We start from the raw sequence: 72,089 nt of genomic DNA, 5'->3' as shown, positions 1-72,089 counted from the left end.
CTCCCTTGAGCAAGGAGGTTTACTTGTAAACTGCTTGTATCGTGTTCTCCATATTGTTTATTCTTCTTTACTGTTCTAGACGTGTCATATGTCAAGGGACTTGGTCCTTTGACTGATAGTGGATGCACATATTCTTTCTATATGGTTAACACCAAGAGAGAGACTCCTGTAGGAAGATGGCTTCTCGACTGAACTTAGAAAAAGGACAATAATCAACAAGGACACCATGTTTCAATGGCCAGTTCTATTGTGGTGGAAAACAAGGATGCATGACTTCTAATGGATGAAGACAACGGGATGTGGGACATTGTGTTGGATGGACATTTCATCCAACAACAGAAGTGAAGGAGGGAGAAATTACAAAAGTTGTTCCCAAGACTCGTCAACTATACAACGAGGCGGACAAAAAGAAGATCAAAAATAATATATAAAGATAAGAAGGTTCTAGTGTGTGGCATAGGGGTTCAAGAATACAACCGCTCTGTTTTGAAAGTTGGCAATATAAATTTGGGATTGTTTGAAAATAGATAATGAAGGCACAATGAGCAGGTGAAAGAATCAAAGGAGGATATGCTGACTGATGTGAGGTCAAAATACACATTTTTAATCATTATTTAACTCATATTTATAATTTATATTTGAGCATAAATTTTATGAATTGTGCTAAATTGTGTATTTTATTTATATGATTAAATTGGTGGAAAAGTGAACAAGATAGGAGCTAAAACAAATTAAAAATGGAGGGTTGAGGAAGGAAATCAAGTAGACAGATTAATGGATTAAAGTGAATAAAATAATATATTTATACGTAATATGATTTGCTGCAATTTGCGAATTGCAAAAGAATTTAAGCTGCCACATGGCGTTCTCTCAATGCACTTTCCAATGAATGGCGGTGCAAAATCTTTCATTGAGGTGGCAATATTCATTCAAAAAATAATAATTAAAAATGACTCAATTCTTTTTGGTATTGAATTCCTAATTTTTTAGACATAATTTTTATTTAGGGTTTATAACATCTATAAATAGTGTGCACCAAAGTGTGGGCTAATAGACGGGGCGTTGATGCCTCCGTCAACCAAAACTTAGCCCCTTTTCCAAAAGTGGCCACATGACAACTCTCTGACCAAAATGACGCTTGTGCAGGACAGTTGGGGGTGAGTCCGTTGACTGACCTATGACCCGTATGTTGGGGTCTCGTAGGTTAGGCCTGCAGTTTCCTTTTAAGTTTTAATTGGTTCATGCTTTGATGAATAAAAGAAGAATTGGTAGAAATTATCATAGGTGAAGCAAATCAAACCTATTTTCAGACAAAGAAGATAAAAGAAGAAAACAATAGTGGCTAGGATTCTCTATTGATTAACCTCTGAAGCAGGTAAGATCCAAAGAAGTCTATGCCTGCAGATGAAAGGGGAGCTTCTACGTGAACATTTCTAAGAGTGGTTTCTCCTCCAACAGCCAAGTAACTAGCACTGGTTATTGCAGCAAGAGCTCTTACTCTAACAAAACTAGTACCGTCAACTCCAATTGTAGCAGCGGGAATGTCTTCACGACCATATATTGAATTAAGAGCTTCTATTACATCAACAGCGGAAATGGAGAGCAGGCTCGGAATATAATAGCTTGAACTGCTAAGGCTCTTTGCACCTAAATAAATAGTAGACATGCAATAAATAAGACACGAAACTTATAGAGTCGTAGCCTTCTAAGACTTTCTTCTCCAACTTACTCAATCGATAGGTTGAGGCAATCAACTGGAAATCGACCAAAAGGACCTGTCAAGCCTTAGAAGTCAAAGCATGCATCACATATCATCATGCATAGCTTATTAGCTGCATAGGAAACATAAAAAAAAAAAAATAACTTAGTTAGGGGTTTATTTAGTGATTATGGGGTGGTTAATTAGGTTAGTTAATTACCTATATAACCAAAACCTAAGCCTAAACTCAACTAAACACCCCACAATTTCCCAAACCCTAATTATTCTTCCTTCTCTCTACTTTCTCTATCCCAAGGAAACTCCATAAAAGACCAAAGTCTAAGGGTTCTAAGGCAGAAAGAAGGGTGATTTTCTCCAGAAATATTCAAAAATTAACAAGGTATGAGAACTCTTCACCTTTGGGATTCCTTTCCCCAAAGGATTCTTACAGAATTGGTGTTCAAAAAGATCATTTCATATAGGTTTCTTCCTAATACAAATTTGATCTTCTAAATTGTATTTTCTATGGTTTCGATTGGTTATTATGATTATATTATGATGTATTATTGTTCAAATTTAGTAGTTCTTGATGTTTAACCTAGTATTGCAGAAGAGATGATGAATTGACCCTAATTCCTTAACCCTAGGTTATGAACTAGTATGGAATTGAATTGTATTGATGTAGTTGACCTAGCTATTGTGTTAATTACTATTGAATGATGTTATTACACCTATTTTTTTTTGATGAAATTGGTTGGTTGGTGGTAAGACCATGGTGATGGATTTTGAAGGAGTTTGGATAAGTCTTCGATATCCTAAAACTTTACTTCAATTATGATGGCTTGTACATGGTGATGAAGTTCAATAAAAGTATGTATTGTAATTGGATTAAGTAGGTGTGGTATGATGATGCAATTGAAATGTCTTGATTATGTGATTGTGATATTATACTTAAGATGTAATAATATAAGGTTGGTTAGGAAGTACCTGTGTGCCTTACTATGATATGATGATGTTAATGTTCTAATATCACATTGAGGTTTTTATTGAAAGGTTCCTCATGCCATTTTATTGATCTAATGACTATCAATATACAAGGATATATTCTCATATGACCTAAACTAAGTTATGGTTGTTAAATAAAGACATTTCAAAAGGAACTCTAGCTTAGCACCGAGTGAACTAGTAGCGAAGAGTGTCCCATCTCATGTAGGGAAGGTAGGTTCACTATTGTACTCATGAGATTAGATACTATAATGCCAAAGTCATTAAGAGGGTCCCAAGTACATATCTTGGGTTCTTGAACTATGTTGCCCCCATAGGAATACTAGATAGTGGATCCACCTAGATGTTATGTTCATGCTTTAGTACTACCTTGGCAAGTAGTCCACCTTCTTTCGGTGTAGAGTTTCATGACACCGAATTCCACATCAGCTCATGTGGTCTATGTCAGTTAAGACAAGTGTTCCCAAAAGTAAAATAAAGTAATAAAGTAAACTCTAACTAATATAATTTAAGGGGTTTGGCTTCGTCTAGGTAGGGGTATGAGACTCTACCTATACATTGCACTAGTTAGCCTTGAAGGAAGTCTTGGAAGGATGTTCTTGTGTTCTTATACTCTTAGAAAGTGTATGATATGCATATGTTGACTTTACATGTTGATGATACTATAAGATGTTGGTTTCATGTATGAACATGCTATTGGTCTATATTGCTAAATATGATGATGACTACTCTTGATGCTATGTTTTGTGATGTTAGGCATTGCTTATGATCCTTTATTTTGTTTGCTTGGTTAAGTAAGGTTATGGGGATTTACTTGGTCATTGTACTTGTATACTTGATGGTGGGTTATGAGTAAGGGGTTTTGTATGTGTTGTAATGTTATGAACTCTTATACATGCTTTATTGTCATGACATGACATTGGAGTTGCTTTGGCTATAGTTCTAAGATGCTATTGAACATGTTGACTTGATTATACTTGATGATGTTGATCTTGTGTTGAATATGTTATTGTTTTAATGAATATATAATCATTTTCTTATATGTGTTCTTAATTGTGCATAAGGCTTTTCAAAGTAACTTGACATGGTTTTGAACAAATGTCCCTTTTAGCATAATTTCTATATTTTGTGTGCATATGTTTCCATTCTTAGTACAAGTGATGTACTAACCTCTATTCCTCCCTTTTCCCAAACATTTAGGTTCCGGTTGTTGAAGGATTCGTGACCAATTTTCAAGGAAGGCTTGGATCATTTCTCCAAGTGTGCGTATGTCCTTAAGATCCGAGGATGGTGCCTTTTATCACTCTACCTATGTGACTTGCTATAGTATAATGACATTCGTTTCACTCTTATTATTCAAGACATAGTTGTAAGCCCTAAGTAGCATTTATACATTTGTGTAAGCGCTATGCCCTAATTGTTCTATTCCGACTTAGATGGTTTATATGAGACATCTCTATTCGAGTCTATATCGTGTATGTTGTATATGTGCAATAAAAGTAGAATGATATGTAAGCTTCTTATGTGAGGAGTCTATGTAAACTCCCTATGGATATACTATGTGTAAGCGAGAGGTCTATGTAAACCTCACGATGTAGATGTAGATGAAAAGTTTTAATTTTCTCCACCTTTTAACCTATGAAAAGTAATGACGAATGCTAAGAGGCTAGTCTTAGTACTCTTCGAGGACGCCGATGCCGGTTACTTCTAGTGGGTGCTCTGCGGATGTGACAGTTTTAACATCGGAGAATTACATTCCTCACATAGGATTCAAGAAGTGCACAATGTTATATCTTTTGCTTGGGTTCTTTATTTTTGTACCACCACCCCTTGAGCGTAATAGAAAAATTGATGTGAAATTAGGGGTGCAATTCATATATTCAAAGTGGAAAGAAAAATAGTAAAATTGATAGTGTAATGCCGCGGCGTTAAATTAAACGCTTATTGGGAGACAACCCAATTAGTAGTGTAACTTCTTCTTCTTCTTTTTTTTTTAAATTTTTGATCATTTATCATTTTTTTTGCAGATTAGGGGAAGACTAAGTACCAAAAAAAAAAAAGAAAAAGAAAAGAAGCAAAGGAGCATGTTTGAGCTTAAGTGTGGGGTGACGACCCTTGATATAAATTTAGCGAACATGCTACTAGCTAGACCAAAAAGCCTCAAGGAGTTTTCCTAACCCTTGTTTTATATTTTATTTAAAGCTTTGGGGACATACCATCTTTTTACGTGTGGGGATAGAGGAATGAATTCCTATTTTTTATTTTTTATTGAGTTTTTTTTTAGGATGGGTTCCTTGGATTTTGTTTTTGGTTCTTTTCTTGAGGATAATCCTTTAAATCGAGTGTCTTTTATTTATCTATTTTAGGAAAATTTTTTATTTTTTTAGTTATTATTTTGTTTAGAGAAAAGAAAAGACCCTTTTTGTGTTATGTGATACCTATTATTTGGGCATAATATTGAGTAGTACTTTCTTGTAAATGTTTGATTACTAGTGAAATTGCAAACCTTTTGACATCTAGGTTCATGGTTGTGACTTTGTATATAACTTATTTTATTTTGTAGTTTGTTATGATCTTGTCTCTCTTAGAAGTGGAATTGACCCCCCTTGATGGATACTCGTGCTATGTGTGGTGAGATTTTGTTTATTCCATGTACTGCATCTTATTCTAGAACTTGCCCTGCATGTTGTTGAAGCGAAATAAAAAAAAGTGTTGCTTTGTTTAGGACATGATAATAGGCTTCCGTTGATTTGTCTTGTAAATTTTAGTCCGTTTCAGATATTTTATGATTAGTTATCTCGTTTAAATCTGTAGACTTTTGTTGGTAGCCATATTTTGAATTGAGTGTGTGGACTATTTTTTTTGTGAGGGTACTTGTTTCATGATAGATAGGTGATGTTATTAACTTTCTTTGGAGATAGTAGGTGAGTTAGCTTAAATTTGATGAGTTCAAAGTCCTTCCTTGAGGTTAGGAAGTTAGAGGTTTGTTGTTTAGTTGGATGTCTTTCATGATGATTGAGAAATCTCCCTCGATACTTTGAAATTTGTATATGGCCTAATTATTTGTATTAATCAAAGTGATGACACTGCTAGAGTAATTTTTTTAGATGAGCTTCAAAGTTTGCTCGAGGACGAACAAAGTTTAAGTGTGTGGTGTTGATGTGAGATCAAAATACACATTTTATCATCATTTACCTCATAATCATAATTTATATTTGTTCTTTTTATCATAAATTTTATGAATTGTGCTAAATTGTGTATTTTATTAGTACGATTAAATTGATGGAAAAATAAACTAGTTAGGATCTAAAACAAATAAAAAATGGAAGGTTGAAGAAGGAAATCAAGTAGACAGCTTAATGAATTAAAGTGAATAAAATAATATATTTATATATAAGATGCATTTCTGCAATTTGTAAATTGCAAAAGAATTTAAACCGCCATGTGGCATTCTCTCAATGCACTGGCCAATGAATAGCAGTGCAGAATCTTTCATTGAGGCGACACTATTGATCACGCGGAAAAAAAGAAAAAAAACTCCAATCTTTTTTTTTTGGTTTTAGATTCCTAATTTGTTTGGACTCAATTACTTTGTTCAGGGTTTCTTACATCTATAAATAGTAGAGATAAATAATTATTTGGGGAAGTACAATAACCAATAAACAAGACACAATTTGAATTTTCTTTTAGCTTTGAAACTTTGAAAGAGCCGCCGTGAAGGCCGGAGAATTGTGGTTATTCTTTCTTCTCATTTATTATTTATTTGTATTCATGATTAATAAAAGGTAGTTTAGCTATTGTTCTTAACTTTTTATCATTACAAGTATATTTGTTTTAATAATTTTGATTGTGTTTTTGAGATAATGAGTAGCTAAATATCACAACTAGGGTTGTGAGAACTAGTGGCGGATCCATAATTTTGAGTTCGTGGGTGCCAAATAAACTTATAGATTAAATTAATTTTATATTTAATTAAATTATTTGTATTTTCGATATATATCATAAAATATAACTAATAAGATATTACAAAACCACACTCCACACTAAAAACATGAACTTGACAAATTTAAAACTTTCAATAATATTATTAATATTATAAATATTCATCATTCATTTATAATTGTCCTTGAGGAGTTTTCAGATTATGAAAATGATCGATAATGACATAATTACTAACCTTTATAAATACATCACACTCTATATAATACAATAGACAATCATTTAAATATTGATTATCAGTACAATTCCTCACTTCATTTTTATGTGCTTCATTGATGAAAATTCTCTCTCCATAGTTGTCTTAGGAACAGGTAATATCAAAGTCAACTTTACAAGTAAAAAACAAGTGAATAAGTCTCTGCAAGATTTGCTTCAACCAATGCCTTCGCCAAATAACAAATGCCTTGCAAGTTGGAGAACTTGGGATTACCACTTCGCATATGAATAATGAAAGTATCAAGTTGGTAGCTCAAATCTCAAATTTTTCCATCATAAAATTCACTTGGATAACACTTTGTAAAGTCATGATTTTACCTTTGTAAAAATTAGAGAAAGAATTGACCGGATTCAAGCTACCCATCCCACGAAGCAAATCGCTACTCACTACATCAAAACAGCTATTAAGCTCTTGAAGTTGCACATCAGTGACAACAAAAAAGACTTACACGCAAGTGACACACATAACTAACACCCAAGGACTTAAGTTTTGAATTTCCAAAAAAATAAGACTCATCCAACTTGGCAATCAAGATATCATGCACATCACAAAATGAGAAAACATCATCTTACAAAGATTCCCATTCATTTTTCCTCATATCTTGCAATCTTTTCTTTGTAATATTAAGAAACTCCATCGTATTAACAATATCTTGATCCTTTTTTTTATAAAATCTTACTCAAATCATTTCACATTGCCAACACTTTCAATATCAAGTGAAGCACACAAATTAATTTAAATGTTTTGATCTTTGTCAAAAAGATACTCCGCTTGATTTCTATCACTTGATGTGGACCCTTCAAGTTCAATTACTTAAAGAACATGACCAATAGATGAGAAAATAATAATAAAATTATCTAAAGTTTTAAAGTGTGATCCCCAATGAGTATCACCTGGTCTTTGAAGCCCACGTTTTTTATGTAATCCTTCGCCTTTTTGAACTTCACCGGATTCAAATAATTGCTCTAACTTTTTGGCTTAGTGATCACGAAGTAAGTCTCTACGATTGAAAGATCCTCCAACAACATTCAACACATTACTAACATGAGAAAAAAAGTCTTCAACATCCAAATATTTTTTAGCAATAGCCACTAGTGTCAGTTGCAATTGATGAGCAAAATAATGTATATAATATGCCAATGGACTATCTTTCATAATCAATGTTTTGAGCCCATTTATCTCTCCTTTCATATTACTAGCCCTATTATAACCTTGTCCAAGTATTTTGGATGGACTTAGTGAGTGAGCGAAAAACAAAGAATAATTTGCTTCCTTTAATGAACATGCCGATGTATTACTAACATTGACAAGACCGATAAATCTTTCAACTACTTCAACATTCTTATGAATAAAACGCAAAACAAGAGCCATTTGTTCTTTGTGAGAGATGTATTTTGACTTATCAACTAATATACCAAAGTAATCTCCATTCAAGTCCCACATTATTGCTTTTAATGTTTCTTTTGCACAGACATTGACAATATCTTTTTGAATCATAGGACAAGTCAAAATATCATTTTGTGGGGGCATTTTCTAATATCACTTTTCCCACATCCGGATGTTTGTCCCCATGCCATTATAAGTCCTAAAAAGAAACCTTGATTAGTTGAAGATTCACTGTCATCGTGACCTCGAAAAGATAATGCATCTTGCAAAAGAAGTCTTGACACATCAATTGAGGCTTCCAAACGCATTCAATACTCATTTTTTAACTTTTGATAATGCTTATCAATTGATTGATGATGATTTGCCAAATCTAGCATCTTGTTGAAACATTGTCATGAATACTATTAACATCACCAATATGTTTATGAAATTTTTCAAGTGCCCTATTCCAACTCCTAAAACCCATTTTTGTGTAAAACTCACTCGTACTTCCATGAAAAATTCATCTTTGAATAAATAACAATATACACAACAGACCAAATCTTTCTCCACTCTATACTCCAACCATTTAGAATATGGACCTTCAAACAAAACTTTTACAAAGTTGAGGCATTCTTTTTCCAATTTCAGTTGGAGGATATGAATTCATTTTAGTTTTACAAGGCCCTTTTTGAATATAATGTCTCCTCACTTCATCCTTTATTCGGGGGTTATAGTGAGCGATTGGTACTCTTTTTCATGGATTTGCTTCAAGTGGATCAAAATTAAGGTTATCTATAAGATGAGAAGGATTGACATTCGTACTAGAACTTGCTTGAAAATGATTAAATTTCGAAAGAAACTTATACATCTCAATTCACAAAATTAGAACACTTTCCTACAAAAATTAAATTTCAATTTAAATCACAATTAATTCAAATTTATTAGGGTAAGCCATCGTTAATTCAAATTAACATGGTGCATATCATACAATTTTTAACCAATAATGTCTTACAATGTTCATTAGAAATTTAGAATATCAAAGTAAAATCAAAACTCTTATCTAATATGAAATCAGTCATCACTCATTAAAACTTAAAAGAACTCAAGAAATAAAGAAAAATCTTACAAAAATAGAATTGCAAACTTACAATCTATAAAAGGTTGTAAATGGATGAAAAAAATTTAAAATAATATCACCCAAACGGCGGGCAGCAGGCAGCAAAGTGACCCGGGATCGAAAATCGGTATGGGGCAATGAACACTTTGGAGATTGGAGAAGTTGAACATGGAGGAAGAAAGGGTTTGCAAAAAGTTGAAGGGAAAGAGAACACTTTTTTTTGATGTTTAATCAAATAAAATAAAATTCAAAGAATTAATAATTTAATTTGAATTAATAAAAACTATATAAAAAAAGGAAAAAATGTGCCTATTTTCCTTAAAATAACTTGTTGGAGCCTTTTTTCCCCTTAAAAACGTGTGCTGAAATTCCCAAAATTTCCAAAATAACGAAATTTCAAAAATAACGTGCTGGAGCCTTTTACCCCCCTTAAAAACGTGTGCAAAAATTCCCAAAAATAGTAAAGCAGCCGAGATTCAAACCCGCGACACAATGGTTCTTAGGTCGACCTGCTACCGTGGCACCATGGGCCTGTTTTGGTCTTTGGATGACATGCTATATATTTATATTTATCTTTTTAATCTATAAACCTATATGTATATAGAGTTTTCGACGAAGTTCGTGGGTGGTGTGGCACCCCCACACCCCTTAATAGGTCTGCCCCTGGTGGGAACCATGGGTAATTAACAAAGTATGACTAGTAACTAAGCAATTCTTGAATAGTGTTTTGCATGCATTGATAATCCTTTCATTTACAAGTCTTTCTAACGGTGGCCAACGTTAGAACTCGCCTAGTTAATACTTGGCGGACCAAGGAGGTAGTTCATAAGAAAAAAGTTCTCAACATAGATTTAGTATGATACTATATAATAGGCTAGTGTCGATCGGTGCGAAAAGTAATAACTAAATCATACATCAATTATGATGTCTTACATGAGGTAATGGTAAGAGTTAGTAAATTATACACACGCAGCCGGACCAAGGTGAGGGGTGAAATTCTCTAATTGTTAGACTAAGGAATTAGAGATACCTAGCTTATCACTTGCATGTAATACACTAGGAAAGAATTGCTATTAGTAGGATTACCGCTTTATGATCTTATGTGAAACACATTCCTAGTTATTTTTATTAATTTGGATATAAATAAATACTTAGTTCAAAGCTATTTTTATTGCTTTTATTTTTATTTCAATTTAAATCCTCCCATTTTTATATAACGAGTATCAAGTCAAATATTTTCTATTGATAATATTCTTTCATATTCTCCGTGGGATCGACCCTAATTCATAGTTGGGTAAATATATTGCATACGATCGTTTATATTTCTTATCAAGAAGTATATTTGAAAGTTATCACTGACCACCCAATATGAGAAATTCACAATGAAGGAGGGGGAAACTATTCATGACATGCATACAAGATTCTCCTCCATAACCAACAAGATACTATGCTTCGGAGAACCTTTCCATCCCAGTAAGAGGTCAGACAAGGCAGGTAGATGTCATTAATGAAGCAAAGGACCTGAAGGTTGTAATATGGATGCTCTAATTTGTAACCTTCAGACTCATTAAATAAATAGAAACCAAGATGTTTTGAAGTTAGAGGTAAAGAAAGATAAGTCTCTAGCTCTCAAGACCTCTATAGGTGAAATCTCTAATAAAGAGAAAGACACGACCTATTTACCCAAGATATTTTAAAAAATTGTGAAAAAGCATGGAGGTTTTTGAAAATGAGGGAACCCTACTAGTTCTGCAAATGCAAGTGACTTATGTCACAAGTGCGGAAAGGCCGGACACTTTCGAGAGACTGTCTGATGTTCAAAGCTGAAACCAAAAAGTATAAAATACCCGGAGGAGAAAAAGATGAAAGGAGGGACTTGATACTTGAGAAGAATGCAAGAAAAGTTTCAGCTGACAATGTCGTGAGTAAAGCTTTTGTTGTCTGGGAGACTCTTCAAGTGAGTTAGGAGAATCAAAATGTCTAGATGATTATTTTTTCAAGATGATGCAAACATGTTTGATGGCCCATTCGCCTTCATGGAAAACTCAGATGGCAAGGAAGATGAAGAAAAGGTAACTCTCCTAGACCTTAAATAAAACTTGAATACTTATTCTATTAGAAGGTTGAGAAATCTAATTGATGTTTAAATCGATTTTGTTATAGAGTTAACTGCTGGAAATGAATTTATGAACAACAACCTAGATAATTTTAGTGAAGATAAGGACTGTCTACATATCAGTTATTATGGAGAACGTGATAATTCTAGAAACTAAAAATCTAGAACTCAAGAAATAATTGAGCATAATGAATGAGAAATTTGGGAAAAGAAAAAGGGAGAACAATAGCTTGCAAATAGAACTAGAAACGAGTCTGAACACTATTGATACTAGACTTTCTTTAGCCTTTGAAAGAATTGATCAAAAGGAGAGGGACATGGTCAGTCTAATAGAAGAATTGAAAGATTATCTAAAATGGACCAGCTCGATCAAGCTACTTCCAAACATCACTATCCAAAGTAGCTACAACAGGAAGAGGTTAGGTAGCTTGAACATCAGTCCTCCTTACAGTCCCCACTGTAAATATATGTCTTTATCAAATAATCTATTATGTCTTCACTGTGGTCGCAATGGCCACCTGAAAAGAGACTACTCTTCTTGGAGATCCTCACAAGAAAAAATTTCAGTCTACTCTAGACAGGAAATTGCACAAAAAAGAGGACTTGCTCCCATTCTGAAGTCCTCAAACAAGGGAAGGACTGACCTGCCTCATCTAGAAAGCATCACTCTTTATACGCCCTTATCCGCTTATTAGGAACTCATATTAAAATAGGTTTCCAAGTCTAACAAGTAATCTTTGTTGCAGGAGAGTAAAGGAAGTAGTAGTCAGTGCTAGTTTATGGACAGTTAATGCTCGAAGCACATTATTGGGAAGATTGAAAACTTTCTTTCGCTCAAGACACTTCAAGGAGGATGTGTCTCTTTTTTTCATGTAACGAAGCCATATATTATTGGAGTTGGCAGAATCGGTAAATCACTTGACCACTCTATTGAAAATGCTTACTATGTGAGTGGGTTGAAATATAGTCACTTGAGTGTGTCCCAGATATGTAATAAGGGAAACGAGGTCAAGTTTCTTTTAGATTAATGCATTTTTACTAGCCTGTTAACTAAGGAGGTGATCTTAATGGCCAGAAGGCGGAATAACATCTGTGTGGCTGACCAGAGTACTATTGAAGGAGACGATCTGACATGCCTTAGTGCTCGAAGTGAAAAAGCCAACTTGTGGTATAGTGGGCTAGGTCATGTAAGCTTTTTTTTTATTTAACAAGCTTGTGTCTAGGGACCTGGTCCATGGCTTACCAAAAATGAAGTTGATTTACAACAAAGTATATAATGCATGTGTGAAGGGGAAGCATACTAGATCCTCAATTCAATCCAAAGAAGTAAGTATGCTCATAAAGATATCTTGAGTTGATTCACATGGATATCTATGTGCGTATAAAAGTTAAGAGTAGAGTTGAAAATAAGTAAATCTTGGTTATTGTGCATGAATATTCAAGATTTACTTGGACAATGTTTCTCAAGTCCAAATGTGAGATTGGTGAAGTGCTGATGGTATTCTTTAAAATGATTCACTAAATTGCAAAATTGCAGGGATTAGGTCAGACCATGGAATTGAGTTTGAGAATACAAAGCTTGACTCCTTCTGTGCTTATAATGACACTCATAATAACATTTCAGCACCCAGAACACCTAAACAAAATGAGGTTGTTGAAAGGAAGAACAAAAATCTGGTTGATATTTCAAGAACCATGCTCATTGAATTTGATCTTCTTAGATTTTTTTGGCTTGAAGAAGCAGTTAACATTGTATGCTATGTGCTAATAAGTTTTTGGTCAGGTATTTACGAAATAAAAGACCATATGAGATGCTTAACAACAAAAGGACAAAAGTGAATTATATTCGGGCTTTGGTGCAAGTGTTTTGTGGTAAACAATGACAAAGATGATATGGGAAAGTTTGATCCAAGAAGTGATGAAGGCGTGTTTGTAGTCTATTCACCCTTCAACAAAGTTTACAGAGTCTTCAACAAAAGAACATTATGCATTAAAGAAGGTGTCATGTGGTTTTTAATGAAAGTGGTAATCTAAAGAATCTTGAACTGAAAGTGAAAAAACTGATGGTGCTAGACTAGAAATGTTGTAGCATTTTCAGAATCCATATCAACCATTGATCCCAAAAACGTGAATGAGGCCTTGAAAGATACTAGCTGGGTAAAAATCATGCAGGAGAAGCTCCTCCAGTTTGAGCAGATCAAAGTGTGGAACTACTTTCTTGACCTGCAGACAGAGCCATTATCTGGACCAAGTTAATGTTCAGAAATAATCTTGATGAAAATTTATTTATCATAAGGAACAAGTCAAGACTGGTTGTTCAGGGCTTTAATCAAGAAGAAGGCAACAACTGTGATGAAACCTTTGCTCATCTTGCTAGAATTAATGCAGAATGCATGAGATTCAAGATCTTCCAAACGGATATCAAAAGTGTCTTCTTAAATGGATAAATGAAGAAAGAAATGTATTGAATCAACCACCTAGCTTGAGGATGTTGACTGTCCAAACCATGTGTTAAAACTCATCAAGTCCATGTACAGATTAAAACAAGCTCTTACAACTTGGTATGAACACCTGTCTAAATTCTTTCTGAAGAATGGTTTCAAAAAAGGTAAAATATACAACACCTTTTTTCTGAAGAAAGGGAACATGAATTTCTCATCATCCAGGTGTATGAAGATTATAACATTTTTTGGAGCCATCTCTGAATATCTGTGTGAATAATATGCTACTCTGATGGCGAATGAATTTGAGATGAGCATGATGGAAGAGATAGATTTCTTCTTAGGACAGCAGATCAAGGAAGCCACAAATGTCACCTCAATCTTTCAAGAGAAGTACACAAATAAGATGCTAAAGAAGTGTCATAAGGTTGACTCTAAGCCTATTGATACCCCCATAGGTAAAAATTTAAGGATGAGAGCATCTGAGTATGATGCCTTGGTGAATCAAACCATGTAATAGGTATTATTATATCACTACTGTATCTAACAACAAGTAGACCAAACAACGTATTAATTGTAGAAAGGTGTGCAAGGTTTCAAACATGTCCCTGGAATCACATGTGAAAGCAACCAAGTGAATTCTGAGGTATCTACAGATGATATGAGACATGATCCTCTTCTATCCAGCAAGAGACTCTTTTGATTTAGTAGTGTATGTAGATGCTTATTTTGTCGGGTATAAGGTGGACATGAGGAACATTTTCAGAATGCCACGTGTCATGGATTTCATGGGGTCCTCACTCATCTCTTGGGGAATCAAGAAACAAAATTCAGTTGCTCTAGCCACATATGAAGCTAAATATGTAGCTGCTACATCTTGTTGTGCACAACTACTATGGATCAAACAACAACAAGATGATTTGGAGTACACATCAATAGTATTCCTCTCATATTTGATAATACCCGTAAATATGTGAAATAATCTAGTTCAACACCAAAGAAAAAATTAGATTGATGTCTGACATCACTTCATGAGAGACAATATTGAAGAGAGGAACATCAACATGCAATACTGCAGAACTGAAGATCAAATTGCAGACATTTTCACAAAGGCCCTCGGTAAGGATCAATTTGAGAGTAATAGGTTGAAGCTAGGGATGATGAACATGCACTAACCTATCCTTATCCAAAGGATAATCTTTTGACTATGACCAAAAGGGCATGTATCTTCATTTTTTATAATGCTTTGTTTATGTGAGATCATCTATGTACCTACTACAAGTATGCACTCATGAAAATTTCAGAAGCAAGGAATGGTCAAAACCATTCAGGAATCAAACTTCACCTACAAAAAGGGACTTGGTCCTATCCAAAGGTTAGCACTCTCCACATTTTGTATAAATTGATAAATGGGAACCATTTAGATCTCCACGTGTCAATCATCGACCATTATTACCGTTTTCCCATTGCTTTAAGTGCAAGCGACACGTCCACTCAGGGAATTGACAAATCATTTCCTTTCTTTTCATATATCGTCCAGTCCATCTCTTCACTTTTCAAACTCTCTCATCTCAAAGCTCTACGCAAAAACCCTAATTTTCTTCTCTGTCTCTCAAAATTCCTCTCCCTCCCTTCTCTAAAATGTCTCAATCACCTTTCTCTTCTTAACAAATGTTGGACTCCCAAAAAGAAATAGAACCAGTTTCTTTTTACACATCATTTGATGTATCCTCTCCATCAAAAATGTCGACCATATCTCTGTTTAACATTGCAGAAAACAATTCTCTTTCCCCCAGTCTCCCATAGACCTCAATAACCAAACACCAACTCATTAACCTGGTACCTACTCAACCATTTTATCTTACTACATGTTTGAGGTGATCTCCCCAAGAGTTAGTACTCTTGGTCCAATATTCTTGAAGCGAGTGAAAACATTTCTTATCAGAAGTCTGGAAAAAAATGAGAGAAGGAGTAATAAATGAAGAATGAAATGGGTTTGTAGATGAAATTCTTGGAGATGCAGAACCGTTCTTTGATCAAACCCTTCAGGTTGGTGTATATCTATCCATCGAGTCTAGTAATATTGACGATGAAAATGTCCTTCTTAAGTGGTTTGTGCAAAAAAGAATATTCCCAATCACCACGGAGGGAAAATAAAAGGTCTCAAAAGAAAAACAAATAATGAGGCCCTTTACCAGAGCAATCTCTAAAAATACTCATCGACATTGCCATGAAATCAAGCAAAACATCTACAATGAAGAATAGAAGGGAAAAAAGATCTGTAGAAGAGGGAATCACATTACCTAGTAATGATGTGGTGGATATATCCAACAAACTCTCTGAGAATACATATACAAGGAGCAATTCCTGTGGATGTTATACAAAAGCAAAATGGAAACATGGGATGAAAGTAGGCAAGTCAAAACCCACAACTCCTTCAATCAAGAGGGATGACTCTATACCTAAGATAAAAGGAAAGGAGCCACAAAAGAATAGAGGACTATCAAAAAGGAAAAGGTAAACATCCTCTGTTCTATAGAATGATTCTGAACAAGGACCTAGTATTGGAAGAAACAAGAACAAAAAAGATGTCAACAAACAGTCAATTGTTGATAACCCGCTCTTACATAATGTGCTTGGACGAAGGGTGTTTCATACTGATATCTTTCCTAAGACAGGTATGGAATCTTTGTTTTGACCTTGTGGAGATTCAATCATGGACTCACTTGTTCAGGACCTAATCTCTTGTTCTACATTAAGAGCATGTTCGAGAGTTCTACTATAATGTAGAATTTGCATAGGAGGACAACCTCAACACCTGTGTAGGAGACAAAACTTTACATCTATATGAAGAACTTCTTGCCTAGAGATGGGATCAAATCAGTGTTGGGGAAGTCGTGCACCAAGTAGTTTGTGACGGAATGATCCAAACTCCTTGACATATGTCTCGCAGGTGTTAAAAAAAAAGCTTATGAAAAGACAATACCGACTGCTGTTTGAGTTCAATAAGGTACTTCTTCCTTGTACTAAGAAACACAAAGTGGCATCATCGACTGACTTGTTTATGATGGAATCACTGTAAATTTGAACCGTTCAATCTCCGTGGCTTGATATTGGAGCATATGTATAAAACAATAATTGAACACAAAGGCAAACATGAAATGTGTACGACTACTTCCTCACCAAAGTGTTTAACAATTTGAACATTCCAGTGGGATGAGGTACCATTGGAATGAACAAACAATCCTTCTCTCTAAATATCTTGGTCGAATATGAGTGCGTCAAAGGAAGGACAGGCCCACTGAGCAATATATCTTAGTTGGTAATGGAACAAAATCAACTAAAGCACGAAATATAGGATATGACTATGCAGGTGAGCAATAAGAATGTAGAGATTTCCTTATTAAAGGCTAATCCACTCAAAGCACAACCTCAGGGACCTAGTACTGAGGCAGTGAACGAGTTAAGGCTACAAAATGCTACCCTATTATCTCAGAGTGCTGATCTGTAAAAGAAAATGATCAAAGGTAATGATGAAGCAAATGCTCAACCTAGTCTTGCCATTAAGTCCCTCTCCCATCAACCTCCCTCTACGTAGTTTCCTTTTAACTACATGTATATTTGTTTTGTAGGGACAGTGTCCGGGGTTCTAATTATAATTTTAAGTTTTATGTACTAAAATCTATCTTTTGTGCAATGAATTTGACTCCTGTTTTGTTGTAAATTAACTCTTGTTTAAATCCTGCTTTTTTTACCATGTTTATCTTGCCCCTGGTTTTGATCTTACTTTTCAAACTTACTTGTTATGCTGGTTTACTGTACTTCTTTTTTATGACGTCAAAAGGAGGGAAAATTTCGTTGCTTAGGTTAGTCAAGGCGCCGATGGACAGGGGGAATGAATAAATGTTTGTTGCTTAAGGTCAGCAAGACAGATTGACTGGGGGAATGAACAAGTGTCAAGGCTAACAAGGGGAATGAAAAATGAAGGTATTTGTGTGGAGTTTGTCATCATCAAAAAGGTGAAAAATGTTATTTTCTAGAAAAAAGTACAATTTCTAGTAAAAGAGACTTGTAAAGATACTTGATACTTGTGTCAGTATACACACAAATGCCAGTAAAAAGTACAATGGGTTGGTTCACAATCTCCAATTGTAGTAGAAACCTCAATCAATGGTAGGGCCTCGAAGACTCTGTCTATTCTTCATAAAGGTTATGTCCAATATACATAACTTTAGTTCTTGCATTTTTAAAATTCTCAAGTATACAAGCTAGACCATGTTAGTGAAGAATTATCCTCAAGAGAAACAAGGAACTAATACAACTGCAACTTGTCTAGTTATCATAGGATTATACCTTTCGTGCTTATATTGTAGATCTATTCCTAATCTATAAAAGACTCGGATAATTTGTTTCATTTGTAAAAGTCTAAATCAGTTAGGGTGAACTTATTTAGTGGGCAGTATGGTATCTTGTTAGTTGAAGTCTAAGTTATCTAGGGGTAATAGATTAGTGGGCAGCGTGGTATCTGCTTAGGCTCACTAAGTAATAAAGTTATTACTTAGTTGTGAAATTAATTTGGTTGGAACCATGTTTCACTTTTTATTTAAGAGATTAGTGGAAACAATTGAAAATATTCTGTAACACGTGGTTTTACTCTCTTGAGCAAGGAGGTTGCCACATAAACTGCTTTTGTCGTGTTCTCCCATACGGGATTTGTATCCGGTAGCAAATAAATGCCAAATTCAATTTCCCATTCGGGAGGAATACCGGGAAAGTCATTAGGAAAGACCTCTGGAAATTCACTCACTACGGAGGACTGACTCAAAGATGCGGCACCTTAGGATATTTCGATATCTTCTGTATGAATTATGGTTTGCTAATTTGTAAGATTGTATAAACACACATAAGATGCAACCTTACTAACAAAGGTGTTCTTTGAGTAAGGTCCTCTTTCGTGACCAAGCCATCTGTATAGGTCGGGAACTTGAGTTCATATTTTTTCATGTGTTTACTCTTTTTTACTGTTCTAGTTGTGTCAAGGGACCTGGTCTGTTGACTAATACTGGACGCACATATTCTATCAAAAAGGATACAAAGTGCATAATATTAGTACCAAAAAGGTGTTTTTCAATAGAGAACTTGTAGGTTGGGATTGATGCACAGTTGTGAAGAACCAAGGTGGGCTACAATTTATTTGCAAAAGGATAAAAAGTTCTTTTTTTTTCTTTGTAACACCAATGATACCAATTAAAGCGATACAAGCTCTTACAAATATATGATCAGGATGATAAGCATGTATTAATCTAGTTATAAATTTTGATAAGCTAAGTTAGATATGGCTTTACAGTTACATAAGGAAACCACTTTTGTTACTTTAAATTTTTGCAGACTCAACTAATATGAGTCAATTGGTTCAAATAATTTGGTATTGACTGGTTAATTCTTCTTTTGAAATGATTAGATGTTTAATTTAGCCTAGGGTTGTAAAAAAGCCTTTCTTGAAAAGTTAAATTTATAGGGCAAAAATTACGGAAACATGAAAAGTCACATTGAAAACTGAAAGGTTAAATACTATTAAAATAAATATAATGATTCTTTTATTATCTTTATATTAATAAATAACTAACAATTCAAATAATAATTAAAATATTATTATTTAATAATTTATTAATTAGATGCTTAATACAACCTATGGGTAAAATGATAATCTAACTTTTCATATTTGGAGATTCTCACTTTTAGTAATATATGATATGATATATTAAACAATATTTTTGATTATGTATAAGTGGAAGTTTCCTCGATGAAAGTAAACTATACATTAATAGTCCCTAAGGAAATAATATTGTTATGGAGAAGTCCCGGGTTAAATATTGTGTAAGAGTCTTGCCTACCTACAAATATGCTTGTTACTTCACCGGTCTGGCATCTTTCGGTGATAGGATATGAGAGAAAACTCTAGGTTTTTTATATTCAGAGTTATAAATCAGCGCTAGAGCAAACACATTTCCTGCTAAGATCAAATGTGATTTTTATGACTTTTGATTCTACAACTCTTTAACAACTATGGATGAAGGTACATTCCAATTCAATTTTTCATAACATTTTATCATCTACTTAAATGATTATCATGTGTGACTTTATAGAAACAAGCAACTTTACGATTCGAGAGTTTAAATAAAATGAAGTGTTATATGTTTGACCAAATTCTAGTCAAAATTATTCTCATTTTGTTCTTGATTTGAATTAAAAAAATTTAAATTATCGAAAAAGGTTTTAAATTTATTGCCACTTGAACTAACACTATAGGTGGGACCTATAAAAATGTACTGGCACCAGCACCAGCACCAGCACCGCCACCGATACCGGTGGAGATGAGAACTTGTTGTATGAGTGAAAGAGCGTTTGACAGAGTCAAAGCTAGACAAGTAACCCACTAACCATATCTCACTGCTACAATGATTAATAAAATTAGATTTTGAAGAATATTGTGCTACTCAATCAACACATATTAATTGGAGGCTCTCGAGGAATGAAGATGATTGCAGCAGTGGCATTTCAACATTTTGAGCAAGAGGGGAATCGGTATTTTAACAAATTATTATTTGAAGAAATTCTGAATTTTCTTCACAACTATGCAGGAGTTGAATGTTAGCCAAACAGTTCATTCCCTTCTCAGAGATTGGATAAGAAGTGATGGAAAACTTAGCTTGCTTGGATATACCAATTTTTTTGCATGGTGTGACTCTTCCTAACTGTTTACTATCCTTGGTCGTGAATCCTTAGCCAGCACAATAACTTATTGAAAGAATTATTATACACATATACTTGTATAGATAACGACAAAGTTCATGAAGGACTTCGTATAACTGTGTGTATATTACCCATGTCGTTATAGCATACGAACATTTAAACAATACTTAAAATAAATTTGCAGTTCTTGTATTATTATTATTTTCTTTATGGTATCAATAAATTTGCAGTTCTTGTATTATTATTATTTTCTTTATGGTATCACTAACTTAGACTCAAATAACATGATCGTCAAGCAATCTGTGTCTATTACGTTAAAGTCATCGAATTACATTGTTTGGATACACAAATCCTCCAATTAATGCAAACTTTGAAGATTTATGAAATCATCAAAGGAGAATCCCCCCTCCGTGAACATATTAGACAAGAAAGTTGAACAAATTTCCAACTACATGTTCACTGCTTGGGAAGAACCATTTCGTCATTGTTTTGAGTTGGCTTTCTATAACAATGATGGTAGAGTAAATGTTCCTCATCATATGATGCACTACGACAAAAAATTTATGGCCTTATCATGAAGATACTTATCTACAATCAAGGACAAGGAGCCTCAATTGAAGCAATAACTTCAGAAAGTGAAGTAAGGAATTTTTTTTTGTAAATGAATATATAAAGGAATTTGTGATAACCTCGTGGCTATACATAAACCTTTAAACAAAGATAGCAAAGACTTTAATTTTGCTAGAGGTTGTGGAAGAAAATATAAGACCCTTCAAATTGTTAGGTAATAATTATTCGACATTCAATCATTTTGTTAATGCTCTTAGGGACTTGAAATGAGAGAAATGGAGACAAGCAAGATGCACCAACTTCGGTTGATCCAACCATGACCTTCGTGATCCAAAATTCATAGGGACGAGTGTGTGGCATTCATTACAATGGAAAATGAAAACGATGGGGGTAGAGAAGGACAATTATACAATAAGAACAAAATAATACAAAATACTACAGCTCAAAATGGAGGTTATCAAAAAAAGAGTCCCAAATCTAACCCATGTCATATTTGTGGAAGGAAAAATTATCCAACACTCTCTTATTTTAATAGATGTAACTAATCCTATCAATAATGACGACAAGGACATGATCACTATAATATCAAAAAGTAAAACACCACCACCATAGGTGGACCATACCACACAAGAACAATCCTATATCAATTCTACGTTAGCTAGGTAATTAGGTCAACTTACCCTCTTCCAATAGCCAAGATAACCATTCCTTAACATCTCCAATAATTCACATTATAATAGCATTAATAACAGTAGAAATAAAGTATACAACTCATTACAATCACAATTCCATTAACATTAGATAATAAGTAATAGACCAACTTCATAAGCCAAATTTAGGGATTTTGTGAAATCAAGGGTTCATGGAGTTTTTATTGTTAAACATAAATTTAAAATCAATTACATCATATCTAATGATTTGAAATCGTTTTATGCAAGAACCCTTGAATTAGAGTAAAAATTGGACTTTCCATAAGCTTTGAAATAATTTGAAATCACTTTGAAATTGGCTCTAAGGTTATAGCTAGCCTTAGATAAAGAACTCTCATAACTTATTTAATGAAAACCCATGAGAATTTAAGAACAAATCCATTTGAATCCATATCCCCAACTTCATCTTTACCTCAAGCTTTCATGGAGTTTTAAGAGAGTTTTAGGAGGAGAAAGGGTTTTGCTTTTAGGAAAATTGAATAATGAATTCTAATTCTAGGTCTTAGTGTTTAAACCAACTTAAAATACCCTAAAATAGGTAAAATAACCGTCCATACATTTAATTATGCATGGTTGGAATTTAACAAACCATCCTTGGCTTGGCCGATTTCAAGACAGAATTGGAGGTGCACACTTACGAACCATAGGTGGGTTTACGACCCGTCTTGTTGGTTGTAGGTCTGGTCAGAGACTTGAACATGGGAGATAAGTCTCACTAGGATAAGTTTTTGACCTATGGAGGTCACTTATGCCCCGTCATTTGACCTATTAGCCGTAAGTCATGCCAACTTTGCCAGTTTCGGGGTGTAACATAGGGTCTTTTTCAAGGGTCCTTAGGGTGGTCCTTGGGGAGTCGTACCCGCACTTTTCACCCTTAAACATTAAAATCAAAATGATAGGTACTTTCTACAAGTCTTAAACATCAAACAACACACCACATTCCACGACAACACATTAAAACACACTAGCACATGTACAACTAGTCTACGAACATCTTGGTCGTATCTTAACGTTTGACTTCAAAACCCCTCAAACCTGCCCTTATATACTATTTATGATTAATTTAGAATGTTATTAACTCAAGAAACTCATGTGAAGCTCTAATTTACCCTAGTTCATTTCGAGGGTCGTAACTTTTTCCCCCACTTGGGAACATTCGTCCTCGAATGACATTAAAACACTTACAACACTTTCAAGGGGGTAAGGAATCAAGACTAGCAGCTCATAACCATACCGTATCACACAATTAAAAATATATTCATTATATAAAACTAGGAGAAACATGTTTTCCACATATAAGAGACTAAAACACAACAAGAAGGTAGGAACAACATCAACAAACTCATCATGCACAAGGCTTCACATTTCTCATTTCATATTTGGAGGAAATTCATTCTCCACATAATACCATGCTTACTTCAACATTTCTAAGGACATCATGCCAATTTCTCATAAAATCACAATTATGCAACATTTTCAATAAGAAAAATTCAAGTAATTTTCTCAAAAAGGCTCAAAAGGCAATTTCTCAATAACACATTAGGCATGCTCAACAAGTCAACTCATGTACTATATAAACATGTTCACAATTTCACCTCATGAAGTAATATAAAATCTACACTAAATGCACATGAACATGAGGGAATACGATGTATGAAAACTCATTTTCTCATTTAACAACAATCTAACCAAAACATGCATATAATAAGGAGAATATTTGGAAACTAATTTTTCATAAAAGACTCCAGAACATGAACCAAACTACTAAGAAATCTTAATTTTCTGTTTGAATAGGATAATAAGGAAAAGATAAGGATATCTCACTTCCGACACCCTCACTATTCACCATACTCTCCCATTTGGGAGAAATCCGCTAAGGTCAACATGAACATACCATAAGAATCTTAATCAAGAAACCATCAACCTAACAAACACCATTCTAACCCAACTCTTCAATTAACTAAACATCTTGAAACAACATCAATCAAGCCTATATTATGAATGCCAAAGACGCTCAAAAGCCTTATCATCCAGTCATAACATCCGCTACCAGGAGAAACTCAAACTAGCTATTTCAAACATATCTTCCTCCCATTCTAAGGTCGGATCAAAACAACAGGAAACCTCCTTACTCATCACACTTATACATTGCTAACACATATTTCATCATCTCTTTCTTCCTATCTGAAAAGCAGAACTTATCCAAGCCAGGTTCTACCACCAATACACACCATTAAAAGGCAACTTATTCAACCTAAGGTTGTCATCACAACCTTATATATTCCATTAATCAATTCACATATAACCTTTTCTGTCCCTCAATCTTGCAACACAACCCTTACAGGGGAAATCCCACTCAAGGAACCATCACACAAGGAACAAGGGAAAGACATCATAGCACAAAACTCTTAGGCACGATTAGAAGAATGAACAAGCGAAACTTTCATAGCACCTTATAGCCTCCTATTCATAATGTGAACCTATTCATAATGTGGCGCACTTCAAATTATGAACAAGACTCTACTAGATGTGGTTTTTTAAATAACCTAAGACCATTCTATAACCTTATGCTCTGACAGAAGGTTTGCCACGACACGAGAGAACCCTCAAGTCGGGACCAACGTATTTGACTTCTCGAAGGTCTTATACAAGACACATGGATCATTAATTGCATACGATACTAAAATATAGAGAAGAATTTAAGCTTTCATCACACACAAAGTATTTTTATTAAATAGAGAGCAAACTACTTTTAAACATCTAACTTTACAATATGTCTCATTAAACCATCTAATAACTTTTGGAGTACAACATTTGGGACTAAGCCCATACAAAACATGAAATGAAGACTAAAAGACCATAAAAGGAACATGTGGGTCTTGTCCTCGAATCTATGTGGACTCACCAAAAATCCATCTGCAACCCTTAGCAATCTATCCATCATCCATAGCATACCAAACCTCATGTCCTTACACTTTAGTCATAAAGTGAAAAAAATGGATTAACACGTTTAAGCACTAAGTATGGAAGCCATGATAAAACCATGCAAAAATAAACATTTAGTTTAGAAACATGGTTTCATGACATTTTGATAAGACCTTCATCATAAGAATTTAAGAGACATAATACGAATCCACATTCACATATAAGACATAATAAGCTAGAATCAATCATATAGCACTTAATTCCATATTCCTAAAGTAAGAATTTTCACCATTTGGACTCTCTACCCAAGATTACTCTAAGACCCACCTAAGTAAGACATGAATAGGCCACCGATACACCTTCTTCAAGTACATCTAAGTGATAGTCAATGCCACCCTAGATAAGAACTTTTCTACTTGTACATGATACCATTTAAGGTGAACAATCTTCATTTAAGTCATTTAGGATACAACTAAACAAATAGGGGACTTCACATAATGGTCTTTTGAAGATCTAGGGAACTTACTTTAGAATCTTCAAAGCCTATTCGTGCCATGTGTAGATAGCTTCCTATTCCACTACCTACTTGTTGTAGAACTTATCCAATAACTAGAGTTCACATGCCATATGATAAGAATATGCATTAACCGAAGTAGACCACACTAGCTGGGTATGGAATCCGGTGTTATCAAAACCCCACACAGTGGAATGTGTTCTACTTGCAAAGGGTAAAGCTAGGACACATCCCATGTTAGAACATGGTTTAGGGGATATCAAAATGTTTCTTTGTACTCTAGCCTCATACTCAACTATATCTACTCCCTTAAGCATATCAACTTGGTGCTTTGCCTTGGTTATTTTATAGTAAGTTCATTCACGTAAGTGTATTAGAGAAGGTACCATCAATAAACCCTACCGACTCATAATACCATTTCCAGGAAGGGTCCACAAGGGCTGCCGATCAAGGTTACTTTGGAGATCTTATGACTTTCTTAGAGATGGTTACATTCCGTTCTGGCCAACCTACCTCTAAGTCCATCATTCTACTCAAGAAAGAGGCAACATTACGGTATACCATTTGAAGGCTTCTTTATTAACCTTCTTTTCATATTCAAGGTTTCACATTCTTAACCTTCTTTAATTTTAAAGGTTTCACATTCTTAACCTTCTTTTCTTATTCAAGGTTTCACATTATTCATTCATAGAAGGGCACCACTTTAGGTCTACCGATCGTAGACTTTTATTCATTCATACCTACATGACAAGAATGCCTAAGCCTACCAAGTTAAGAGATCACATTCGTATAACTTTCATGCATCAAGTATGGATAACTAGGTCTACCTAAACAAGACACCATATCCACATGTAAAGATTCTTCATAGTCTATCATCATCACATACCAAAATTTAGAGAAACGTTTCATCCACAATATCACATAGATACAAGATCACCTAAATATCACATGAACACCTTCACATTATGAACATCACACAAGATCACACATATATCACATAATAAATTCATTTTATACATTCGTGTATGCCATAACACCTTGGACACAGTCTCATAACTTCATATAACGAACTTCACATTAAAGCTACATATATACCCTAACATGATATTACTAGAATTCACATAATAATGCTGACAAGTTCATGATCACAATAATAACAAGAGGTAAACACCGCCACCATAAGTGAACCATACCACACAACAACAATTGTATATCAATTCTACGTTAGCAAGGGAATTAGTTCAACCCCTCTTCCAATAGCCAAGATCACCATTTCTTAACATCTCAACCAATTCACAATATAATAATAGCATGATTAACAATAAAAATCAACTATACAACTCATTACAATCACAGTTCCATTAAAATTAGATCATAGCCAATGGATCCACTTCATAAGCCAAATTTAGGGATTTTTTTAAATCAAGGATTCATGGAGTTTTTATTGTATAACATTAATTTAACATCAATAATATCAATATCTAATGATTTAAAATCATTTTATGCAAGAACCCTTGAGTTAGAGTGAATTGGACTTTTCCATAAGCTTTAAAATCTTTGAAATCACATTTAAATTGTCTCTAATGTGATAACTAGACTTAGATAAATAACTCTCATACCTTATTAGATGAAAACACATGACAATTGAAGAAGAAATCCGTTGGAATCCATAGCCGATAAATAACTCCCATACCGTATTAGATGAAAACCCATGAGAATTGAAGAAGAAATCCGTTGGAATCCATATCCCTAGCCCCATCTTCGATCTCAAGCTTTCATGGTCTTTTGAGAGATTTTTAGGAGGAGAAAGGGTTTTGATTTTAGAAAAAGTGAATAATGAGTTATAATTCTAGGTCTTAGTTTTTAAACCAACTTAAAATACCTAAAATAGGTAAAATACCCTCCATACATTTAATTAGACAAGGGTGGGATTTACCAGACCATCCTTGCCTTGGCCAACTCCAAGACAGAATTGCAGGTGCTCACTTACGTCCCCCCCCCCCCCCACCTACGGACTATAGGTGGGTTGACGGACCATCATGCTGGTCGTAGGTTTGGTCAGAGACTTGGCAATGGGAGCTAAGTCTCCCTAGGCTAAGTCTTGACCTACGGAGTTCACATACGCCCCGTCATTTGACCTATTGGCCGTAAGTCATGCCAACTTTGGCAGTCTTGGGGTTTAACTTAGGGTCCTCTTCAAGGACCTTTAGGGTGGTCCTTGGGTAGTCAACCCAAAAATTTTCACCCCTAAACTTGACCATCATGGTTCTAGGTCCTTTCTACAACTATCAAACATCAAACAACACACCACATTCCACTACAACACATTAAACACACTACCACATAAACGACTAGTCTCCAAACGTCTTGGTTGTTCCTTAATGTTTGACTTTAAAATCACTCAAACCTTCCCTTGGACACTATTTCTTATTAATTTAGAAAGTTATTAACTGAAGAAACTCACGTGAAGCTCTAATTTACCCTAGTTCATTTTGAGGGTCATAACAGTATTCATATGCATTAGTACTGAGTTAACTTACTACACTCTTCCAATATAGGACGAGTTTCTTGATCCCCATGGTTTCACATTGGCAGCCATTTTGTCCACGATCATTTCACAATCAAAGACGGATAATCTCTTCGCAGTTATAGGTACACTCAAATATCTGAATGGAAGTTCACCTTTAGTGTATCCTGTCAGCTCAAACAGGTCCTCCACTACATGGTTCTCCATATTTCCTATGAATTTATTAGATTTCATAACGCATGTTAGTAATCCTGAGCTGTCAGAGAATGTTCTTAGTCCCCTTAGAATGAGCAATATAGATTGGAATTCTCCCTTGCAGAATAGGAGCATATTGTCTGCAAAACACATATGATTCAACCTAAGACCCTTGCACTTTGTAGGAAAAGCAAACTCCTGCTGCATTACTCTCGTGAAGTATTCAATGCAAAGGACAAACAATGTTGGGACATAGGGTCTCCCTTCCTCAACCATGTCTTTCCTATAATTGTATGGTGTCGTTCCCCATTAATAGCAATCTGGCAATAAGATGTGGATATACATTCCATTACCCATTTGATGAATTTCATGGAAAAGTGAGACCACACAACATTTCTGCCACAAAGTCCCACTCCGCAGTACCGTAGGCTTTTCTAAAATCTATTTTTATGAAGTAGCTTCAGGTTGTGTTTTCCTATTATATAACCTAACCAAGTCCTGACATATTAGGTTTTTCTGAAAACAAAAACACCTTAGATTACTGGATATTATTCTTGTCAGACTACAACAAAAATAATTTTTAGCGGCAATAAATATTGACATTATTAAAGAGTGTTAAAGGCTTTATTGACATTAGTTAAATGTCATTAATATCAATGTCGCTAAAGGCTTTAGGTACAATGTACAAAGAGTGCTAATTGGTGCTAAAAATACATATTTAGCGCTAATTAAGAATCAATTATTGCTAATGATCACTTTTGATGTAGTGCAGCATATTCTTCATTCTGGAACACAATTTTTTGTTATATCACTTGTTTTTTACTTGCGTGTGTTCATTCCACCCATTTTATGATAGAAGAACAACGATCATACAAACCTTCATTCATGTAATGGACCTTTCATGCAGGCATCAATAAATTTTAAATTTTAGTTTACGAGTACTCTATAAATTTTGCTATACACCCTAGTTTCATCAGTCTGCTTATTACTCAAAGTGAAGAAGGCGACCGTGGAGTTCAAGTCTTGTAAGCAATAGCTACCAACATAATTTCGAAACTCTCTGATCACCGTCATAGTTACTGGACTACCTATTATTCTTCCCTATTATGTTTTATTATCTTGTAAGGAATAACTACCAACACAATACAACTTCCCTGTCATGTTCTATTAAAGACACATTTTAAGTTCCCCATTACTGCCCATGCTCCACTCACTTGACTCCATATTATTCATATACCCCTCCATATTTCTCTGCTTTGTGCTTGCTCATTAATCCCATACACCAGTTTAAGAGTTGTTAAAGTATAAAAATTATGCATGCAGCGGAAGCATAACACAGGATCACAAATTCACATGATAACAGACCATATAAAAATCAAAAAATTTATATATGCAGCACAAGCATAACATACGTGTTGTCTTTTTTGATTGCACCATAAAATTTTGAAGAGTTCTCGATGTAAGTGTTTCCTTATGCGTTATTGGTTCCAAAGGTATTGTATCATCTTCAACTTTATCATAAATATTGTTTTTCAATGATATTTACAATTTGTTCTAAGCTTTGAATCTCTAAACATGTATATTTTCACCTATCCAATAGGTAATCAATGTCCATTTTGTTGCGGTAATCGAGATCATTAATCATGACCTCAAGTTCATAAATGACATTTTTACAAGTTGAGTCTTTCAAATTCTTTGAGATTTTATTCTTGAACAATTTTCCCGGTGTTGAAACACTTTTAAAATAATAAATATTAATTTATAAACTAAATCATACCTCTACAAAATAATAATATTTCATGGTCCCGCCTATATTAATTTAGAGAGGTTATATATATACTAGTTTCTGGGACATGTGCTTTGCATGTGTTTTTCATGTGAGTTTTTATAGATATGTTAAAATGACTAAAATTATATGGAAACATGTATGTAATAAATAACAAAATGCAACAATTACAAATAGGTCTTTTTAATAATATGACAAAAAAAACATCAAATGGCAGGCGTATTAAATAATAAAATAGATGGAATAATGAATACAAAGTTAAGTACATAATTTTCTAAGTTCGTATCAACACCTTCTCCCATATTCTATCAAAACTCAAGAGTCTTATTCATCTACTTTAGTTATAGAATAAAAATGATAGCCTTGATAGGAGTTTCATGAAATAAAAAAAGTTGAATTTATGTATATAGAAATGAAGGAGTACCAAAAGATGTTTTTAAGTTCAGATTAAACATATTTGGAGGTTATGAATATGAAAAGATGAGAGTTGTGGATATTAGAATATAAAAATTGAATAGGTAATTAGATATAAGTTATGATTGTGAATATTTAAAGCAAATAAATAAAGTAATAATAAATAAATGAAGAATAGGAAAAAATATTGAAGTTAACAAACCAAGTAAATTTGCACCATTTTAAATTATAAAGTTTCTATTTTTATCATAAAATATAATATTTTATCCACATAACATATTATTTATGAGAGAAGTTATGGAGAGAGGAAAGGTCGAGTAATTTATGTAGAAGTTATTATTATTATTATTGTTGTTGTTTTTGTTTTTGTTGTTATTGTTGTTGTTGTTGTTATTATTATTTTTATTATTATTACTACTACTACTACTATTATTATTATTAGTATTATATTATGATAAATATTATTAAATAGATATTTAATTAGCAATAAATTTAAGTAAGTCCAAAAGTTACTAACATTTTAATTAAATGATACAATTTAATATTAAAATAGTTAAATATTTTATAATATTTGATTTATACCAGAGGTAAAGTCGTAATTCAACTCTCAATTTTTCTCACTTTTAATAATATATGATACTACCTCCGTCCACTATTAATTGTCATACTTTCCTTTTTTAGAGTCAAACTATAAAATGTTTGACTAACATTTTATGATATATTTTTTTATCATATTGATATGCAATGTGTAGTACTTTTTGAATATCTAATTTTTTTGTTTAAAATATTGAATTTGTGATCGAATTTAAATTTGAAAATTAGGCAAATTGATTTTCGAAAAGCACAACATGACAAATAAAAGTGGACGGGGTATATAAAGTAATATTTTTAATTATGTATAAGTGGAAGTGTCCTTGACGGAAGGAAACTATAAATTAAGAGTCCCTAAGGAAATAGTATTTTATGAAGAAGTCCCTAGGTTAAAGCTTTGTGTAAGAGTCTTGCCTACCAATAAATTTGCTTGTTAATTCATCAGTATGGCATCTTTCGTTGATAGGATATGCGAGAAGGCTCTAGCATTTTTACTATTCTGAATTATAAGTTGGCGCTAGATCAAACACGATTTCTGCTAAGATCAAATGTGATCTCCATGACTATTGAACAACTATGGATGAAGGTATGTCCAATTCTATTTTTCATAGCATTTTCTCATCTACTTAAATGATTATCGTGTGTGAACTTATAGAAATAAGCTACTTTACGATTTGAGAATCTAAATAAAATGGAAGTGTTATATATATGAAAAAATTCAAGTCAAAATTATTCTCATTTGGTTCTTGATTTGGATTAAAATTTATCTAGTTATAAAAAAAAATTTAAATTTAGTGTCATACTATAAATGAGTAGTTGACCATTCTGAACCAATTCTACAGGTGGGTACTACAAAAAAGTTCTAGCACTTGCACCAGAACTAGAACCAGAACCAGCACCAGCACCATCACAGGTACCAATGGAGATGATAACTTGTTGTGTGAGTGCAAGATTGTTTGATACAGTCAAAGCTAGAAAAGTAACCCACAGACCATATCTCACTACTATTGTGATATAATGATTAATGAAATTAAACTTTGAAGACTTTTGCACGACTGCAATCAACACATATCAAATGATGGACCTCGAGGAATGAGAGTAGATTGCAACAGTGACATTTCAACATTTTGAGCAAGAGGGAAATCAGTATTAAACAAATTATTGTTTGAAGAAATTCTGAATTTGGTTCACAACTATGCAGGAGTTGAATGTTGGCCCAACAGTTCATTCCCTTCCCGGAGATTGGATAAGAAGTGATGGAAAACTTAACTTGCTTGGATATACCAAATTTTTACATGGTGTGGTTTTTCATAACTGTTTAATATCCTTAGTAGTGAATCTTTATCCGACCACAATAACTCACTGAAAGAGTTATTATACACCTATACTTGTAAGGATTCTTCTTATAGTTGTGTGTGTATTACCCATATCATTGTAGCATTTGAACATTCAAGCAATAATTAAAATAATTTGACAGTTCTTGGGTTATCATTTTATTCATGGAATCAGTAACTCAGGCTCGATTAACATGATCCTAAAGCTATTTCTCTCTTAATTCTAGGCATGTCCTCATCCTCAAATACAACCTTAGACCTTTCACCCTCAATCAATTTATATAAATTTGTTCTATTAAGTTGAAGTCGCCGAATCACTTAGTTTGGAAGACACAAATCTCAAATTATTGAAAACCTTGAAGATTGATGAAATCATAAAAGGATAAACCCCCCTCCCCCATCTGCGTACATATTAGACAAGAAAGTTGAACAAATTTCCAACCACAAGATCATTGTTTGGGAAGAACATGGCGTTCTAGTTTGGATTTGGCTTTGTGGAACAATGACAGAAGAATCAATGTTCATCATCATATGATGTACCACGACAAGTCAAATACTTATATACGAGCAAGCAAGGATAAGGAGTTTCAATTGAAACAACAACTTCACAATGTGAAGTTGAGAGCAAAATATGTAAATGAATATATAAAGGAATTGTGATAAACTGATGGTTGTACACAAACCTTTAGACAAAGATAACAAAAATTATAATTTTGCTACAGGTCTTGAAAGAAAATATAAGACCCTTCAAATTTTTCTATTAAGTAATGATTATTGCACATTTGTACAATTTGTTAATGCTCTTAGGGACTCGAATTAAGAGGAATAGAGACGAGCAAGATGCACCAACGTCAATAGATCCATTCATGGACTTAGTGAACCAAAATTAAGTAGGATGAGGGTGTGACAATCATTAACCTGCACAAAGAAAACAATGGGGTAGAGGAGGACAGTCATACAATCATTTACAAAATAATACAACTCAAAATGGAGGTTATAAAAAGAAGAGTCTTAAATCTAACCCATGTCATATTTGTGAAAGGAACAATCATACAAAAATCTTTTGTTTTAATATGGAATTACTCATATCAATCACAAATACAAGATACCCAATCACTTGCTTCAATGATGATTGGTGATCACAAGGATGGTAGCATTACATGGATTCAAACACTAAGTACACACCACAAGTAACTGTCTCTCAATTTAGAGATCTTTTCCATTTAATAGAATGGATTTACTTATTGTAGGAAATAAATTGAGGAAGTATAGTTGTACCAATATACTTAAAGAGTCAAGAGAAATCAAGAATTAAACCACCATTTCTTTCTTTTCCTTCAATTTCTTGGTATTTTCTTCTTGTCATTTACATTTTCAAAGGAAGTTTTAGCTATACAGTAGACTTAAATCATTTCATTGTTTCTTGTGAGAAATCGTGTTAAACAAGATGCTTTCTTTTGTAGATGGTGAAACTCAAGTAGAATTGACTTAAAGTAGCTTAACTCAGGATTATGGAGCAATGAACCACTTGAAGATTTTGGTGTTTTGGAGGGCCAATTGTTACGAAATTACAGTTTCTCTAGAAACTCCTAGATTGTAGATATTCAGTAATAGATAAGTCTTTTGATTTAAAATGATTGCTGATTAGTGAGCCTCATATGTACATAGTTTGATGTGAGAAATTCTTCTTATTACGTGATTGTAATTCTCGCACTTTATTCTTAAACAAATCTTATGTAATGAAACATCTATAAAAATATATAAATCTCATAAAAACTTCACCTTCTTCTATAATATAGATTTTTATAATAATTTTACAGTGTCAAATTTTCTATTGTTTACACCTTGTAGACTTGGAGTTCTTCTTCTTTTTCTTCGTAACATGGTATCAGATCTTATTTCCTGAAGGATTTTGATGTACCGTAATTTTATGGGATTTTCAATGCATGTTCCTTAAGAGTTGTGTGTTTCTAGAGACTTTTTGTAGTAGATTTAACAAGTTTTGTGTTTTGTTTTGCAGGAAAGATATACAGGTTCAAAGTGCAGAAAACAACTGAAAATTGCAGAAGACGACCAACAAAGTCCATAGACGGTCCATCGTTTGATCAACAGACCATAGTTGGAGACCATAATGTGCAATTCAAGCTTTGGGAGAAGATCAGGGAAATATGACTAAGTGTAGAACCACGAGAGAAAACAACGGTCAATCGATTAATCGACGACCATACTGGTGAACCGTCGATTGGTTCAAAGAAGGTTCTAGTACCTAAATTTTCAAGATTACAAGTATAGAGATACGGAGGAACATCAACGGGCCGTAGATGGATCGACGGACCATACTGTTATTTCTTCATTTAATTCAGAGAGGGTGCTATCTGGTGGAGCAAAATGTTTCTAAGTCTTGAATGACGGAGGCAGTTGATGGACCACGATTGATCGATGGTCCGTCAGTGGGGTCGTTAGTTGAAGCCGCGTACTTGGACAAAACTCTCCTTGTTTTAATTCCTTTTTCTTTAGGACTATGTTTTCTATAAATAGGGAATTAAAATCTTATATTTGGGGTTATCTTCTAATACTTTTGTTCTATTTTGTGTCTTGGAGATTGTCTTTTAAAAACTTTAGAAATTAATCAATTTCTAGATTTGATTTTTGAAGGATTTCTTGCAATTTCAAGTTGAATTTCTGGGTTTCTTCTTATGGTTAAATAAGTTCATAATTTCTTCATCAAAACTATGAATTGTGATCTTACTTGTATAAGTAACTAAATCCACAACTAGGATTGTGGGAACCATGGGTGATTAACAAAGTAATCCTAGTAATTAAGCAATTCTCGAATAGGGTTGTTGCATGCATTGATAATTCTTTCTCTTAGAAGTGTTTTTAACGAGTGCATGCGTTAGAACTCGCCTTGTAACTACTTCATGTACCAATAAGGTAGTAATAGGAAAAGAACAACCAACATATATTTAGTGTGATACTATCTAATAGGCTAGTGTCGATTGTTGCGAAGTAACAACTAAGCCATATATCGATTATGATGTCTAAAATGAGGTAAAGTTAAGTGTTAGCAAATTATACACACGTGTCCAAACCAAGGTACGGGGTGAAATTCTTTAGAGGCCGGACCAAGGATTCAGAGATATCTAACTTACCACTTTGCATGTAGAACACTAGGAACAAATTTCTATTGCTAGGAACATGACATTATGAACTTGTGGGGAACACATAAACCCTAGTTACTCTCTCATCTTGATAAAACCAACGGATATTTTTGTTGAATTGATAATTACCCTGTTAAAAGAATCTATTTCACAAAAAAACCCTCTTTACTTACTTGCTTTGGAAAGACATTGACTAAATTGAGATAATTGTGTATTAAAGTTAAGTCTAAGCCATTTTCCTCATAGGATTGACCTCAACCTACTAGTTGAGTTCTTTACTTGATAATGATCGCCTATGATTCTTTAGGGAGGTAAAATTTGAGTGTATCAAATTTTGGCTCCGCTGCCCGGAATTCTGGATTTTAGATTAATTTTAATTACATTATTGAAATTTAATCAACTATTTCCTGATTTTACTTTTTCTTTTTCTTTTTATTTCTTTCAGGTCTAGCTCTAGTGTATGCCAAGTACACGGAGTTGAGGTGAACCACTCACTCCATGCAATCCAAAACTAAATCGAACTTTAAGAAGGATGGACAACAAAAGGGTCTCAGTTAACCCTAACAGAGTGAATCCAGGCGATGGAGTAGGTCATCAGCCTCCATTACAAGTTGAGGCACACGTTGAGAATCACCTAGGTGATGCCTTGAGAGTGCAACCTCAATTATCCCCACGACTTTAGGATTACTATAGGGGCGACATGAACATTGCAGAATCCGATGGACCTCTTGTCCTAACCCCCTCTGCCCCCTAGGCACACTTCGTTGTGACGAGTAGCTTGATGTAGATGATCACCGCGATGGGCTTGTTTTCGGGGCTACCATCAGAAGACCCACATAATCATATAGCTAAATTGAGGTCTGTGTGCAAAAGTTGTGTGGGTAGATCGAACTTGGATATGAACATCATCGGGTTGAGAGTATTTCACTTATCACTGACAGGAGATTCCTCTATATGGTTCACTGAGCTTCTCTACAACTCCATCTATACTTGGGATCAGTTGAGAGATGTGTTCCTAGCGAGGTACTATCAAGTGTCTAAGAAGCTGAACTACAAGGATAAGGTGAACAACTTTGTGGCATTACCTAGAGAGTCAGTGAGTATATCTTGGGACAGATTTACTGCATTTGTGAGAGGTGTCCCAAACCACCACATTGATGATGAGTCATTGAAAGAGTAATTCTATAGAGGTCAAGATGATAGCAACAAAGCAATGCTCAATACTATTGTGGGTGGTTCTTATGGGGAATGCACAAATGCTTAGATTGCAGAGAAGTTGGAGAAAATATCTCGGAACAATAAAGCCTAGAGCACTTGAAAGTTGGACACTGGGCAAAACACGTTCTCTCTACAAGATGCAAACAACTCAACTACAGATGAGCTTCGTGGAAGGATAACACAGATGAGAACTGAACTATGATTGGTCTTGAAGCATGTGAGCGTAGGCGTAGACAAAGTGAATATCGTGAATTATTTGGCTAAACCACCACCACCGACAAATGAGTATTACTATGAGGAGGATACATATGCAGTGAATGATCATACAGGAGGTTTACGACCAAATGCCCAAGGTTCCAATCAGGATAATTGGCGCCAAGGTCAAGGCAATAAAGGTCGAAAGTATTGTAATTACAATCGAAAGGGTTAATATGTCCGAGATTGGAACTACAACCGTGATAACAACTTCAACCATAACAACTATAGTTATATGTTCCTCCTCAAAATAGGGATGGTACGGGCCAGTGGAGGTAGCATGGAGCGGGTTTTGAGGATATGTTGTAGAAGAAGAGGAGGAGGTTTGATGCGACTGATGAGAATGTCAAGGAGATGAGAAATGAAATATATGGCATTGGAAAAAAAATGAATGCACATGCGGTCTCAATAAAGTATCTTGATCTAGAGATGAATCAGTTGTCTACTACTGTGAACCCTCGCCAACCTGGAACTCTCTGAAGCAATAGTATACTGAATCATAAAAATGATGGGCATTGTGTGGCAGTCAATACTCTAGGATGTAAGCAGACCATTGAACCACCTATGCCGTCTGTAGTACAATATGATATAACAAAGGAAGATGATGTACCAAAAGATAGTGGAGAATCGGTGGATGCAACAACAAAACAAATAGAGTTATCCCAGAAGGTGGTCCACATGCCTAGACCTTCACCACCAATCCCTCATAGATTAGTGAAAAAGATGGAAGATAGTAAATATCGGCGGTTTATCACTATGCTGAAACAACTTTCTATCGATGTCCCGTTGATAGAAGCTTTGGAACAAATGCCAGTTATGATAAGTTTATGAAGGACATGGTACAAAGAAGAGATCAGTGAGTTTTGAAGATGATGGTAGAATGCAGTATTGTAGTGCTATTTCTACAAGGTCTCTTGTGCAAAACAAAGAAGATCCAGGCGCCTTTATTATTCAATGTACGATAGGGTTGCTACACTTTGATAAGGCACTACGTAATCTTGGTGCGAGCATAAATTTGATGCCTCTGTCCATTTGTAAGAAGTTAGGCCTGGGTGACCCAAAGCCCTTTACAATGCAATTATTGATGGCCGATCGAACTGTGAAGAGGCCATTAGTATACTCCGTGATGTTCTTGTTATGCAGTAATTTCACTACCTTTAGAAAAATCACTTTTTGAAATATTTTAAGTATAAAACAATTTAAGAAAAATACTAAGAAAACAGTCACCATTTAATTTATTAAAGAGGTTAAGAAAACTTAATTTAAAAAGAATTTGACATATAAACCTTTAAAAATTTAGAGAAAATGGGTAAGAGGTTCTTTTTTGTACTTTAAGATGGTGTTGGCACTTAAAGTAGCAAATAACATGTTATTATCCAACGACATAGGTTAAATATATTTTTACTATTTTTAGAAAATGATTAATTTGAGAAAATAACTATACAAAGAATAATTTTTAATTTCTATGAAACTAGGATATTAGTTGAAATATTTGAATTAAATTGTGGAATTTTTTACGAAATTAGGTTGATCAAAATTTATTTAATCATTTCTTAAAATAATAATTTGAACCAATTTTAGTTAACTAGAATATGAATACCATGTATATTAATTGCGGAATAAGTAAAAAAAATTGACTAAAGATTTTCAAATAAAGTATACGACTTGATCAAAGATTTTACTAACATAAATAATATAGTTCATCTTTTGGTGGAATAACAATTCTAAAGTTAGAGTTAATAAACAAAACAATAAATAATCACAATTAAGAGCAAGGGGGAGAAGTTGAATTTGGGTCCCCTTTTGGGGCCAATTTCGCTGGAATTTTTGTGTTTTAACCCAATTCCCATTTTTATCTAGACTTGTTGTATATCAATGTATCTCGAATGTATATAGGCTATTTTTATGCTTTTCGAGACCTATTTCAGTTTCCAATTTCTTTGTACATCGAGGAGGATGACTCAAGAGGAATTTAACTCAACGAAATGCAAGGATGAAATCCGAAATGGACTCAGATGGAGTTTTCACATGCAAATAAAGAGAAATAAGATTAGAATTATTAAAATCAATAACTAAATGAGAATACAATGAACTATAAATTAATGTTAAATCTAAGACACAAGATAAAAATGATGTCATTGAATAAATAAGCAAACTAATAAACTTGATGTCATTGAATAAATAAGCAAACTAATAAACGAAATTTACTATATTTTATGAAAAGCAAGTATACATAACAAATTCTTTAATAAAAGAATCTATGTGGCGGCAAGTTAGATCATTAAAGGAAATTAACTATTTCTTGTCAATCAACATGCCAACACATGATGAAAGTAAAGTCAAGATAAAGAAAGGAGTGAGACATGCAATTTACATAAGAACTCTTTAACAGTCTAGGAAAAATAAATAAATAATAATAATAATAATAATAATAATAATAATAATTAAATAAATAAATAATCAACCCAATTAGCTCAACTATATATTGAAATACATACACACAAAAAGCTCGTATTTGAAATGACAATACATGGCCATTGATGTTAAAGAAAAAATCAAGATGAATGCATAGTTGTGGGTTCCCAGAAAGAGGATAAGAAGAATTTAAAATAATTACTTATGCTTAATGGCAAGAAAATCACATCTTTGCAATAAGGGATATAACCCGTTTAGACATTCATACTAAAAATTAACAAAGAAAAAAAAGAAACAGTACTCAAAATGACAAACAAAGAGCTCAATGTTAAAAAATCAACATCATAAACCTTGAGATGTTGAAAACAACATGTCCAAATATAAAAGATGGGAAGAACATTTGTAGAGGAGGAAGCGTTACCTTTTTTGGGGCAGCGACTGGGACAAACGAGATGAGCGAAGTCCACTTCGACCCACTAACAAGTGAGCAAAATATCTTGAAAGAAAATTGTAAATTTGAAGCTCAAACCTTTGTGGGATTGATTTCACAGAAACTCCAACCATCAAATTCCTATTCCCTCTCTGTCTTTTTTTTGGTGTTTTATTTTAGTATCTCCCACTTTTTTAAATTGCATCAATACCATGTATTTATAGCAAAAACAAAAGCTTGAATTCAAAAATCATTTAAGGGGGAGACAAAAGATCGATTGAAAATAATGGAGGAGAAAATGAGTAATAGGACAACATCCCCTTAAAAATCGAATTCGATGTGATCTCTTTCGATTTGGATTAGATTATGATGAGATTTATCTAACTTTAAGTCAACAATTTGGGCTAGTGGTTTGTAATCTTTGACTATGGAGGGAGGGGTTGTCAATGGTCATGGGTAGTGTAGTTGGATAAAGAAATTATGGGTTTTTTTCTTGACTTTTGCGCCTTTGGGAAGAAAATAGAGAGGAGTGTGGCTTTGTTTAGAGGTGAATTTAGAAAAAAGAAAAGAGAGAGGAGTGTGTCTGTATTATATGTATGCAGATGTGCAGGAATTAAAAGAAAATAGCCAAATTGACCTCTTTAGTTTCTATTCTAATCAAATTAAATTTACATATAGCAAAATTGAGTGAAATAACTAATTCGGACAAAATTAAAATAAGATGAATAATCATCGATTAAATATTTGAGTTTCTTAATTCAAACAAGACAAAACAATTATCAATTTATTCGATTTGAATGTCTGGTATGACATTATCTTCTCCTTGACATTTTGAACATATATGGTCGGGGTATTTTTGTCCAATAATTTTGCAATATCTGGTCAATAATTCTTCCGAAATAAACCTTTTCCTTAATGCTCTTGTTGTTGGTTTTTGCTCTGGCTTGAGTAAACTAAGTATCCATTGGCGTATCTCTTCCATATCTTGTTCTTTGATTTCTTTAGAATTTGAATGTATCATAACTTGTTCTCGTACATAATAGCTCCATACTGAATTTCCGTTTAAATAATTGTTAGTTAGTTCATTTAGGATAGTTGCTATTCCTATAACTCTTTTGTTGGCGTAGAATTCTAGTATCTCAATCTTTTGTATTTCTTGTTGTATTCCGATATCTTCTGGAATTATCATATCTCTGGTCAAACCAATATTTATAACTTGTATAATTGGTTTTATCTCATCAAATAATATCTCTGCTGGTGCTGAATAAAACTTTATATAAAACAATGTTCCTTTAGTAATTCTTTTATAGTTCATAAAGGCTTTGTATAGCTCTAGTATGGTAGATATTTCATCTCCTGTTTGGGTATAAACTGCATTCAGTAATCCATAACTATAACATGTTTTTACTAGATTTGCATTGGTGCCTGGTTGTGTTATTAACTTATTATATCCTTGTAGCTTTTGGGTTATAAAATCAGTATTAGGGTCTTTGGTAGTTGGAGATCTAGGTGTTGAGTTCAAATAATTTTGAATTTTATAAAGGTTTTCAATATATGAGCGGGTTATGTGGTTGTAGGCTTTTTTATCTTGGTTTAAACTTTCTGAGTAAGTATGTATTTGTGGTGGTATAAATAATGAGTCTTTTTGTTTTTTGGAATAAATGGTTTATCAAAGATTTAGTTCATATTTAAATTTGTATATCTTATTCCACTGGCTCCTTTTGTTGTAGATGTGCTTGCTGTAGCTGCATTTAAACAAACATTGTCATGGGTTTTATGGAGTTTCCCAACGTCTCCTTCTAGTTCTGGCTTTTTACCGTCCGCCGAACGACGTAGCTCCGCATTTTTAGAGTCATGCTGCTGACTGTTAGCTTTCAGATTTTGTAACTCTTTTCCCATACTGTCCACCTTCGTAGAAAGTGTAGTAATTGCTTTGAGTATTTCTTCTATTGTATCTTGTTCAGTTTGAGCTCCTTTTTCTTGATAGGTAGTCTGCAACAAGGTTCTTGTCAGTCTTAATTACTTCAATTGTAAACGTAAAATTTAATATATTCAATACTAATCTCCTTATTTCTTTTGTTGTAACTGAATCTTCTAATTTTTTTGTTATCCACCATTTTACCTGTGTGTTATCTGTTCTTACAATAAATTTATTGTAAACAATATATGGTTCAAATGCTAATAAACATTTATATAATGCGAATAATTCTTTTCTATTTATCTCCCATTTTATTTGTGCTTCTGTATAAGATCCTGAATAATATCTACAATGGTGTTCTATTTTTTCTTTTTCATATTTGTATTTTAAAACTCCTCCGTAACAATGATCACTCGAATCTGTTTCAACAATGTAAGTAAATGTTTTATTTTCATCAGGAAAATATAGTTTTGGTAATTTTTTACATAGATTCTTAATAATTTTTATACGTTTTTTATCTTTATTATCAAAATGATATTCTACATCTTTTTTAAGTTTTTTATGTAATGGTTTTAAATGTTCTGCTAATTTTGGAATATATTCTCTTACCTGGTTTACTAATCCTAGAAAGGATTGTAATTTCTTTTTTGTATCTATATTTTCATCAATAGTAATTATTTTTTGTACTATATGAGTTTGCATTTTTATTCCATTTTTATCTATTTGTATTCCTAGAAATTCTATTTGTGATTTCATAATTTCTGCTTTTCTTTTACTCAAACTTATACCTGTATTTTTTACTATATGTATAAATTTCTCCAATAATCTTATATGTTCATCTTGTGTTCTAGAATATAACAATATGTCATCTATATATACAATACAGTTTTCTAGTTGGTTAAAACAGTTATCCATAAAATGTTGGAATCTACCTGGAGCATTTTTATATCCAAAAGATAAAACATTCCATTCATAGAAACCTTGTGGTACTGTGAACGCTGTTAATTGTTTGGATTCTTCTTCTAGTTTTAGGTGGTAAAATCCTGATTTGCAGTCAAATTTGCTAAAATAATTATATCCTTGTATTTGTCTTATTTTTAGTATTTTGTTTGGTATCGGATAATTGTATGTTTTAGTTTTAGCATTTAGATTACGATAATCTATGACCATTCTACTTTTACCTCTTTTTTGTTCACTGTGTTTTATTACTATAAATGCTGGACTTGTATGTTTACTATTGCTTTTTTGTATGTAATTATTTTCTAACAATTCATTTATATGTATTTTAAATTCTTCTAGATCATCAAAGTTATATTTTAATGGTTTCTGTGTTATTATACTATTTTCATCTATTAATTCAATTTTTACTTTTGTCTTATGTTTTTCCCATCCTTGTAATGGATCTTCACTATATAATTGTTCTAGTTGTTCATTAATTAATTTGACTTTGTCTATAGCAAATATAATAATTTCTAATTGCGTTATTTGTTTATTATTTATATTTTCCATTTCTTGGTTTATCTTTTCACTTCCTTTTATCCATTCCATAGGTTTTCGTTGTTTATTATTTACTCTTTTTGCTCCTATCTTATTTCCGCTGGTGTAGTAAGCCACCAATGTGTTTTTGTTATTATGTGTGAATAATATCTATCTAGAAATGACATTCCTAATAACATATCTTTTGTAGTAAATTCAAAATTATACATTTCTTCTATTGTTAGTATTTTATCTCATATTTGTATTTTTATATTTTTTGCTTTGTATTTAATCATACTTCCTTCATTGTTAAATCCCGTTACTACCATAGGTGTTTTTAATTTTTCCCATTTATCTTCTAGTAAGCAATTATATTTACATATATTCGCTTCTGCTCCTGTATCTATCATAGGGGTATAATATCTGTTGTGATATCCTTCTACTATAAATTTTGCAAGTATAAATATTTTCATTAATCATTTTGTCCTTTTTATAATTATTTTCTTATTTTGACAAGTTATTGTTAATTGTTCATTTTCTATATTGTATGGGTTCATTTTCAAATTTAGGAAGAAGATACAAGAGAATAGGAAATAACTTATACTTAATGCTAGAAAAAGAAACAGCAAAATTGGAAGATAGTTTAACAGCTATGGTAAGAATAACAAAAGAAAATGAAGAAATAGATAAATCAAGAGAAATTGAAAAAATAAAAACACAAGCAAAACAAGAAGTACAAAATTTAGAAGAAATAAAAAATACAAGAATAAGTGAATTAGAAAAAGAATTAGCTAGGTTAAAATTATTATATGAAAATAAACAAAAACAAAAAGATAAAGAGCTAGAATTAACAAATGAAATAAAACAAATGGAACAGAAACTAAATGAAGATCTAAAAGATCTAAATGAAGATATTGAAGTAAATGAAATAGACGGAAATGAAAATGACCATGTAACGACCTGTTTAGTCGTTTTGAGCAGCAGATTTTATTTCTGGAAAAACAGGCTGAGGCGACGGACCCCACAACGGACCGTCATGGGCACGACGGACCGTCGCAGGGTCTCGTTTCAAAACACTTAGAAAATCTTAAATTGGGTACTGAAAATCGACTCTCTGAACTTCGTAACGAAATGGCAGGACGGACCGTCACAGGTGTGACGGACCGTCACAGACCCTTGGTGGAAATTCGGGTCTCTGAACTTTGCGACGACCTGCAGGACGGACCGTCGTAGGCACGACGGCCCGTCACAGGTTGCGCAATCCCAGTCCGGGTCGGATTTGTTTATACGTTTTAAGGGACGTTTTTGACTATTCCTGCTTTAATTATAAGATTTGTGGGTTAATGTTAATAAGTCTAATTACTTGGGGGTTAAAAGAGGTAACCTTAAGTTAATTAGTGGGTTATTATTGTCATCTTTTATTCTTAATTATATACTAATTAGGGTAAAAGAAAGAGGGTTTGAATAAAGAAAACAGAAAGAACAAGAGAAAGAGAGAGAAAGTCGAACGAGAAAGAGGATCGAACGAGAGGAAAAAAACACAAAGCTTGGGAAATCACTTGCTTGATCACGAATCTTCGGTGGAGGTAGGTTATGGTTTTCATGCTTTCATAGTAAACTCTTAATAGAGAATGATATGTATTGGTAGTATTGTAAACCCTGCTATGTGCTTAATTGTATACATGCATGAACGTGATTATATAATTGTGATTATATTAAGCATGATGAAGTTATTGAATCCCAAATCTTGATAAAAACCTAATCTCTTTTTAATGATGATGCCTTGGTAAGGGAGAAGGCTTGATGAACTAAAGTAATGAGATTGATGATGCCTTGGTAAGAAAGAAGGCTTGATGAATTGATGGAAGGAGATTAGGGGATCGGGTGTCACGAACCGACACGTAGTATTAGCGGATCGGGTTTCACGAACCAACACGTAGATTTAGGGGATCGGGTGTCACGAACCGACACGTAGAATTAGGGAATCGGGTGTCACGAACCGACACGTAGTATTAGGGGATCGGGTGTCACGAACCGACACGTAGTATTAGGGGATCAGGTGTCACGAACCGACACATAGATTTAGGGGATCGGGTGTCACGAACCGACACATAGATTTAGGGGATCGGAGTGTCACGTACCAACATAAGAGGATTAATGAGCATTGAGGGAGCGGAGTGTCACGTACCGACACAAGAGAAATAAAGATAATGAATCTTGAAAGATGTTAATATACTCAATCTAATGAACATGATTCCCAAATGAGTATGGTATCGAGGCTTGAGTCCTCATGTGTGAACTTGACGGTAATTGTTAATGATATAGTATTTGTTGTTGCTACATGTTGAGTATCATAGTTGATTTTATGATATTACTTGGTATATATTGATTTCTATTTTGAGTTGGCCGATGATATCTACTCAGTACCCGTGTTTTGTACTGACCCCTACTTTTATGTTCTCTTCTTGTTTATTTGTGGAGTGCAGCAAACGTGCCATCGTCCTCAACTCAACAGTAATTCAAGCCAGTCTTACTACATCGGAAATTCAGGGTGAGCTAATGCTTCTAGCTTGGACTGGATCTTCTTCTTCAAGTCTTGATGCCTTGAACTTCCGGCATGGACTAGCTTCTTATGTATTTTTAGCTTTTAGAATACTCTTAGTTTAGTCGTTTGATCGTAGATGTTCTTGTGATGATGACTTCCAGATTTTGGGGAATAATAGATGTTGAATTTTAGAAGTTAATGAATTGGTCTTTATTTAATGAGTTTAAGTCTTCCGCATTACTTTCTATTGATATTATATTGAAATGTTAAGGTTAGATTGGTTGGTTCGCTCACATAGGAGGGTAAGTGTGGGTGCCAGTCGCAACCCGATTTGGGTCGTGACAAACTTGGTATCAGAGCGTTAGGTTCGTTGGTCTCATCACACAAGAACGAGTCTAGTAGAGTCTTAAGGAACGGTAGGGGGACGCCTTTACTTTTCTTTGAGAGGCTATAAGGCTTTAGGAAAATTTCATTCTTTCTTTCTTTCTTTCGTGCTACTACTTGAATCCAATTGGTATCTGACCATCTTCACTCTCTTCCGCAGATGGTTAGAACTAGAGCAACGACTACGCCAACACCAACACCAGCACCGGCGGTACAGGGTGCGTCTGAGCCAGCCACTGGGGTTGTAGCTTGAGGAAGAGCAGCGGCAAGAGGCCGTGGTAGAGGTCGTGGGAGGACGTCCTCTAGGGGAATAGGACGAGCACCTAGCCCATCTGATACTAGGGCAGTGACTCCTCCACCGACTGAGGAAGTAATAAGAGAAGGGGAGGATGGGGAAACTGAACAAGTGCAGAATGAGGGATTGTCACCCCAACCTACCCCAGAGATGATCAATCAGGTTCTCGCCTATCTTAGTGGGTTGTCTGATCAAGGTCAGGCACCTCCAGTGTTTTCTGCGCCAACACCTCCGGTTTCAGAAGTACAACATGCAGCCACTATGGCTCCTCGTATGGATGTCCCATTGGACATAGGCACATTTCCACGACTGACTACTGGGCCTATAATGACAAATGATCAGCATGAACTTTTCAGTAAGTTCTTGAAATTGAAACCTCCGGTCTTCAAGGGTGCTGAATCGGAGGATGCTTATGATTTTCTGGTTGACTGTCACGAGCTACTACACAAGATGGGTATAGTAGAACGGTTTGGTGTGGAGTTTGTGACTTATCAGTTTCAAGGGAACGCCAAAATGTGGTGGCGGTCACATATTGAGTGTCAACCAACAGAGGCACCACCTATGACTTGGGCCTCATTCTCTAGCTTGTTTATGGAGAAGTATATCCCCCGAACTTTGAGGGATAGGAAAAGGGATGAGTTCTTGAGCCTAGAGCAAGGTAGGATGTCGGTCAATACATATGAGGCTAAGTTTCGTGCATTATCCCGATATGCCACCCAACTATGTTTCAGTCCACAAGAGCGGATTCGCCGTTTTGTGAAGGGGTTGAGGTCAGAGTTGCGGATTTCAGCCTTACAGGTAGCGGCTACGGCAAAATCCTTCCAAGAGGTGGTAGACTTCGTGATAGAGGTGGAAGGAGTGAAGCCAGATGACTTCACCATGACATCGACATCAAAGAGGTTTCGAAAGGGAGGTGAGTTTAATGGTTCTTACTCTAGAGAACAAGGTTCCAGAGGTTACTCAGTTCGACCCATTCAGTCTTCACTACAGACTGTAGTTGGGGGTCCACCTCAGACCAGTCAACACTTCTCTGAGAGACCTATGCTTGACTCCAGAGAGTGTTATGGGTGTGGGGAGACTGGGCATATTAGGAGAAATTGTCCAAAACAGAGTTATAGACCCCCAATGGCTAGAGGTAGAGGTGGTCATGGTAGAGGCCGTCATTCTGGAGGACGTGGTGGTCGAGGTAATGGTGGTCACCAAAACGGCCGAGGTGATGGGCAAACTGGAGCCACTACATCACAACATGGTAGGGGCAACGGACAGACGAACGATAGGGCCCATTGTTACGCTTTTCCTGGGCGGTCTGAAGCGGAGGCATCTGATGTTGTCATCACAGGTAATCTTCTGGTTTGTGATTGCATGGCTTCTGTATTGTTTGATATTGGATCCACATTTTCTTATGTATCTTCCTCATTTGCTAGGTCTAAATTTACATTGTGAATTACTTGATATGCCTATTCGTGTTTCTACTCCGGTGGGTGAGTCTGTGGTAGTTGAAAAGGTGTATAGGTCTTGTTTGGTGAACTTTGTGGGGAGCAACACTTACGTAGATTTGGTTATCTTAGAAATGGATGATTTTGATGTAATTCTGGGTATGACTTGGCTTTCTCCGCAATTTGCGATTTTGGATTGTAATGCTAAAACGGTGACGTTAGCCAAGCCTGGGACAGATCCGTTAGTTTGGGAGGGTGACTACACTTCCAATCCGGTGCGTATCATCTCCCTTCTTCGTGCTAAGAAAATGGTTAGTAAAGGGTGTTTAGCTTTCTTGGCACATCTCAAGGATGACACTACCCAAGTACCTTCGATTAAGTCGGTTTCGGTGGTCCGTGAGTTTCTGGATGTGTTCCCTGCAGATCTTCCTGGTATGCCACCTGATAGGGATATTGATTTTTGTATTGACCTTGAACCGGGTACTCGCCCCATTTAGATACCCCCTTATAGAATGGCTCCCGCGGAGTTAAGAGAGTTAAAAGCCCAACTTCTAGAGTTTTTAAACAAAGGCTTTATTAGACCAAGTGCATCTCCTTGGGGTGCTCCGGTTTTGTTTGTAAAGAAGAAGGATGGGAGTTTTCGAATGTGTATAGACTATAGACAACTAAACAAGGTAACCATAAAGAACAAGTATCCTCTTCCCCGCATTCATGACTTGTTCGATCAGTTACAAGGTGCTTGTGTCTTCTCTAAGATTGACTTGAGATCCGGTTATCATCAATTGAAAATACGGGCAACGGATGTGCCAAAGACTGCTTTTCGAACGAGGTATGGGCATTACGAATTTGTAGTGATGTCTTTTGGTCTTACGAATGCCCCTACTGCGTTCATGAGCTTGATGAACGGGATTTTTAAGCCATATTTGGACCTCTTCGTGATCGTATTTATTGATGATATATTGGTATACTCAAAGAGCAAGAAGGAACATGAAGAGCATTTGAGAATGGTATTGGAAATGTTGAGGGAGAAAAAGCTTTATGCCAAGTTCTCTAAGTGTGAGTTTTGGCTAGATGCAGTGTCCTTCTTGGGGCATGTGGTTTCTAAGGATGGAGTGATGGTGGATCCTTCTAAGATTGAGACAGTGAAGAATTGGGTAAGACCTACTAATGTGTCAGAAATAAGGAGCTTTGTTGGGTTAGCTAGCTACTACCGTCGATTTGTCAAGGGATTCTCTTCTATTGCTTCCCAATTGACGAACTTGACTAAGCAGAATGTTCCATTTGTATGGTCGGACGAATGTAAGGAAAGTTTTCAGAAGCTCAAGACTTTGTTGACTACCGCACCTATCCTTACCTTGCCAGTAGAGGGTAAGAACTTTATTGTTTATTGTGATGCATCCTATTCTGGTTTGGGTGCAGTACTAATGCAAGAGAAGAGTGTGATTGCTTATGCTTCAAGGCAATTAAAGGTGCATGAACGTAACTATCCAACTCATGATTTGGAATTGGCTGCGGTAGTGTTTGCATTAAAGCAATGGAGACACTATTTATATGGGGTTAAGTGTGAGGTATACACGGATCATCGTAGCCTTCAGTATGTCTTTACTCAGAAGGATTTGAACTTGAGGCAACGGAGATGGATGGAGCTACTAAAGGACTACGATATCACTATCTTGTCTCATCCGGGAAAAGCGAATGTTGTAGCGGATGCTTTAAGTAGAAAGGCGGGAAGCATGGGAAGTCTAGCTCACTTGCAAGCTTCTAGACGCCCATTGGCTAGAGAGGTTCAGACTCTAGCTAATGACTTGATGAGATTAGAAGTAAAATCCTGATTTGCAGTCAAATTTACTAAAATAATTATATCCTTGTATTTGTCTTATTTTTAGTATTTTGTTTGGTATCGGATAATTGTATGTTTTAGTTTTAGCATTTAGATTACGATAATCTATGACCATTCTACTTTTACCTCTTTTTTGTTCACTGTGTTTTATTACTATAAATGCTGGACTTGTATGTTTACTATTGCTTTTTTGTATGTAATTATTTTCTAACAATTCATTTATATGTATTTTAAATTCTTCTAGATCATCAAAGTTATATTTTAATGGTTTCTGTGTTATTATACTATTTTCATCTATTAATTCAATTTTTACTTTTGTCTTATGTTTTTCCCATCCTTGTAATGGATCTTCACTATATAATTGTTCTAGTTGTTCATTAATTAATTTGACTTTGTCTATAGCAAATATAATAATTTCTAATTCCGTTATTTGTTTATTATTTATATTTTCCATTTCTTGGTTTATCTTTTCACTTCCTTTTATCCATTCCATAGGTTTTCGTTGTTTATTATTTACTCTTTTTGCTCCTATCTTATTTCCGCATGGTGTAGTAAGCCACCAATGTGTTTTTGTTATTATGTGTGGATAATATCTATCTAGAAATGACATTCCTAATAACATATCTTTTGTAGTAAATTCAAAATTATACATTTCTTCTATTGTTAGTATTTTATCCCATATTTGTATTTTTATATTTTTTGCTTTGTATTTAATCATACTTCCTTCATTGTTAAATCCCGTTACTACCATAGGTGTTTTTAATTTTTCCCATTTATCTTCTGGTAAGCAATTATATTTACATATATTCGCTTCTGCTCCTGTATCTATCATAGGGGTATAATATCTGTTGTGATATCCTTCTACTATAATTTTTGCAAGTATAAATATTTTCATTAATCATTTTGTCCTTTTTATAATTATTTTCTTATTTTGACAAGTTATTGTTAATTGTTCATTTTCTATATTGTATGGTTTGACTTTTTCTAACCATTTTATTCCTAATGTAATATTATGATTTCCTTGGTATATTTTAAATTGTATTACTAAGGGTATTCCTCCTATAATTATTTCTTTTTCTGTTGTTTCTCCATTCGTGTTTACTATCTCACTAGGTAGTCCAGGGCACGTATGTCCTGTTCTTATAATTTCTTCTTCTAATACTAACTCTCTTGTTATATAATTTTCTTCTTGTCCTGTATTTATTAATATTTTATATTTTCTTTGGTCTATTATTCCTGTTATGAAATAATGATATGGTGTTATTTCTTCTTTATCTAATAAGCTTTGTGGAATTTCATATTTTCTTTTAGATGTACTCATCCTTGATGAGGTAGCTCTTGTCAATGTATTTGGTACGCTTGAAGTGCTTAATCTTTCTTTCAGTGTATTTGGTACGCTTGAAGTGCTTAATCTTTCTTTTACTATCTCTAAATCTTCTTCTATATTAATTTCTTTATAGCTATAGTCATTATTGTCTATTAAAGTAATTATTTTTTCAAAAGGATTTTCTATTTTTATTTTATTAATTTTATTTCTTGTTGTTATTTTATGCTTTGTTGTTAATATATATAAATTTTTACATCTTGCTGTAAATAATTTGCTCCCTGGTGCTAGTTCTATTCCAGACATTTTCCAATATAGAACTAATGATCTATCTATATTTTTATCTGTTAATGATACAGTATAATTAGCACTTATTGTAAACTTAAATTTTTGATATATTAAGTTTCCTTTTACTGCACTAATTATGTTTTTTTCTATAGGGTGTACAATTCTATCATCTGCTAAATATATTTCTATAGGTGTATCTATTCCTTCTCTAAAGCAGGCTTTTATTAATATTTCTGTTCCTCCTAAATGTACATATTTTATTGGTGTTTTAGCTTTTATATCTTGTATTTCTTTGTTTATCATTCTTTTATTTATTATAGGTATATATGCTTTTCCTCTTGTGTATTTACAATCTATGATATGTTCTTTTTGACTTACTACATAGTATTCTTCTTTTTGTCTTTTAAACCAATTTCTTAAAATAGGTATTTCTAGTACTTTTTCAACACTTAAATCTAATTCTTTTCCTTTTATTTGTTCAAATATCGTATTATCAAATATAATTTTCTGTTCTGATGATTCTTCATCTTGATATTCTTCCTTAGATATTATTTTTATTTCATTTTCAGACATTATATTTATTCATCTATTTCGTTATTATCTATGTTAATATTTTCTTCTTCATTCTCAGTTTCTATATCTGATACTTCATATATACTATCATTTTCACCTAATTCATAATCTATGTACTCTATTTGCATATATTTTTCATTGTCTATAATTAATTCTGCTATTTGTTTTCTTTTTGGATTTTTGGGTAATTTACAATCTTTAGCTATGTGTCCTATCTTTCCACAATTATAACAAGTACATTGGGATATTTTTCTTTTTGGTCTGTATGGTCTTTTTATTTTATGATTTTTTACATAATACCTTCGTCTTGGTTGTTTATATTTATATATAGTTTTGTTTTTTCTATAATTTTTATATCTTTTACATTTTGGTTTTTGTTTGTGCATCCAAATTGTGGTGCCATTTTATTTTTGCAACATGATAAATTTACATTATCTTCTCCTTGACATTTTGAACATATATGGTCGGGGTATTTTTGTCCAATAATTTTGTAATATCTGGTCAATAATTCTTTCGAAATAAACCCTTTCCTTAATGCTCTTGTTGTTGGTTTTGCTCTGGCTTGAGTAGACTAAGTATCCATTGGCGTATCTCTTCCATATCTTGTTCTCTGATTTCTTTAGAATTTGAATATATCATAACTTGTTCTCGTACATAATAGCTCCATACTGAATTTCCGTTTAAATAATTGTTAGTTAGTTCATTTAGGATAGTTGCTATTCCTATAACTCTTTTGTTGGCGTAGAATTCTTGTATCTCAATCTTTTGTATTTCTTGTTGATTTCCGATATCTTCTGGAATTATCATATCTCTGGTCAAACCAATTTTTATAACTTGTATAATTGGTTTTATCTCATCAAATAATATCTCTACTGGTGCTGAATAAAACTTTATATAAAACAATGTTCCTTTAGTAATTCTTTTATAGTTCATAAAGGCTTTGTATAGCTCTAGTATGGTAAATATTTCATCTCCTGTTTGGGTATAAACTGTATTAACTAATCCATAACTATAACATGTTTTTACTAGATTTGCATTGGTGCCTGGTTGTGCTATTAACTTATTATATCCTTGTAGCTTTTGGGTTATAAAATCAGTATTAGGGTCTTTGGTAGTTGGAGATCAAGGTGTTGAGTTCAAATAATTTTGGATTTTATAAAGGTTTTCAATATATGAGCGGGTTATGTGGTTGTAGGCTTTTTTATCTTGGTTTAAACTTTCTGAGTAAGTATGTATTTGTGGTGGTATAAATAATGAGTCTTTTTGGTTTTTTGGAATAAATGGTTTATCAAAGATTTTGTTCATATTTAAATTTGTATATCTTATTCCACTGGCTCTTTTTGTTGTAGATGTGCTTGCTGTAGCTGCATTTAAACAAACATTGTCATGGGTTTTATGGAGTTTCCCAACGTCTCCTTCTAGTTCTGGCTTTTTACCGTCCGTAACTGAATCTTCTAATTTTTTTGTTATTCACCATTTTACCTGTGTGTTATCTGTTCTTACAATAAATTTATTGTAAACAATATATGGTTCAAATGCTAATAAACATTTATATAATGCGAATAATTCTTTTCTATTTATCTCCCATTTTATTTGTGCTTCTGTATAAGATCCTGAATAATATCTACAATGGTGTTCTATTTTTTCGTTTTCATATTTGTATTTTAAAACTCCTCCGTAATTATGATCACTCGAATCTGTTTCAACAATGTAAGTAAATGTTTTATTTTCATCAGGAAAATATAGTTTTGGTAAAAACATAGATTCTTAATAATTTTTATATGTTTTTTATCTTTATTATCAAAATGATATTCTACATCTTTTTTAAGTTTTTTATGTAATGGTTTTAAATGTTCTGCTAATTTTGGTATATATTCTCTTACCTGGTTTACTAATCCTAGAAAGGATTGTAATTTCTTTTTTGTATCTATATTTTCATCAATAGTAATTATTTTTTGTAGTTTAAGTCAATCGGTTGAAAGGGAAATCTATTAAGCTAGATAACCTTAGGTTCTGGAAGAGTGACAAGTAAGTCGAGTATAAAAATAGTCTTGCAACCTCTTAGCCATGCATGTGGTGCACTATACATCCATAATTAAGACCTTACATGGACATAATTTCCAAAGTTCTTGACGTACTTTCACTCAGATTGGAAAGTTGCTTCTTATAAGAGTGAAAAGTTTCCGGATGCGAAATTGAAACTAAAAAACTCAAAGAAAACCCACGTGCCTTTGATAGGGTTGTGGTTTGAGTGTGGTGGAAGTTACTCCTTAGATCGTGTCCTAAGAGTTTGATACTCACCTTTGGACTATGTCCCAGTTCACTGGTAAGAAAAGTTCACATTGTGCTGCATTCTTTTTTAAGTTCACATTGTGCTGCATTCTTTTTTAAGTTTATGTTGTTCTGCATTCTTATTTATGTCATCCGCACCTGTGATTTGATTTGAGAATTCATCATATTGAATGATCTCTATAAAGATTGAGATAAATTTCATTAGCGTAAAAATGTAATCCAAATGGAGAGAGAGCGTATTTTACCCCGTTAGCACTTAAATTGCTCTCTTTGAATGTTTGACGTAAACTTCTTTAGTTTGACATAAGGCAAATAAAGTTTATATCTCATATTTGCGACATGATTATTCATTGTACTCTTCTTTTAATATCAAAGTAGTAGAATAGACTAATGTGATATGTTGATGGATCTCTTGATGATTTGAATATAATGTCTCTCTCAGCATTTTGAGGATGTAATGCACCTCTCGGTAGTTTGAGTATGTAGTGAATCTCTCGGCGTTCTGGATATAATGGCCTTCTCGATGGTTTGAATATAGAATGAACCTCTCGGAGGTTTGAAGATGATGACCTTCTCAACAATGGAATATGTAATGGCCCACTTGGTATTTGAGGATGCAATGGTCCTCTCGGTGTTCATAGATAATGGCCTTCTTGGCAATGGAATTGTAATGACCCTCGTGGTTTTGAAAATTCAATGACCCTCTTGGAATTTGTAGATGATGGTCACCTTAGAGATGGAATATGTAATGTCTCTCTTGGCATTTGAAGATGCAATGACTCTCTTGGTATTTTGAATATATAATGGCTCTCCGGCATTTGTAGATGATGCCCCTTTCAACAATTATATATTCACCTTTGATAATATAATATAGATGAACCTCTGGGCAATGATATTACCACCTTTGATAATATAATGTTGATGGACCTCTCAGCAATGATATCACCACCTTTGATAATATAATGTGGATCGCCCTCTCGTCAATGATATCATGACCTCTAATAATATAATATGGATGGTCTTTTGACAATGCACATCAATATATTTAGTATCGATGTGTATTACGAATATCCTTCAACGTTAGCCTCTTCCAACTTTAACATGATAATGGATATTTTTGGCCAGTTGCACTTCAAATTTCCTTTGGCATTTATTGTTTCTTACATATGCCCTTCAGATGTTTTTGTCATTGGAAAATGCAATATGACGTTATTACAGTCATTTGTACATCTTAAAGTGACATCCTCTCGATGCTTTCACCTACTTTTCTTGACCACATGTATGTTCTTTGTGGAAACTACTTTTGTTTAGAAATATGAACAAGAAATGGTTATTCAAAATACTAAATTAACTTCTTTTTATCGTAGGGATATCAATGTATTTTCCTGCATAAAGAAAATGTCAGTCTCGAATTCTTTTACTCTTCATACTTTTCCATATTTGTTGAATATGATGATCTCTTGATATCCTTAAAACCTGCATACACATAAAATTTAATAGTTTTAAATGAACTAATATGTGTTGACTTGCTATCTTTTGTTGATTGCTTCTAGCTTCTCGGTTCCTGGTAGACATAAGATAGATATATATTTTCTACAAAATATTTGATAAATGTCTAAAGTTACAAGAAAACTAGATTTTTGAAAAGTAATTTGATAAGGGTCACTTCCAAGTGTCATGTCACATAAAACCTTAAGTGAATACATTAGTTCAAGTTTTGATATATTCCAAAAAGTCCTTTTAACTTGGGGAACTATGAAGTTTGACTTTAAGATCATAGTAAATATTACTTGTCATTAACTCTAAACTTCTGACAGTACTTGATAGAATTTTTGATATCTTCTCAAAAATTCTGCCTAGCGAAATGTCCTGGCATTTCTAAAGTCTTTGTAGGAAGACTTGTGGATTTTTTGGGATCTTCTCAAAAATTCTACCCCAGTGAAATGTCCTGTCATTTATCAAATCTTGGTAGGAAGACTTGTGGATTTTTTGGGATGTTTTCAAAAATTCCGCCACAGTTGTATTTTCTAATTCATGCCCAATCTTGTCTTGCTGACGAAGGATCTTTAGAATTTTTGAGCTTCTCAAAAATTCTGTCCTAGTTTCCATAATAAAGAGAAATGGAAATTTTAAGCGATGTATGATCAAGACATTGTGGCGCCTACGTATCTCGTTGAGGCAGGAACCACGTCAAACGCAGTTCCCTTTTTGGGAATAAAAGAAATAGGAAATTTTTTAATAACAAAATGGCCAAGGCCGACATAAGACTCCTACATATCTCATTTTAGTGAATTCAGGTTCAACGTCGTTCAATTCGATATAGAAGATTGACATAAGCAACTACAAGCAAATAATATGATTACAAGGAAAGTGATGAGAGAAAAACTAATCTTCTAGCATAGTATCTCTTGACATCATCTGAGTTGATTGGTTTTATCCACTCCTGGACATCCATCTCTGAAAAGATCAAGGCAGCTCCAGATAAAACTTTACGAACCATGTATGTTCCTTGCCAATTTGGTGCGAATTTCCTTTTATACTCATCTTGATGGGGGAAGATGCGTTTGATGACCAGTTGTACTTCTTCAAATGTTCGAGTATCACTTTTTTGTTGAGATAATGAATCATTCGTTGTTGATACAATTGGTCATTACAAACAGCGGTCATCCTCTATTCATCAATTATGGCTAAATTTTCAATCCGATTACGAACCCAATCAACATTGCTTAGTTCAGCTTCTTGAATGATCCTCAATGAAGGTATTCCAACTTCAACATGTATCACTGCGTCTGTCCCATATACTAACAAATATGGAGTTGCTCCTATTGATGTTCTAATGGTTCTTCGGTATCCCAACAAAGCATATGGTAACATCTCATTCCAACCTTCGTAATTCTCAATAATCTTTCTTAATTTTTTTTTGATGTTCTTATTGGCAGCTTATACAGCTCCGGTCATTTGAGGGTGATAAGCAGTTGAATTTGGGTGAGTAATCTTGAATTTCTCATATATATCCTTTATGAAATGACTATTGCGGTTTGAACCATTGTTTATAATAATGGAATCAGGTAGTCCAAATAGACATATCAAGTTGTTACGAACAAAATCAGCTACTACCTTCTACGTCACAGATTTATAAGAATTTGCTTCCACTCACTTGGTGAAGTAACCGATAGCAACGAAAATAAATCTATGTCCATTAGAGGCGGATGCTTCAATCTGGCCAATGACATTCATGCCCCATGACACGAATAGCCAAGGTGATCCCATAGCGTTATGTTCTTGCGGGGGTACTCGAATCAAATCACCATGTACTTGACATTTATGACACTTTTGCATAAATCTACAAGAATCGTGCTCCATAGTCATCCAAAAATAACCAAATCGAAGGATCTTCTTTGCCAAGGTAAGACCGTTCATGTGAGGTCCACACACTCCAACATGTACTTCCTTAAGAAGTCTTGTAGCTTCCATGAAATCTACACATCTAAGGAGTCCCAAATCAGGAGTCCTCGTATAAAGGATTTCCCCACTTGGAAAGAAATTGTTAGCCAATCGAAGTAGTGCCTTCTTTTGATTGGATGTCGCATCTTCTGGATAAATTCCAGTATCCACATACTTTTTTATATCATAATACCAAGGCTTTCCATCTGGTTCTGCTTCGACATGCGAGAAGTAAGCGGGTTGTTCCTTTAAATCTATTTCATAAGGATTAATGTAATTCTAGTCTGGACGCTTGATCATAGAGAAAATAGTAGCAAAAGTGTCAACAAATTCATTTTGCAACCTTGGAGTGTGCATAAACTCTATATTTCAAAATATTTTGCACAATCTTCTCATAAATTGTGCATATAATACAATCTTTGGATTCTCCACAGCCCATTCCCCTTGAACCTGGTGAATTAATTTAGTCTAAATCTCCAATTACCAGCAACTCTTGGTCATTGGTCATTCATGTCAATCCTAACATTATACCAAGAATGCAAGCCTTGTACTTTGCCATATTGTTGGTGCAATGAAATCGAAGTTTAGCCGCCACAGGGTAATGTTGCCGGGTTCCACTATTAGAACCACTCCATTCTAGATCAATTATAATTCACCGCTCCATCAAAGAATACCCTCCAACCAGGGTATGACTCAGAACTGTTACTCCTATGAACAACACATTTTCGTCAGAGAAGTATGTTTTGAGCGATTCATATTTTTCATCGACGGATTTTCTGCAAGATGATCGGCCAATTCTTCTCTTTTACCTCTTTTTGAGTAACTACACAATGTCAAACTCGCTAAGAAGCATGTGTCGTTTCGCCTGTTTTCCAGTCGGCATACCTTTTTTGAAAATATACTTCAGTTAGGATCCACCTTGGAGATAAGATATGTAGTATATGAAGACAAATAATGCCTCAAATTTTGGGCGATCCAGGTCAAAGCACAACATGTTCTTTCCAATAGAGTGTATCGAACCTCATATGGAGTAAACTTCTTGCTAAGATAGTATATTGTGTGTTCCTTTTTTCCAATTTCATCATGTTGTTCTAATATGCACTCAAATGCATTCTCTGAGACTGACAAGTATAGTAACAATGGACTTCATTCTCGTGGACGTACCAATACTAGTGGATTTGTCAAATAACCTTTGATAGTATCAAAAGCTTTTTGTCAATCTTCGTTCCATACCATTAGTGCATTTTTTTCAACAACTTAAATATAGACTCACAAACCACCATAATTGAGCTATGTATCGACTGATGTAGTTCAATCTTCCAAGGAAACTCATAACCTCTTTCTTAGTCTTCGAAGGAGGTAAATCCTGAATTGCCTTGACTTTGGTAGGATCAAGCTCAATGCCTCTTCTACTGACTATGAAACCCAATAATTTACCAGCTGGTACTCTAAAAGCACATTTAGCAGGATTCAACTTCAAGTTGTATTGACACAATCGATCAAAGATTTTTCTCAAATGGGTCAAGTGATTTGATGTCTCACAGACTTGATAATTACATCATCCACTTACACTTCAATATCCTTGTGGATCATGTCATGAAAGATAGCCTTCATGGCTCTCATGTATGCGACTCCAGCATTCTTAAGATCGAATGGCATTTCCCGGTAATGATAAATACCCCCAAGGTGTAATAAAAGTTATATTTTTAGTATCTTTTCCATCTATCATAATTTGATGATAACCCGCAAATAAATCCACAAATGATTATATTTCATGCTAAGCACAGTTGTCGATGAGAATGTCGATATTTGGCAATGCAAAGTTGTCTTTTGGAATAGCTCTATTAAGATCTCTATAATCAAAACACATTCTGATTTTACCATCTTTCTTAGGCACTGGAACAATATTGGATAACCAAGTGGGATACTTAGTAACCTCCACCACTTTGGCTTGAATTTGTTTGGTAACTTCTTATTTGATTCTCAAACTCAATTTTGGCTTGAACTTCCGAGTTTTCTACTTTATCAGATTGAAATTTGGATTGGTCGACAACTTGTGAGAAACAAAATTTGTGCTCAATCTAGGCATATCATCATAGTACCAAGCAAATAAGTTAATTTACTGCTTAAGCAAACTACCAAGATCTTCTTGTTGAGTTTTTTGTGAGATGGACACTAATCTTGGTCTCTTTAATGATTTCTTCATCTCCCAGGTTCATGGTCTCAATCTACTCTAAGTTTGGATTCTCTTGATTCTCAAACTTTTTCGGTTCTTCTGCGAGGTGTTTCAGAACCATGGTATTTTCATCATATTCCTCAAACTCATTCTCATCTATCTCATTTTTCTCCTTAGCTAATGACATGACATGATATTGGCAGGTTTTAAGTTATTTTTACTGAAATCATAAACAAGCCAAATAATTTAAAAAAATAAACAAAAAAATAGTAAGTTGTGAATAAATAGATTTAAGCAATATAGGAGGCTTTCATTTTGATTAAAAGAAAGTACAAACTTTGGTCCTGACCATATCTCAATCTTCTTTTTGAAACATCACAAGGGAAATCAAACCTGAAGAGGTAAAACAACATAAATGGTGGGTCTCAAGCCTCATTCAGACTACCATCGATTTTAGAAATAAGAAAAATAGATATGTCTTTGTCTACCAAGACAAGCAAAGAACCAGAAGTTGTGTGGACGTCCAACTGGGCACTTGTTCCTCTGGTTTGTCATCTCGAATGCCATATGTCTCGATTCTCCTCAAGTACAACATCATATTCTTCAAAAAGATTCTCCCCGAGACCATCATCATTTCCATATTCTTTCATTATAAAATATTGGTACAAGTGAGGTACCAGTTTTGCTAATTCCCAATCAACCACCTTTTTAACCAAAGCTTCTATCTCATCATTTGGATATCTACTTTCACTATGAATGAGTACTTCATTATCGTCCCACACAAACTTCATCAAGTGGTGGAGGGAAGAGGGAACGACTCCAGCCATTTGGATCCATGGTCTTTAAAGTAAAAGATTATAACTAGTGGTGATGTCCATCACTTGGAACTTGACAGTGAAATCTGCACGTTCTACTTCAATACCTAGACTAACAACGCCCAATGTTTCTCTTTGACCTCCGTCGAAAGCTCTCACATTGACATGGTTCTAACGAATCTTCCCAAGATCAAATTTCAGTTGCTTCAGAGTCAACAACAGGAAAATATTAAGGCCAAATCTGTCATCGATCAAAACACAATTCACAATCTTATCCCGGCACTTGATTGTGATATGCACAACTTTGTTATGTATCACCCCTTCACAATGAAAGTCTTCATCGCTAAAAGTAACACGATGGATTCAAATGACTTTGCTCACCATGGCTGCAAGATCATCACTATTTTTCCTCACTGGTACGTGAATCTCATTCAAAGCCTTTAACAAAGCATGTATATGTTCTTGTGAACTCATCAAAATACCCACACAGAAATTTGAGCAGACGCATTTTCCAAATGTTTCCCAATGGAATACTCTTTAGGTTGCATCCTTCGCCAAATTTCCTCGTCTTTAACTTCACTGATTGGCCTTTTCTGGTAGTCTTTCTTGTTGCCTTCTTGAGCCAATTTTTTTGGTGCGTAACATCTACTAGATCTAGTCATACCATGGGCGGTAGCATTCTCGATCACAAACTCTTTCTTGGTAAGGCTTTGGCACTGAAGTAAAATTTTGATAAGGTGCAATTATTACAACTTCTTTCTTAGTAAGTCACTTCTTTGGTTCGAAACAAAACCTTGATGAGGTGTTATTATCATGAATTTGGGGTTTTTTCCTATGCTTAGTGCGGCTACAACCTTCTCAAGACTGTCAGTATTTCATGGAACTATCGTCTTAGCTGCATCTCAATCCTCTTCTATTTCTATCATATTAATAGTATCTCCCACATGATTTTGTATAGGATTACTATGCACATTAGGAGAGGCAGTCTGAAGGGTGAGCACTTGTCATCAATTAAGTTTTGAATCTTATGCCACAGGTTGATGCAATCTTCGTTGCTATGTCCTACACTACTGTAGTGGTACCATAATATCTGGTCAGCTCTAAAAAATTTAGAGTTTGTGTTGAAAGATTTAGGTTCAATGGGATGAATCATGCCAGTAGCTTTCAATCTTTCGAACAACTTGGTTCGACTTTTAGTGAGAGGAGTGAAAATCTAGGAGGTTTTCTTTCAAAGTTTGGATGAGGAAGGTCTTAGTTATTTTATGGAGGTAGAGGTACCTGGCGATAATTTAAAAGATTTTGGCAGGGAGGTAATGGTGTTTGGAATTTTGTGTATGTTGTGAAGTTTTGTTGTTTGGAGGGTCATTTTGGTAATGTGAAGTTGGGAGATTAGGAGGGGGACTTTGGAAGTCTGATTGGGCATAGAAGATTGAGTAAAGATTTTGTGGAGCTGGGGAATAGACTTTGGAGGATGAAGATTTTCTAGAGCTAAAAACCCGAACGATCTTTTTGTCCTTCCATCAGACATATGATAAATAAAGGGCACATCCTCTATTTTCTTCCTCAATAATCCCGAAGATCCAGCCTGGGATGCCACACGCGCAATCTTTACGGTCTTAAGACCATCTTCGATAGTCTCACCTACTTTGACTATCTCAGCAAATTTTGCTACAATGAGCAACATCATTCGATCATAGTATTCTGTCACTTGGATGCGCACAAATACTTCAGTGATATCTTTTTCAGACATGGGAGGTTGAACTCTGGCCGCCTCTTTCCTCCATTTGTATGCATATTCACGATATCTTTCAATGGACTTTAGCCTGATCTTCTCCAAAGTGTATCGATTTGGAACGATCTTTACATTATAAACAAATATTTCAATAAAATATCTAGAAAAAGAATTCCAACTAGACCATCGCTTTATGTCTTGGAAGGATAACCTTTCCAAGGCCTCCCATTAGAACTTTGGCTAAAAATATGCATCGACAATGCTTTAGTTTTCCCAACTCCTACAATTTGGTCATAATACACCCTTAGGTTAGCTAAGGGGTTCCCGGTTCCTCCAAAACTGTCAAACGTTGGTACTTTAAACCCCTCGGGAAGGTCCTAGTTTGGGTTGATACACAAATCTTCGTAGTTCAGTCCCATAACATCTAGAGTGTATGAAGTTCTTTCATAGCTTTCATAATATCTTCCTTTATGCTCTCCCTAGTAATCTCCTCTTTGACCCTCCACTCATTTTCCTTCTCTTCATAATGATCTGGTTCGGGATATTTAGTGTATGGAAGTTGTGGTTCAGTAAGGATTGGAATGTAGAAAGTGGCTTTTGGAGGTAGGGGTTAAGTAGTAGGTGGGTTTGAAGTTTTTTTAGGAGGAGTTTGGTACATGGAAGGGAATGCTTCAGAGTTGTTAGAATTAAGGACATGAGAAGGAGGAGAAAATTTGTAGGAAGTGTTTAATTCGACGGTAGGAGGCTTTTGGACTAGAACAGTAGGTGGGAGTAGGAGTAATGGAAATGATGGCAAAATTTGCCAATTCCCAAGTCTTTTGCATCTCAACCCTCATTTCAGCAATTTGTTGTTCCAGTTAAGCAATCATTTCATTCAACTCAGCAATGATAGGGTCTACTACTTTGATTTTATTCAACCCAATGTCCTCGCCATTTCTAGTCATCTTTTGTTTTCCTTTCAATAAATTTGGGTCCGGGAAGGAATCTTTAGGGACTTTAGATCTTGTGAAGTACGGAAGCTCAGCCAGTTTCTCAACACATATTAGTTCTAGTTAGTTGATAAAGGAAAAACAACTCAAAGGTATCTACGTTAATTATTATTTATAATGAGAAATACAAATAAGATTATACAAGAATAATTATGTAAGTGTCATTTTGCTTTGAGCAGATTAACCCACGAATATATTTTGGGTGAAAGCGAGGACTCAAAAGGGAAAATTTTTTTTGGTTAGTTCATTTGAATGAATCAGGAAAGTCAACTTGTATAGAGTTTTGTTAACTTCTTCCACTCATATCTTTGGTAAGTGAAATCTTCAAAATCCTTCATTAATAAGAGAGGATACAAACAAAATTAAAAGATAGGGACCTAGCCTTGAATAGGTTGCTACGTATCCTTTTAGGAAATTCAGGCATGACGTAGTTTGATTTCTAGCAAGTCAAACTTCATGAGACGTACAAATGGAAATTTATAAGAAATTTAGAATAAATGGTTTATACATTTCTGAGAAACTTGGGCAACACTTAAGTAGTAATTTAGACGGACTTCGTTGTTGTGGATTTAGTATATGCTTAGGGTGTTCTAAGAATCAAGAGTGGATTAATTCTTCCTTATAAAAAATGACAAATCACAAAGCAATTATATCAATCAGCACACAAACAATCTCTATCGTGCCCTAGATAAGTGACCTTTTTATGCTAGAGGTAGGCCGAAACGTCAAACATAACGTGATTATGATCATTGATCCAAACCATTAATTTGTGACAACTCGAGTTTGGAAAACAAGGACCCCAAGTTTCATTAAATACTAAAAAAATAGTACAATAAAGAGAGAATAAACAAAAATAAGGTTTTGCCTAAATGTTGTTATCGATCATGTTGGTGGAAGAACTGAAGATGACGCTCTCACGCTGCTAGGCCCTGCTCCCAAATTTTCCAAATATTGCATTAGTTTTTCCATTTGAGTCCACATTTCAGGAGTGACCACTATGTTTCCAATATGAGAATGTCTTATATTGACTATCGTCCCAATATCTTCAAAACCTTGTTCACCTTTCGGACTCATGCTATTGCGGTCTTATCGAAACCACGCTTGATATTATGGAATTCCCCTTTATATTCCATTTCCTATATCTATCATGAGAATATTATTTCAATAATGAAGAATCTCTCTGGATTTAGGGTCTTCAAAGTTTGGTCTGAAGGAAATTTCAGAAATCCTCATGTTTGCTCGAAGAGGGATTACTTATGCTTGACCAAACTGCTGAAACACACGCACCAGAGCATATGGATGGATATCTTTCAACCCAATAAGCTCGATATAGTAAACCTCCTGCATCTTATATAGGCCGGGGAACATGAGATTAATGGATATTTCCACTGAATTTGGTTATTGGTGCGAGAGGCTAGATATTCATACCAGTCATCTATACCAACTGGAGACACAAACCTTCTCATCATATCGTAAAAACTGTCTATATGATTTGCGTTACTAAAGCATATATCATCCATATTTTTACGCTGGTGAAAATGTTCCATTGTCCACATTTGTAAAAGAAAATTGGAACCTTCAAAGTAGTTTGATTCCCCTCTCTTACATTTTCCAAGAGCTCGAAATATTTTTGCTAAAATCATCAGAACCAGAGAGAGTTTTTTGCCATTAACACCTTCAAAAATTACTCAAGACACAGAACATATGCAGGATCTAATATAACTATGTTCTCGTGAAAATACTAAAGTCCCTAGTAAAGCCACATCAAATGGATGTCTGGCTTGCCAATGAATATAAGTTCAAGAGAATTCTTTCCTGGAAACTTTGTAACTATTCAAGCGTCAAAACCTTTCATATAAGTGATCCAAAGAACTCAGTAATGTTTGAAGCATCGAAGTTTCTTTTCATTTTTCAGTCCTTAATAGCGAAGAAATTTCTTCCATGATTGACTGTGTGGAATAATTTGACCTCTTTCTCGATACTTCAAAGTGGTGAAATAACAGATTTCCTCCAATGTATGTGTCATTTCAAACACTTTCAATGCGAACACAACACGATCTGGATCTCAAAACTGAATTAATGCTCTAATTACGTGTTTATCCGGGTTGACTTTGAATAGCATAGGAAGTCAACCCAACCTTCTTGCAATACCTAGTTTTTCACTTGGATTAAAATTTTCCCACCATGCCTTCAATTTGTGTGGGAAACCCTCTACCATCCTAATTTTAGGCACTTGGGACTGAATCCATCCTACAAATCAAAATAAAATAAACACACAATTTCTAAACTCACTATGTCAAAATTAGGCTTGGATCAGTCTATCATTATCACGTTGCACAAACATGCTCTTGGTCGGCACAAGGGTTAACTTCTTAAATGTGTAACCGATACCCACGATTGATCCACCTAAGGTATATGCATGAATGACTTAAATTGAGGGGTGATTCAACTCTATCTTATGTTTTCTGAATTAGCTTATTAGACACAAGGTTCCCGAGTGGACAACTCGAGTGAGGAGGCTACGCTGTCTCACAGAAAATGATTCTGACACCTGCACATATGCCAACTCTCCTAATTTTTGGAATTTCGAAGGAAATTTGCGGGTTCGCAAAACACACCTCGTGTGTACGTGTGATTGTGTGAATTTTCCATAATTGGAGGAAGTACAAACGGAGTAACAATTGTAACAAATACACAATTTATATGAATAAATAACAAACAAATATTTTAGATAAACAATAACGAATAAGCAGTTTATATCACATAAGTATGAAATATAAAGCATTAGACATGTAAAATAAAGCAAGCAAGTAAGCATATGCAAAAAACCATAATAATTAACCTAAGCCTGTTATGGTAAGAACTTTGCCCAGCAGTGTTGCTATTTCTGTTATGTCGTAATTTTACTATATTTAGAAAAATAACTTTTTGAATGTTCTAAGTATAAAATAATTTAAGAAAAAATACTTAGAAAAGAGTCGCCACTTAATTTTTTAAAGAAATTAAAAAAACTAAATTTGAAAAGATTTTGATAGATAAACCTTTAAAATTTTAAAGAAAATGGGTAGAGGTTTTTATTTCTACTTTAAGAAGGTATTAGCACTTAAAGTAGCTGCTAACACGCAGTTATCGAACGACTTAGGTTAAATATATTTTGAATATATTTTAGAATATTATTAATTTGAGAAAATAATTATACGAAGAATAATTTTTAAATAAAGTACAAGACTTGATAAAAGATTTTACTAACATAAATAATATAATTCATCTTTTGGGGGAATAATAATTCTAAAGTTAGAGTTAATAAAAAAAACAATAAATAATCACAATTAAGAGCGAGGGGCAGAAGTTGAATTTGGGCCCCCTTTTTGGGCCAATTTCACGGGAATTTTTGGGTTTTAACCCAATTCCCATTTTTATATACACTTCTTGTAACTAAGTGTATATTGAATGTATATATCCTATTTTTCTGCTTTCCGAGACCTGTTTTAGTTTCCAATTTCTTCGTACTTAGGGGAGGATGACTCAAGAGGAACTCAACTCAACGAAATGCAAGGATGGAATCCAAAATGGACTCGGGTAGAGTTTTCACTTGCAAATAAGAGTAATAAGATTAGAATTATTATAATCAATAATTGAATGAGAAGCCAATGAACTATATATTAATGCAAAAATCTAAGACACAAGATAAAAATGATTTCATTGAATAACTAAGCAAACTAATTAACGAAATTTACAAAAATTTTCGGAATGCAAGTATACAAAATACATTCTTTAATAAAAGAATCTATGCGGGGGCAAGTTGGATCATTATAGGAAAGTAACAATTTCTTGTCAATCGACGTGCCAACATATGATGAAAGTAAAGTCAAGATAAAGGAAAGAGTGGAGCATGCACTTTGAATTAGAACTCTTTAACAATCTAGGAAAAATAAAAATAAAAATAATAAGAACAATAAAAGAAATAGCTAGCCCAATTAGCTCAACTAGATACTGAAACACATACACACAAAGAGAAGCTCGTATTTGAAATGACAATGCATAGCCATTAATGTTAAAACGAAGATCAAGATGAATACATAGTTGTGGGTTCCCGAAAAGAGGATAAGAAGAAATTTAAACAATTACTCATGCTTAAATGGCAAGGAAGTCACATTTTTACAATAAGGGATGTAACCCGTTTAGACATTCATACTAAAAATTAACAAAGAAAACAAAGAAAATAGAACTCAAAATGACGAACAAAGAGCTCAATGTTAAATAATCAACATCATAAACCTTGAGATGTTGAAAACAACATGTCCAAATATAAAGACGAGATGAACATTTGTAGAGGATGACGTGTTACCTTTTTCGGTGCAGCATCTTGGACAAACAAGCTTAGCGAATTCCATTTCAACCCACTAACAGGTGAGCAAAATAAATTGAAAGAAAATTGAAAATTTGAAGTTCAAACAGTCATGTGATTGATTTCACAGAACACTCCACCTTCAAAGTTCAAACAGTCGTGTGATTGATTTCACAGAACACTCCAACCTTCAAATTCCTATTCCCACTCTGTCTTTTTTTGTGTTTTTTAGTGCTTCCCCTTTTCTAAATGGCATCAATACCATGTTTTTATAGCAAAAACAAAGTCTTGAATTCAAAAATAATTTTAGCGGCAGCTGAAAGATTGATTGAATATGATCGAGGAGAAAATGGGTGAGAGGAAAACATACCCCTAAAAATCCAAATTCTATGTGATCTTTTTTCCGATTTGGATTAGATTATGATGAGATTTATCTAACATTAAGTCAACAATTTGGGCTAGTGGCTTGTAATTTTTGATATGGAAGGAGGGATTGTCAATGGTCATGGGTAGTGTAGTTGAATGAAGAAATTATTTTTTTTGCTTAACTTTTGCGTCTTTGGGAAGAAAAGTGAAAGGAGTGTGTCTTTGTTTAGAGGGTGAATTTAGAAAAAGAAAAGAGAGAGGAGGGTGTGTGTTATTTTATATATATGCAGATGTGCAAGAATTAAAAGAATGACTATATATTTAAAATTTGACCACTTTAGTTTCTATTCTAATCAAATTAAATTTAAATATAGCTAAATTGAGTCAAATAACTAATTCGGACAAAATTAAAATAAGATAAATAATCATCGATTAATTATTTGAGCTTTTTAATTCAAACAAGACAAAATAATTATTAAGACTTATTCATCATTTAAAATATAGAACTAATTATACAAAATAATACAATTCACTAATTCAAAGAAATAAATGTGTAATTATGCTAAATACTATTTTAGGCTATTTATTAAATATTTATATAAAATATGACAACTCTAAAAACCAATATGTAAATTATATAGTTAATTATGATAAATAATAACCAAAATTAATTAGAAAAAGACTTTAATATATATATATATATACATATACATATACATATACATATATACATATGTATATATGTATATATACATATACATATACATATATACATAATATATGTATATGTATATATGTATAGATATATATATCTATATATATATATATATATATATATAGATATATATATATATGCATATATATATATATGTATATATATATGTGTCTGTGTGTGTGTGTGTATGTATATATATGTGTGTGTGTGTGTGTGTGTGTGTATTAGGATTTTCCAAAGGCGATTATTTCGAATTGTTTGAAATTGAAGAAGCTCGATAGTTAACTCGAATTGCTGAGGATCAATATTGGGTGTCAACAGTGCTTGTGAAAGTGGAGTCATTCATATTTTTGGCCGATTTTGTGATTCTTGACGTGAGGTTGACTTTGAGGTCCCCATTATTCTAAGAAAATCATTCCTTGCCAATGGTCATGCATTAGTCAATATGGAAAAGGGGAAGATGAAATTTAGGTTGAACAATGAAGAAGCAACTTTCAATATCTGTAGGTAGATGAAGCACAATGGTGAACTCCAAACGGTATCTGCTATATCCTACAGGGTTGAGAGTGTATCTGAAGTACAAATTGAAGAGGTAATAGGTGTTGAGGCACTAGCGGTGGTCATCGTGAATTTTGATAGTGATGGTATTTAAGAGTATGATTCTTTGGTGGATACACTCGAACGAAACGAGTATCGGTCAATGCCAAAGAAATTGAAGTTGGATATGAAGCACCGTGAGTCTCCACCTACGAAACAAGCTATTGAGGAGGACCCAAAATCAGTGCTTAAGGAACTACCACATCATATGAGATATGTGTTCTTGGGTAGAGATGACACTTTGCTGGTGATAATTGCAGTAGATTTGAATGGACAACAAGCAGAGTGCTTAGTGGTTGTATTTAAGAGGTTCAAGCAAGCCATTTGTTGGACGATTGCGGATATTATTGAGATCCCTCCGGTATTTGTTTCCACAAAATCCAACTCATGTTGGATCATATACCAGGCATTGAGCACCAAAGAAGGTTAATCCACCTATGCAAGAAGTACCGAAAAAGGAGATCATCAAGTGGTTGGATGCTGGAGATATTTATCCTATTACAGATAATAGTTGGGTGTGTCATGTTCAGTGTGTGCCTAAAAAGGGCGGGATGACTGTGGTACCTAATGAGAGGAACGATCTTGTTCCAATGCGGCCAGTGACCGATTGGAGATTTTGCATGGACTACCAGAAGTTGAATGCTTGGACTGAGAGGACCATTTTCCCATGCCCTTCATGGATCATATGTTAGACAAACTTGCAAGAAAGGGCTTGTATTGCTTTCGTGATAGCTATTCGGGCTACAATCAGATCTCTATCACTCCGGAAGGTCAAGAAAAGACCACCTTCATTTGTTCCTATGGGACTTTTGCATTCAAAAAGATGTCGTTTGGGTTATGTAATGCACCGAAGACCTTCCAGGGTTGTGTGATGTCGATATTGTCTAATATGGAGGAGGACACTATTGAGGTATTCATGGATAATTTTTCTATAGTAGGAGACACCTTTGGTCGGTGCTTGAGTAATTTTGCTACGATGCTCAAGAGGTGTGAGGATTATATTTTGGTGTTAAATTGGGAAAAATTTCACTTTATGGTGAAAGAAGGCATAGTGTTGGGCCATCACATCTCTGAGAAAGGGATAGAGGTTGATCGAGCCAAAGTAGAGGTGATAGACAAGCTTCCTCCACCCATCTATGTCAAGGGTGTGAGAAGTTTCCTTGGGCATGCGGGGTTTTATCCGAGGTTTATTAAGGATTTTTCGAAGATTGCACATCCTTTGCACAAATTGATCAAAAAAATGCAAGTTCTATTTCAATGAATCCTATCTGAAAGCATTTGGAGAGTTGAAAGAGAATTTTGTATCCGCGCCCATTATTATTTCATTAGATTGGAGTGAGTCATTTGAGGTGATGTGTGATGCAAGTGAGGTTGCACCTGGTGTGATATTGGGACAGAGTAAGGATAAAATCCTTTACCCCATCTACTACGCAAGTAAAGCCCTGAATGAAGTTTGCATTTGAGAAATTTTTCTCCTATTTGCTTGGCACTAGAGTCATAGTGAATAGCAACCACTCTGGTTTGAGGTATTTGATGGTGAAGAAAGATGCGAACACATGGCTGATCAAATGGGTATTGTTGCTACAGGAATTTGATTTTGAGGTAAAAGACAGAAAGGGTACTGATAATCAAGTTGCCGACCACTTGTCTAGATTGGAGGATGAAGCTGTGCATGAATTAGGAGAAAAGGCTGAAATTATGATGCATTCCCAGATAAACATGTATTGGCCGCTTCTCAGGATTTGATCCCATGGTTTGTCGACGTTGCGAACTATCTGGCAAGTGATGTAGATCCATTAGAGTTGACATTTCACCAAAGGAAAAATTTCATGGATGATGTGAAAAAATTCTTTCGGGAAGAACCTTACTTATATCAGAGTTCTACCAGTGCGATTATTCGTCATTATATACCTGAGGTTGAGATCTTGAGTGTCTTGGAGGTGTGCCATTCCTCGCCTGTAGGTGGTAACCATAGTTGCATTTGAACTACACAAAGATCTTGCAGTGTGGGTATTTTTGGCAAAGCATTCACCAAGATGATCATGATTTCTCCAAGTCATGTGATCGGTGCCAACGAGATGGAGGAATTTCAAGGAGGCAAGAGCTTTATTTGAATCCCACTCTGGTGATTGAGCTATTTGATATATGGGGCATTGACTTCATGGGCCCATTTGTGAGTTCTCATAGGATGAAATATATTCTTGTGGCGGTTGAATATATGTTGAAATGGGTAGAAGAAATCGTGCTCCCCAACAATGAAGGAAAGAGTGTCACCGCATTCCTCAAGAAGAATATCTTCTCTAGATTCGGTACACCTAGGGCCATTATCGGTGATGTCGGCTCGCACTTTTGTAATAAATTGTTCAAAGGGTTGCTGGTAATGTATGGTGTTCAACACAATGTGGCTACTCTATATCACCCACACACTAGCGGGCAAGTTGAGGTGTCCAGTAGGGAGATCAAATAGATTTGTGCGAAGACTGTGAATGTCAATAGAACGGATTGGTCAAGGAGGCTAGATGATGTTCTTTGGGTCTACTGCACTGCATACAAGACTCCCGTATGTGTATCTCCATACCAACGTGTATATAGGAAGACTTTTTACTTGTCGGTCGAGCTAGAACACTAGGTGATATGGACAATGAAGAAACTGAAGTTAGATTGGATCGGAGCATCAGAACAAAGACTCAACGAGTTGAATGAGCTTGATGAGTTTCGCCCTAAAAGCCTATGAAAGTACAGCCATCTACAAACAGAAGATGAAGAAGTTCACGAC

General features: G+C 34.3%; 1 long non-coding RNA gene across 1 annotated transcript; it reads right to left on the bottom strand.

The window, feature by feature from the left end:
- Positions 1-32,918: 32,918 nt before the first annotated feature.
- On the bottom strand, positions 32,919-40,106 carry LOC138349103 (uncharacterized). The gene is made up of 2 exons (XR_011221651.1): positions 39,752-40,106; positions 32,919-33,199 (listed from the first exon to the last, which is right to left on the bottom strand). It is a non-coding gene; the product is annotated as an uncharacterized lncRNA (long non-coding RNA).
- Positions 40,107-72,089: the final 31,983 nt, after the last annotated feature.

This window comes from Solanum lycopersicum, chromosome 6 (genome assembly GCF_036512215.1).
Source record: "Solanum lycopersicum chromosome 6, SLM_r2.1".
Taxonomy (NCBI): Eukaryota; Viridiplantae; Streptophyta; class Magnoliopsida; order Solanales; family Solanaceae; genus Solanum; species Solanum lycopersicum.
The sequence above is the reverse complement of the archived record's forward strand: the minus strand, read 5'-3'. Positions and strand labels throughout refer to the sequence as shown.